Source organism: Rattus norvegicus, chromosome 1 (assembly GCF_021556685.1).
Source record: "Rattus norvegicus strain SHRSP/BbbUtx chromosome 1, alternate assembly SHRSP_T2T, whole genome shotgun sequence".
Classification (NCBI taxonomy): Eukaryota; Metazoa; Chordata; class Mammalia; order Rodentia; family Muridae; genus Rattus; species Rattus norvegicus.
This window is the reverse complement of record NC_141534.1, coordinates 146,568,702-146,622,234: the sequence shown is the minus strand read 5'-3', so window position 1 is coordinate 146,622,234 and position 53,533 is coordinate 146,568,702. Positions and strand designations below refer to the sequence as shown.

The 53,533-nt window shown below is 46.6% G+C and overlaps 3 long non-coding RNA genes and 1 pseudogene across 9 annotated transcripts; 2 read left to right on the top strand and 2 right to left on the bottom strand.

The window, feature by feature from the left end:
• The first annotated feature begins 4,860 nt into the window (after positions 1-4,860).
• Positions 4,861-12,412, top strand: LOC102548889 (uncharacterized). Its single transcript, XR_015651769.1, has 4 exons — positions 4,861-5,116; positions 7,122-7,262; positions 8,015-8,104; positions 12,235-12,412. It is a non-coding gene; the product is annotated as an uncharacterized LOC102548889 (long non-coding RNA).
• Positions 12,413-21,507: 9,095 nt separating this feature from the next.
• Positions 21,508-25,020, bottom strand: LOC102548818 (uncharacterized). Of its 6 annotated transcripts, none has more exons than XR_015651760.1 (3): positions 23,723-24,190; positions 22,612-22,910; positions 21,508-21,893 (listed from the first exon to the last, which is right to left on the bottom strand). It is a non-coding gene; the product is annotated as an uncharacterized LOC102548818 (long non-coding RNA). The 6 variants fall into 6 exon arrangements; XR_015651763.1 differs by lacking the exon at positions 21,508-21,893 and adding an exon at positions 24,688-25,020 and having other exon boundaries at positions 22,556-22,910; positions 23,723-23,887; XR_015651756.1 differs by lacking the exon at positions 21,508-21,893 and adding an exon at positions 24,688-24,845 and having other exon boundaries at positions 22,556-22,910; positions 23,723-24,052.
• Positions 25,021-27,829: 2,809 nt separating this feature from the next.
• Positions 27,830-34,671, top strand: LOC147996860 (uncharacterized). Its single transcript, XR_015651750.1, has 3 exons — positions 27,830-27,963; positions 30,609-30,750; positions 34,265-34,671. It is a non-coding gene; the product is annotated as an uncharacterized LOC147996860 (long non-coding RNA).
• Positions 34,672-39,535: 4,864 nt separating this feature from the next.
• Naa38-ps1 (N(alpha)-acetyltransferase 38, NatC auxiliary subunit, pseudogene 1) lies at positions 39,536-40,029 on the bottom strand (annotated as a pseudogene). Its single transcript, XR_015655240.1, has one exon. The product of XR_015655240.1 is annotated as a N(alpha)-acetyltransferase 38, NatC auxiliary subunit, pseudogene 1 (transcript).
• Positions 40,030-53,533: the final 13,504 nt, after the last annotated feature.

Genomic DNA, 53,533 nt, shown 5'->3' with positions numbered 1-53,533 from the left:
TTGGGTACATTGGGCAAACCTCCACCACTAAGCTATAACAACAATGCTTCTCTTTACTATTTTATTTTTAACTTTTTTAAAGAATTATTTATTTATTATATATAAGTACACTGTAGGGCTGGAGAGATGGTTCAGCGGTTAGGAGCACTGACTGCTCTTCCAGAGGTCCTAAGTTCAAATCCCAGCAACCACATCATGTTTCACAACCATCTGTAACGAGTTTTGATGCCCTCTTCTGGTGTGTCTGAAGACAGCTCCAGTGTACTTATATAATAAATAAAATAAATATTAAAAAAAATAAGTACACTGTGTCTGTCTTCAGACACACCAGAAGAAAGCATCAGATCCCGTTACAGATGTTTGTGAAACACGATGTGATTGCTGGAATTTGAACTCAGACCTCTGGAAGAGCAGTCAATGCTCTTAACTGCTGAGCCATCTCTCCAGCCTCCTATTTTATTTTGAAATAGTTATAGACTCCAAGGAGGTTGCAAAAACAGAACATATTTTTTTCTTTTTTATTTTTTTTTCGGAGCTGGGGACCGAACCCAGGGCCTTGCGCTTGCTAGGCAAGCACTCTACCACTGAGCTAAATCCCCAACCCCAAAACAGAACATATTTACCTGAAAAACTTAGAATTTTTTCCAGTGGTGACATTATATAAAATATAGCAGAATCAGGCTGGACATGGTGGCACACACCTTTAATTCCAGCACTCCGAAGGCTAGAGGCAGGGGGATCTCTGTGAGTTCGAAGCTAGCCTGGTCTACAAAGCAAGTCCAGAACAGCCTGTTATACAGAGAAACCCTGTTCCAAAAAACAGCAACAACAAAAATATTTTAGAGTCAAAAAATGACATTGGTTCAGTTCAGTTAGACTCCAAATCCCACTGTCAAGTTTTCACCTGTTTTAATGCACTTGTGGTGTGTGTGTGTGTACATATGTATACTCATAAACATAACATAAAATAGCTTCTTTTAATGGAAAAAGAAACAAGAAACACAAGTGAAAGTAACCCTGCAGGCAGTCTCATTTTGCACAAAGGGTGAAGGGTGAGCCATGACCCAAACTGCCCTCTGACTCGAACTGATGGGAACAGGACCTTGAAATCAGATGTGATTGGCCAATCATCGGAAAGGAGAAGGGTGTGCCAGAGCTCAGGAATGTCTAGGAATGTCTTGGAGTTGAGTAGAGCATAGAAAAATGGGGAGGGTTAGGACTATTGGCCTTAACAGATTATCCACCTTTGGTAGAAAAATCCCCATTTCTCATACTTTTGAACAATAATCTCCTGAGGTATATATGTTTCTGATCTCTCCCCCCACTCTCTTTCCCCACTGCTCTCCCCCTCTCTGTTTGCTTGTTCTCTCTCAGAGTCACGTGTAGCCCAGGCTAGCCTCAAACTTGCTATGTATATAAGGATAGTCTTGAATTGTTTTTTATGTGCATTGGTGTTTTGCCTGCACATGTGTCTGTATGACGATGTCAGATCTTAGAGGTTCAGACAGTCATGAGTTGCCATGTGGGCACCAGGAATTGAACCTGGGTCCTCTGAAGAGGAGGAGTCAGTGCTCTTAACCTCTGAGCCGTCTCTCTCCAGCTCCATCCTTGAATTTTTTTTTAAAGATTTTTTTTTAAGATTTATTTATTTATTTTATGTGAGTGCACTGTAACTGTTTTTGGACCGACCAGAAGAGAGCATCTGATCCCATTACAGATGGTTGTGAGCCACCATGCGGTTGCTGGGAATTGAATTCAGAACATTTGGAAAAGCAATCCTAACTTCTCTTAACCACTGAGCCATCTCTCTCCAGCCCCCTTGAATTCTTGGTCCTTGGAATCTTGGTGGATTCTGTGGTGGATCCTTCTCCCCCCACATGGAGTCACTTGAGTTTTCTCTTTGTGGTGCTGGGATAAGAACACAGGACGTGAAGCATGTAAGTCCACTGGGCTACTACAACTCTCAGCCTGTCTCTTCTGTTCACAGTTACTCATTTACTTCAATTGTTGGGTGTGCAGACAGAGGAACACTGGGAGAGCCGGTCTCTACTTCCCGCATGCATATTTGGGATGAGTCATTGAAAGAAACAGTTCTCAACTTAAAGGAATGAAACATGTGACATCCTAGAGCACAGATGAATGACCGTGGTCCAGAGAATATACATTTAGGTCTCCCCAAATATGATGTTCCAACATGGAAGCAGTTTCCTGGAGTTTTATAGCTTTACAGAACAAAGTCAGAATCAGGACAACTAAAAGTACATTGGTGACAATTACATCAAGATGGGATCAGGGTGGAGGAGCTTTTCTCTAGGTCTTCGGATGTTGTCTGGTGACAATATTACCTTTGGACTTGGGAGAAGCTGATAGTCTGTTAATAGATTTCCAAAGGTCTTTCTCTATTAGTTACAGGTTGTTGGTCATGAGAGGTGGGTGCCGAATGGCTGAGGGGTCAGGGCGAGCTAATAGCAGCTGAGATAAGGTAAATTAACCTCTGGACTGCAATATTCCAACCTCTCCACAGGACTGCGGTTCTAATCAGTCTCTCTCTGGACACAGTGCTCTAGGAGTCTTGTTCACGATGGAACTTAGCAGCAAGCACCTTTATCCACCAAGCCATCTTGTCAGCCTGATTTCTTAAGTCAGGGTCTTCTTGTTCGTTGACTTGTTCGCATGTATGTTTTGTTTTTCAAGACAGGGTTTCCCTATGTAGCCCTGGCTGTGCAGGAACTCACTCTGTACAACAGGCTGGGCTTAAACTCACAGAGGTCTGCCTGCCTCTGCTTCCTGAGTGCTGGAATTAAAGTCGTTCCTCCACCACCATCTAGCTCAAGACAGGGTCTTATCATGAATCTTACTTAGTATGGCCTTGAACTCAGACTGGTCTCAAACTCAGAGCGATCCTCCTGTCTCAGCTTCTAGAGTGTTGGAGTCAACAGTGTGAAACACCACACCCAGCCATCTGGACAGGTTTATAAATAAATGAGAATTTTCCTTTCCCTGGGTGTATGGCTCTTTATCTGGTTAGCTGTCATGCTCTTCCCCATAGCTGTTTCATTCCTGTGTCCACCAGGAAAGCTTCGGGAATCCAGTTCCCAGACCCTTGGACATTCCGTATCATTGTTATTTTAATTTTACCCCCAGCGACGGTCTCATTGTGGTTTGCATTTGCATTTCCCCCAAAAGCCCTGAGTGTTTAGTATCTTTTCATTTGCACATCTATCATCTATCTCCTTCCCCCCCCCCCCCCCATGATGTCAGTACTCACGACTTAGGCTCATTTCCTAATTGAATTATTTGTTTTGTCTTTAATTTACATAATTAACCTTTTGTCAGATGACTAGACTCGGGTTTCATTTTGTAGTTTGTTGGGGAGTGTTGTTTGTTGTTGGGACTGAGTCTTCTTGAGTAGCTCAGGCTGGCATCAGACTTGCAGTAATCCTCCTGCCTCAGTCTTTCCAGTGCCGGGATTCTAGGCATGCGTGAGCACACCAAGCCTGTTTCTTAGTTTTGCATTCTCCAGGGTGGGTACACTGCTCTCCGTTCATCTTCTCTGTGACTTGTGGCTGCTGAGTTCGCAGCATTGTGTGTGTCCACGTCTCCCCACCCATCCCCACCCCCAACTTCCCACCTCTCCCCCTCCCCCAACCCCCCCCCCCCCACACACACACAGCACAGAGGAGGCCAGTACAACAATTCTGAAGGTAACTCTACAGAGTAGGCCCTCTTGCCTCTCTGCCTTTTGGTTCCACATGGCAATCCGCGTCTTAGAGTTAAACTGATAGCCCATCTCTCCCCGAGCTGGGGACCTACATGCTATGCTGTTATCTGGCACTGTCCAGTTAATTTTTTTTTCCAAAATTAAACTATCACTTGTCTTATTATTTTTGCCTAAAATGGTATTTTCTCAAGATACAATGAACGTATAATTCACAATTTTGGGGGTACACTTCTTGATAAGTAATAATGAAGTAAGTACAACCCCACTGAACACAGGAAACAATTCTGTCACCACTAGAAACCCTCCCTGAAACTTTGCAGTCATTTGCCTTTCTTAGCTGATCTAAGAACCGCCCCGAAGTGGAATCTTACAGCGTGTGTACTCCTTTGGGTCTGGGCCCTTGCTTTTATATATATATATGTGTGTGTGTGTGTGTGTGTGTGTGTGTGTGTGTGTGTGTGTGTGTGTATGTATATTCTTGTTTTGTCTTGTTTTGTTGGTTTCTTCAAACAGGCTTTCTCTGTGTAACCTTGGCTGTCCTAGGAGTCTGTAGAGCAGGCTGGCCTTGAACTCACAGTGACCGCCTGCCTCAGCCTCTGCAGTACTGGGACTAAAGGCAAGCATCGGCGTGGTCCAACATGTGTAGTATTTTAAGGGTCTGTTTCTTTGTCCCTTTTCCTTTGCTTGCTGAAAGCACCAACAGCTACACACTAAGCTGCCCCATGGCCGTGCTTTCCCTGTCTTGATGGACTCACATCCTCTGAGAATGCGAGCCACAATAAATCCTTCCTCCTGGTTGCTTCTGTCATGCATGTTGTCACCACAGCAGTGAGAACAGTAAATGAATACAGTTTACTCCCTTGTCTCAGAAGGGCTTGGGGGGCTTAAGAGCATGTATATTACTCTCAATTATTCTTACCCTGAAGACGGAGAATGAGACTGTTGTGATGAATCGTGGCTCGCATCTGGAGAGACCACACTAGGCCAGTGCAGTTCCGCGTGAGAGAGGGCGATGGAGACAAAGGGGGGAAAGAGAGAAGAAGGGGCGAAGGTCAGGAAGCATCTGCTTTTTGGGCTGTGATGTAACTGCTCCCAGGTAAAGGCAGGAGGTAAACCCAATGGATGCTGGGAATGTAGGACAATTGCCATGGCAACAGATGGGGGCCGTGACGCCTATGGGTGATGTCATCACTGGGTTTGGACTGAAAGCTGGTTCCTGATACCAACAAAGACGGCAAAGGCGGACTGCGACCCAAGAAAGCGCAGTGGTCACCAGTGCCTCCTTGCGGCAATTCACAAATAGTTAGACATGGTCTAGCTCTAGGAGGTCTGGTTGAGGCTGGCACTGTCGCAGCTCTTTACTCTGAGGGATCCTCTGATCCTCCTGAGAGCTAGGTAGGTATTGGGACATCCCCTCTGCCATTCCCAGCTCACCCCCAACTCGCCCCAGCTTCATCTGACACCCTAGCTAGTAAACTCATCATGAGACAGGGTGCTAGCTTCTGCAAAGCAGCCTCACTATCAGGGGTGATGGCTTGTCTCAGGGCCTGTAGCTTACTGCTGGACCTGTTGGCCTTGGAACAGCAGCCTGTGAGGTACATCCTGCCCAAAGAAACCCGGAAATTCTGTCAGGACAGAGACTATCAGTGACCCTGACACTATTGCCAGGTTAAGGCCTTCCCAAGGCTAGGCCCACTTCCTTTCAGTGGTCTGTTATTGAGTAAGATACCGTCCCACAGTAAATAAGCTTTCCATGTGGGAAAAAAAACTGAATCCAGCAAAAGTAAGAAGTCGGGGGTTGGGGATTTAGCTCAGTGGTAGAGCACTTGCCTAGCAAGCGCAAGGCCCTGGGTTCGGTCCCCAGCTCCAAAAAAAAAAAAAAAAAAGTAGGAAGTCAACAGTAATAGAAAGCTTGTTCAGGGGTTGGGGATTTAGCTCAGTGGTAGAGCGCTTGCCTAGCAAGCGCAAGGCCCTGGGTTCGGTCCCCAGCTCCAAAAAAAAAAAAAAAAAAAAAAAGAAAAAAAAAAGAAAGCTTGCTCAGCATTCGTGAGTGAGGCCCCGATAGGATCCTTGCATCTCACAGATGGTTAATAGGTAGGTAGGTAGATAGATAGATAGATAGATAGATAGATAGATAGATAGATAGATAGATAGACACAGACAGATATAGATCCATCAAGTATAGTGGCTCTGGTTATAATCCCAGCATTTAAGAGGGAGAGACAATAAGTTTGTCATGAGTTTGTGGCCAATCTGAGTGACATAACTGGTTCCCAGGCCACAGAATGAGATCATGTCTCAAAAGCAACATCAAAACCCAAAATCAAGCCAGGTGTGATACCACATACCTGTTATGTCAGCAGTGGGGCTGCCCCAAGGGAGGAACTGTTGGCCACTTAATCGTCTTCGGTCACACACCGGTCTGTGTGGTTTGATTCTCTCTCTCCAGTGTAGGACATGTATACTCACAAGCCCACCAAGCCCTTTGAAGCAAGGAAGTATACCGTGTTCATTAATCTTCCCGTTGCTATAGCAGAGTACTGGACAGAAACAAGTAAAGGCAGAAAGGGTTGATTTGGGCTCACATTCTAAGGGGACACGGATCCATCATGCCGGGCATGCCATGGTATCTGAAACAGCTTGGCATATGACTGACAAGATAATACTAGTAATATGACCTTCCAAGTCACAGGCTCTTCTTGGCCAGTTCCAGGGATAGGTCTCACTCCTATGAACTGAATTTTCAGTTCCTTAAAAAAAAAACAAAACAAAACAGTAGTTGATTACTCTGAATCATTTGTGCCACTATGGTATAAGTGGATATAGCTTGTCAGATTGGTCATTATTGTAGTTTGCTGGGCAATACTGTTGGTAACTTTGTTGGTAACTCCCCCCCCCCCCCCCCCGTGAAACCTTCATGTCACCTTCTAGTACTATGAGAGATAGTCATCGGGGCTGAAGCTTCCAGGTCAGTACCTGCTTGATTTTTCTGTGTCCTTCACCAAAGTGTGTGGTATCTGCACCATAGGCTGTTTTCATCAATGGTGGGCAAGGAAGAGCAGTGGCTATAGCCTGTACTGTTTTAGGAGCCAGACTAAACCCTCAAAGGCCACACAGTGACCCATATCTAGCAGTTAGGGACCACTAGGTGTCATGTCCCCAAGGTTTCATAAGGTCCCACTGCAGCACCTGTTGACTTAGATGTCACAAATACGTAAGCTTGAGCAGAGACACCCAGGTCTGAGCAATCACACTGGTTGATGTGGGGTTGTTGGTAGAAAGTGGAAACTTCTTGGACTATAATGTAGGACTCTGTCTCAAAAAAAAAAAAAAAAACAAACAAAAAACAAAAAACAAAAACAAAACCAGAATGAACACAAGAAGTCCATGTCTGTTCCAGAGGTGGCAAAGATATTCCTCAACATTTTCCAGTACACCAATGCACATCATGGTTTTCTGGACACCTCTCCGTCTCCAATGTGCGTGAGCGTCATTTTTTCCAAGTGGTATTCAACTTTGTCTTCTTCCATGGAGTGAGCAGGTAGTGTATTCCAATGATTCTCAGACTTGGGGAGTGATCAGAAAGATGGCTTAAGCAACAGTTCCTGGTCACATTCGTCATTTCCTTTCCTCACTTCATTCAAATGAGATTCACTGTCCCACAGCCCTGGCCATCTCAGTTCCCGCACCCCCGTGGTGCTGTCATCCCTGCTTGGCAGATCCCCAGCCTCCACCAGGCCTTCCACAGACCGGGCTGCTGTCCTCTTCAGGTCTCCAGCCACTTCATTCTCACTTTCTGGGCACCTTGCTTGTTTCCTTTCCTTCTTTCTTTCTTTCTTTCTTTCTTTCTTTCTTTCTTTCTTTCTTTCTTTCTTTCTTCTTTTATTGTTTTATGTGTATAAGTGTTTGACCTGCATGTATGTCTGTGTACCGTGTACATGCCCAGTGCCTGTGGAAGCCAGTAAAGAGTACTGGATCCCCTGGAAACAGGATCACAGATGGTTGTAAACTGCCTTGTGGGCACTGGGAGTGGAACTTAAGTCCGCCGGAAGAGCAGCCAGTGCTCTTAACTACTGAGCTATCTTGCCTCATACAGCTCTTTTTTTTTTTTTTTTTTTTTTTTTTTTCTCGGAGCTGGGGACCGAACTCAGGGCCTTGCGCTTGCTAGGCAAGCGCTCTACCACTGAGCTAAATCCCCAACCCCTTCATACAGCTCTTTTAGACCTTCTCCCCCACCCCAACATCCCATGATCCTCGCAGCCCTTTACCTCTGTGTGTGACATCTCTTTACAGTGTGCTCATTGACTTGATCAGAGACACAAAGGAAAAGAATCAGACCTGTTTCCAAGTGACCGAGACAGAACCACAAAAGAAAAACACGAGGTAAATGTTCCAAGACATGGGATTCATGATGAGAAGCCATAGGCTACTGAGCAGATTACACAGTCTTTTTGAGAAGGTAAATACATTACCTTTGTCCATATTGCGGCAGGCCCAGAGGATGAAGTCACTATTACAGAACTGTAAGTCAGCTATTTTAATAAATTGATTTGATCAGTTATTAAAACAAAACAAATCAAATGGAGCTGACTGACCATGCCTTCACTCCCAGCACTGCAGAGGCAGAGGCAAAGGCAGAGGAGGCAGAGGCAGAGGAGGCAGAGGAGGAAGAGGAGGCAGAGGAGGAAGAGGAGGAAGGGGATGCAGAAGAGGGAGAGGAGGATGAGAAGGAAGAGGAGGCAGAGGCAGAGGAAGAGGCAGAGGCAGAGGCAGAGGCAGAGGCAGAGGCAGAGGCAGAGGCAGAGGCAGAGGCAGAGGCAGAGAGGTAGGCAGATCTCAGTTTGAGGCCAGCCTGGTCTACACAGTGAGGCCTTGACTTAAAACATAAACAAACAGCTGGGTGGTGGTAGCCTTTAACCCAGGAGGCAGAAGCAGTGGATCTTTGTGAGCTATGAGGTAAATTCCAGCCTAGCCTGGGCTACATAGTGAGACCCTTTCTCTACAGGAACAGATGAGAACAGACCGCTAAGCTCATGCAGGTTGCCTCCACAAACACTAGTGAGCAGAGGCAGGAGCCAAAGCTTAGGTTGTGCTTTATCCAAGAATCAGCAGACAAAAAGACAGCAAATTAATACCTGAAAAACCAACCAACAACAACAACATATCCCCCACCTTGCCCACCCTGTGCTCCATCTCTTGTCCAGCCAGCAGGCTTTAAGGGGTTGGGGGGGGAACAAAGAAAGTCAGTCACTTCAGAGTTGAGTCTTGCCTCTGCTCAGGTGTGCCTCCCTTCGTAACGTCTCTTGCGGCGCGCCCTTGATTCTCCGGGTACCTAGGCTTAGCACCCCCCCTTCTTTCTGAAATATCAGCCTGTTTTATTTTTACTTAAAACACATGCATGCTTAACTGGACAGTATCTTGAAATGAAGCCATGGTCGGTCCAGCACTTTTGAATCTAGTTACTATCTGGCAGTATCAGTTTCCAGGAATACCCGGGCTGGGTGGGAATTGACTCAGAATAAACAAGCCATTAACCGTGTGTGTTAAGCTATTAATCACCATAAGTACCGACTCCTTTCTGCACTGTGGAGTAGAAATGGTGCCCTTATAAAATAGGATATAAAAAAGGACCTCCAGCTGCTTTTCTCTATCCAGGCAAAACCCAGTAAAACAGCTGGGCATACTGGCTCAGTCCTTTTAACCCCAGCACTCAGAAGGCCGAGGCAGGTGGATCTCTGAGTTCAAGGCCAGCCTGGGCTACATAGTAAGTTCCAGCATAGCCTGGGCTACATAATGCCTCTGCCTGCCTCCTTTGCCTCTTCTTCCTCTGTCTCCAAACAACACCAAAAATGGATAAATAATAAATCATGAGCTAAAAGAAACCTTTTCTCCTATGAAATGGTTTCTCTCAGGCACTAGTCACAACAGCAAAAGGCTGCCCAGCACACTCCTCATCGGGAGAGACTGATTGTGTCACTGGAAAAAAGGACTAAAGCTGAACAGCACATCCAAGTGGATGTTGTCACAGACTGCCACCTCTTCTGGCCACACACTCTCCCCTCAGCTGCCTCCTCCCTTCTCTCTACTATCTAGAGAGTGGGATACAAATGGGTGTCCGGTCTCCCCTGGGTTGTTGAGCACTAGGTTTTTGTTTTGTTTTGTTTTGTTTTACAATACAATGTTTCCACATATAGAATAACTTTGTCTTTTCTTTGTCTAATGTCGGGTTTCTTCAGCTCTCATTCACTCCTGCTTTCCTTCCTTGCTTTCTTCTTTGTCTGTTTGTTTTTTAAGATGGTCTCTCTGTGTAGCCCTGGATCTCCTAGAACTTGCTCTGTAGGTCAAGCTGGCCTCCAACTCATGGAGATCTACCTGTCTCTGCCTCCTGAGTGCTAAGATTAAAAGTGCATGCTACCACCGTCCATCCTGCTTCTGCTTCTTGAATGCTGAGAATGTAGTGTGCAGTTAACACACACACACACACACACACACACACACACACACACACACACACATTAGAACGTTAAGTGTAGATGTGGGATGTGGACACTGCACGCTTGGGGTGAGGTTGAAGGCTGCATTTGAACTGACTTCTGGTCTAGCACCTGCACAGAGCTCTGTCTCCCTGCAGCAATGCTGTAACACCTGCTTTAGGGCACCCCAGGAGAGCACCCCTGCTACTCTCAACTCCAGGATTGCTATTTATTTCTTTTTACACTAGATTGTAGCTGAAAGGCCAAGAAGCAATTATATCATTTAAAAGATGATTTTGGTCTTTTGGAGTCAAGGTCTTGTGATGCCTTGAGGCTGGCCTCAAACTCATGGTGGTCCTCCTCTCCCAACCTCCCAAGTGCTGCAATAAAAAGGAACACTGTCACACAGGGCTCTCCCCAGACATCTTATCACCCAGGAAGCCTCCATGGGCAGCACACTCAGACCCCCCAGGTACATCATTCTGCCTTCTGCTGAAGGCTTCTCCCTTCAACACATTACCCAGGAAGGAAATATTCCTCACATTTCAGTCTGTTCTCCCTGCACTCTCTCCTCAGCCCTCTCTGGCCTGATCCCCCCTGGCTTCCAAAGCTCCAAGCCCTGTTCTTTCCTGTGTGTAGCTCAGAATGCTATAAAAGCTTCAGTCACTGAAACCAGAGCCCTTGGGCATAACAAGAGCTGTGCCCACCCTGCACCTCTTTGAATCTGTGGGTCATGTGATTTAATTTAAGGCTCAGTCAAAGAACCTACAAGAGTGAAGGGGAGCCACCTTTGTTCCCCTGCGTACTGTCATTGGCTGTTGTGTTTGTGGTTATTCTACCTCAGTTCACTCACCCATGCAGTGAGCACTCCAGGAAGGCACCAGCCTTATCTTCTGGGTTTGCTCAACACCGGCCCTCAATGGCATGGAATATGGGAGGTGCTCAGTAAAAATTTGTAAGACGCAATACAGGGCACTGTGGCAAAAGGTGAATGGTTTCCAGGTCATCCTGGGTAACACACCAAGATCCACAAGTCGAAACATAACAACAAAACATCCAAACAGTATAGGGTGAAGGAGTAACTTTAACTGTGTTACTCCGTCAGTCAAAGGAACGGTTCCTATTCCTTGTGTAGCAGACTCTCTTGTCTTCTCCTTGCTTCCCACTCCCGGATCTCAGTGGAGCCTCTGGCCAGCCCCTGGATTCTCCTTACAGCCACTCTGCTCCATTTGAGCCTCCTAGCTGCCCTTCTAGAGCCTCCTGAGCTAAGAGTGAGATCTAAGAAAAGTACCCAGGAGTTCCCGGGCTGAGTGCTGCTGCCCTCACAGCCAGCTAACCAAAAAGGCCAAAGGAATCTGTGTAGCTCCTGGAAACAGATTTTTCTCCCTCCTCACCTGCCTCTCATCCTTGCTCTGGGTTTCACTGGGAAGAGTTAAATCATTTACAAAAAGCTGGAGGCTCCTTCCACACTTGAGGGCTCTAGAGATGCTCTGTAAAGGTCAGATGTTTCCAGACTCTCAACAGACAGGCTATGTCTGTTTAAATAGAAAGACGAAGAGTTCCTGGCACCCAGCCAACCCTCGTGGGCAGCTCTTGCCTGGTTTTACAGGCACCAGGCCAGATGCCAGGACAAGAGCAACCCACCACTCTCCTCCTCCTGACAGCCAACGGCAGGCTGCAGTTTTCTGAGTCTCGGCCCAGAGTCCCTAAGCCTAGGCAAGGTTAGTGCCCTATACACAGGGTGCGCGCACAGCTCTCCGAGCCTGGGAATCCTGGGGGTGGCAACTTCTTGCAGACCTTGAACATTTTCAGCTGGAAGGGATTGTACTCTGATGGTGTCGTTTTTAAAGATGAGGTTCAGGACAGGGCAGCTCTGCAGGCTGTAGAAAAATCTGGACCCAGAGTATGAACGCCGGGCTCCCATCCAGCCTCTGGAACAAGGGACTGTGGGATTCTGGGTGTAATGGGCTCTTTCTACTGGTGTGTGTGTGAGTGTGGTCAGAGGACAACTTGCAGTAATTTGTTCTCCCCTTCCACCAGGTTCATGTGGGAACCGAACTCAGGTCCTGTGACAAGCACCTTCATGTGCTGAGCCATCTGTCCACCTCAACCTAAATATCCAGCCTTAGAGGATTAAATAAACTATTGTTTATCCAACTAGGAAAGCATGTAAATCAGCTGAAAGTGTTGAATAGAATAAAAGCAGTATGTAAAAACATTTGCATTCTCTGATTCATCGTTTTAAAAAAGCATGGAAGTTCATTGAGGTTTGGCCTATTGCTATGTGCTGGAATGCTAAATTCTATTCCCAAAGGTCTGGACCTAGGAGTGTGAATTCCCATGTGTAAAGCTTTTGCTGTGCAAACCTTTTTCCTTGGTTTAAAACTATTGGTAAAATAAAATTGGCTACAGCCAATTACTGGAGGGATTAGAGGGAGGTAGGGAGTGATAAGATTGGAGGTGAAGAGACCAGGGGGAGAAAGAAGAAGAAGAGAGAGGAGAGGAAGAGAGAGGAGAGAGGAAGCCACCTTAAGGTTAAAATGGACGAAGAGCACATGAGGAGAAACATTGGGTGTCTGGGGTACACAGCTGAGGAAGTAGCCAGGCCAGCAGTTAGAAGAGTGGATTAGGGGTGACCCCCAAGTAATTGTCAGAGCCAAATAAGTAACCATAGTGCGCGTCTTGTGTATGTGCAAACTTGTCAGGGATAAACTCCAATCCAATTGCTTGCAGTACAGAAGCCTAAACTTTGGAAAAAAAAGAAAACCTGGGCTCTGGGGCTGTAGCTCAGAAATAGAACGCCTGCTTCCCAGGGTTTGATTCCACATCCACATCCCCGTTATGTGCAAAAAAGTAAAGCAAAACAAAACACTAAATAAAGGAAGGTGTGTTGATCTCACCCGTGGTCTCAGCATCTCGGAGATAAAGGCAGGAGGGTCAGGAGGAGTTCAAGATCATTTTCAATTAATGAGACTCTGAACTAAAGAGACAAACAGGTCTTCCCCCCCCCCCCCCCCCGAAGCTGGGGACCGAACCCAGGGCCTTGCGCTCGCTAGGCAAGTGCTCTACCGCTGAGCTAAATCCCCAACCCAAGACAAACAGGTCTTAAAGGACAAGAACTGGTTTATTGCCGGTTCTTAATTCTATGAGCCAGGAAAATAGATTCCTTCCCCCTGTGTACTTCCCACAGCTCATAAGTAACAAAAGACCACGTTTATATCTTCTTGTCTTTTGTCTTCAATTGCTTCTTTTCTTTGTTTTAGTTTTTGGTTTTTGTTTTGAGGCAGTGTCTCCTATGTAAGCCGGGCTGGCCTAGAACACACAGAAATACAACTACCTCTGCCTCCCCAGTCACGGGACTCAGGTATTTTTATTTTCTATCAGAGCTTAAGGGAATCTGCTCTCAGTGAACAGGACCTGAGAGACGGGAGCCTGGGAACCCTAGAGTGTGGTCTGTGACTTTGGGCAAGGCAATGGGAAGGCTCAAGTTATATTTTAAATTACTGTTCTTAAGAGATCTATAAAACAAAAATTTCCCCTAACTTGTAGGTCCTCCTTGCCCAAGGACAGATAACTTTCTGGAATGCTGGGGCTGTTGTTCATGTAAGTTAACAAGCCATGTATTTTCCCTTCTGTAAACAAGCTTGGTTGCCCCAACTGCCCAGGATGTGCTTGAGCACACACAGGCAGGAGGTGTGTAGGCAGGAAGCACGTCAGGATGTGTGCTTGCCCCTGTTTAGACAAAGGTGGGTAGTACATAGTGTTTTCGTTTTGTCTTTATAAGCCCCTGACTAATATAATTGGCCTAGATACTCTGGGAATCCCAGGTATGGACTTAAACAGTACCCATGGTCCTGGCCAGTATTTAATAAAACCTGTTTCAATTTGTTTCAAAAACTGTGATCGTGGACTTATTCTCACCTGGTAGGAATAACAGTAAGTAGGGTAGAAAGGAATTACTTGTACCAACATTTTTTTAAATTATTTATTTTATGTATATAAGTACACTGTAGCTGTCTTCAGGCACACCAGAAGAGGGTATCAGATCCCATAACAGATGATTATGAGCCACCATGTGGGTGCTGGGAATTGAACCAGGACCCTGGAAGAACAGTCAGTGCTCTTAACCAGCGAGCCATCTCGTATACAAACACTACTCTTTTCTCAACTCCTCTCAGACCCCTTCCACTCTTTTCCCCTCCCAACATCCTGTGTATTGAAATTTTCTCTTTTCTAACTCACTGAGCTCACTTAGTGCTTCCCATATGTGCATGAGTGTAGGAGAACCATTCTCTGACACTAGCATGCTGTTCATGGATGTAACATATGTTACCTTCCTAGTAACTGGGAGAGATTAACTAAAACCTTTCAGGTGAAAGGAGTCATGAGCGGGAAACATTCAAGAAATACATTTTTCTAAACAAAAGCTACTCTCCAACAACCTGATTGCCAGATTGGATATTACGTTAGGACTTCAGTAAGATGCCTTTTGTAAAGGCTGTGGCTACTTTACCACATCTAATCCTTGTGTGGACACAGGAAGCACGTGCTGGGTGCCACTCACCCAAGGGTTCTTGTTCCCAAACTCCTACAGAATCCTGTATATACTAGAATTTGTCCTATGTGTACATATCTATAATAAACTTTAATTTATTAATTAGTCAGTAAAGAAACTAATATCTAATGACAAAACTGACTTAGTTAGGGTTTTACTGCTGTGAACAGACATCATGACCAAGGCAACTCTTTTTTATTTTATTTTATTTTATTTTTTTGGTTCTTTTTTTCGGAGCTGGGGACCGAACCCAAGGCAACTCTTATAAGGACAGCATTTAATTGAGGATGGCTTGCAGGTTCAGAGGTTCAGTCCATCATCATCAAGGTGGGAACATGGCAGCATCCAGGCAGGCACGGTTAAGGAGGAGCTGAGAGTTCTACACCTTCATCTGAAGACTGCTAGCAGAATACTGACTTAAAGGCATCTAGGAAGGAGTAGGGTCTTAAAGCTCACACCCACAGTGACACACCTACTCCAACAAGGCCACACCCACTCCAACAAGGCCACACCCACTCCAACAAGGCCACACCTACTCCAACAAGGCCACACCCACTCCAACAAGGCTACACCTACTCCAACAAGGCCACACTACTCCAACAAGGCCACACCTACTCCAATAAGGCTACACCTACTCCAACAAGGTCACACTACTCCATCAAGGCCACACTACTCCAACAAGGCCACACCTCCCAACAAGGTCACACCCTGGGCTGAGCATCAGGGATGCAAACCATCTCCCCTCCACCCCTGTCTTGCTGTGTAGTTCAGGCTGGCCTTGAACTCCACCATACTCCTCTGTTCCAGTCTTCTAAGTGCTGGGATTATAGACTTTTATTTAAAGTTTAGGAACTGGTGGGTTTTGCAACTTTTCATTGAATATTTTTGAACCACAGTTGACCATGGGTAATGCAAACTAGAAACTATGGATGCAGAGGACGGAGAGATGACTCCTTGGCTGAGAGCACTTGCTGTTCTTCCAGATGCCTAGAGTTCAGTTCCCAGAGCCCACGTTAAGTGGCTCACAACTCCCTTCATTGTTGTTGTCATTGTTGGTTTCTTTGAGAGATAAGGTCTCACTCTACGGCCTTGACTGGTCTGGAGCTTGCTGCATAGACCATTCTCTCTCAAATTCACAAAGATCCAACTGCCTCTTCTGGGATAAAAGGCATTACCATAATGCCCATTACACAACCATCTTTGATGCCAGCTCCAATGGATTGATCGCTTCTCGCCCCCAAAGGTACCTGCCCTCACATGCATATAGACACACATGGCTACACAAAATTAAAAATAATAAAAATTAATCTTCGAAATAAGAGGAAAAAGTAAGTATTGAATAATAATAGAAAGTTCGGTCAGAGATAGGACTGCCATACAGCTAGGAAAATTGAATCTTGGAATGACAAAGGGTCTTATTTAAGGGGACATAGTGGATCAAGAAGATATTGGGGGTTCAAGCCTATGCTAGACTATAAAACCTATACTGTATATTTAAGTCATGATAAACTTCTATGTACATTAGTGTGAACAAAGCCTCCTGGAAGTGTGTAGCAGTTGCTATTTCCCTCAGGGAAGCGTGTGCATGCATGTATGTCAGAGAGTAACTCTCAGGGGTTGTTTCTCTATTTCCATTTTGTGGGTTCTGGGCTTAAACTCAGGTGATGAGACTCAGCAGCAATCACCATTACCCGAGGAGCCATCTTGCTCACCCCGATTGAGAAATTTAGAATTGTTAATACAGCATAACCTAGCCTATCTCCACTGATGCAAGTAGGTACTGGGAAGGTTTAGCACAGTTTTATGCTAAACTATGATGTGCTTATCACTAAAATTTGTTATCTGTTTGTGTGTTATGGATCTTTTATCTGCATGAATGTCTTTGCACCACACATGTGCCGTGATAACAGAGGCCAGAAGAGAACATTGGGTCATCTTGGCTGAAGTCACAGATGGTTGTGAGTTGCTGCGTGGGGAGCGGGAATTCAGTGGTCATCTGGAAGAGCAGCCAGTGCTCTTAGCTGCTGAGCCATCCTTCTAGCCGCTTATCTTTTGATAATAAGAAAAATTTCTGGCTATAACTTTTCAAACTAAAAATAATCACAACTGATATCTCACTCATCAGGAATGTTGAGGCAGGAGAATCACTGTAAGTTGAAGGCCAGTCTAGGCCACATAGAACATTCCAGGATAAATGGGGCCAGAGAGTGAGACACTGTCTAAAGAAGCTAACTAATTAAGGAATAAGAAACAAGGGGTTGGGGATTTGGCTCAGTGGTAGAGCGCTTGCCTAGCAAGCGCAAGGCCCTGGGTTCGGTCCCCAGCTCCGAAAAAATAGAATAAAAAAAAAAAAAAGGAATAAGAAACAGCAAGAAGGGGCTAGAGAGATGGCTCAGCGGTTAAGAGCACTGTCTGCTCTTCCTGAGGTCCTGAGTTCAAATCCCAGCAATTACATGGTGACTCACAACCATCTGTAAAGAGGTCTGATGCCCTGTTTGGCGTGTCTGAAGACAGCTACAGTGTACTTATAATAAATAAGTAAATCTAAAAAAAAAAAAGAAGAAACAACAAGAAGAGGGGCTGGAGAGGTGGCTCAGTGGTTAAGAGCACTGACTGACTGCTCTTCCACAGGTCCTGACTTCAAATCCCAGCAACCTTATGGTGGCTCACAACCATCTGTAATGAGATCTGATGCCCTCTTCTGGTGTGTCTGAAGACAGCTGCAGTGTACTCATATATAATAAACAAATTAATCTTTAAAAAAGGAAAAGGAAGAAACACAAGAAGAATAAATAGTAATGGAGCCCATCTTTACAGCAAATAGCTAAAATTCTAGTCCTTGGGAGGTGGAGGTAGGAAGATGGGGACTTTGGGTCACTCTCAGCTGTATTACTGACTAAAAGACAGGACAATCTATCTCAACAAAACAAAACAAAAACCTGGGCAGTGGTGGCACATACCTTTAGTCCTAGCACTTGGAATGCTGAGGAAGGTAGATATCTGAGTTCAAAAGCAGCCTGGTGGGGTTGGGGATTTAGCTCAGTGGTAGAGCGCTTGCCTAGCAAGCGCAAGGCCCTGGGTTCGGTCCCCAGCTCCGAAAAATAGAAAAAAGGGAAAAAAAAAAAAAAGCAGCCTGGTTTACAGAGAGAGAGAGAGAGTTCCAAGACATCCAGGGGGCTACACAGAGAAACCCTGTCTCAAAAAACCCAACCGGGGTGGGGAGTAGTAAGAGACATCTATTATGTAATTTTACCCACCACCTATCATCAGAGTCTTGTATCCCAGACTGGCCTTGAACTCCCTGCATAGCCAAGGATGAACAAGAACTAGTCTGATACTCCAGCTTCCTCCTTTTAAGGGCTAGAACTACAGCAATGTGGCTCCGTGCCTGTTTTATCTGGTGTCTGGACTTTCCAGATGACCAGTCTACCAACTAAGCAACATCCCTAGCCTCCTCTTACTCTTAAAATGGATAATTTTCTATGCCCCTTTACATATGTTCTACATAAATTCTTTTCCTTTCCCCCAGTATTGAGGATTGAACTCATAGCCTTTTTAGACAAATGTCTACCATGGAGCTAAACCCCAGCCCCTTCGTGCTTGTAATTACATACAACAGTCTTCTCTTTAAACACGCTACAGTGGTTTTTTCTTTGTTGTTTTGAGAGGGGGGTCTTAACTATGTGGCTTTTTCTTGACTGGAATTTGCTATGTAGATCAGGCTAGGCTCAAACTCACAGCAATCTGCCAGCCTCTGCCTATTGATTGCAGGGACTAAAGGCATGTATGTCCCCCACATCAGGGCACTGCAATGTTTTCTAATGGACCATAGCCTGAAGAAGGTATTCAGGGAACACATGCTCTAAGCTACAGGTGTACTATTGCAACACTCACAGGAAAGGACATTCATTTTCCCTTTTTTTGGCTCACAGCTGACATTTCCGGTCCAACATCAGCATTCAAGAGGTCGGCCAAAGCCTCCTGTGGATGGATGGATAAGCCAAGCATACTCAGCCCTCCCCCGTCATGGCTGAGGTGGCCTGTGGGGTGGGTCACTCTGGCTGGTGGTGCACAGCTGAGAGAGCAGGGTGGAGGGCACGGGCACACCCCCTGGGCTGACTGGTCCTGACTCACAAGCTCAGAAGATAAGTTAACGGCCTGGAAACTCCACAGCTCTGAATGACTTCTGACTCATCAGAATTATCCGTAACAGCTCATTTCACTTCTCGGGCTGTTTTCTTCCATGGCCAGCACACACTCCTTGGGAAGGGCTTGGGGCATTAGTCAGTCAGATTTTTTTTTTAATTTGTGTGTGTGTGTGTGTGTGTGTGTGTGTGTGTGTGTGTGTGTAGGTCAGAGGACAACCTTTGTCTCTCTCTCTACCTTGAAAGTCCTGGGGGTTGAACTCAGCTTGTCAGTGACCTTACCCATAGACCCATCTCACCAGCCCAACCATTCAGATCAGAAGAAAACAGAAAGCTGTTCCAAGAGACCTCATTCCTCCAAAGACGTCTTGCTCTTTGTTACCTAACAGCTTGACTTTCCGACACAGAAGGTTCATGAACGGCCACGCATCCCGTCTGCATCCAACCCTACAGAGAGTTGACTGACATCAGTCACTCCTAGACGAGGCTCGCCTCCAATTCCTTTCTCTAATCCTCAGGGGCTCTGTTTGAACCTTTTCAAAGTGAAAATACCTTTTGTCAGTTTCTTCTGATTATAAAGGAAGGACCTCCTCATTCTAAAATTAGACTTAGGGATTGGGGTTGTGGTTCGATGGTAGAGTACTTGCCCAGCATAGATGAAGCTGGGTTCAAAGCCGGCATTGCAAAAATAAACGAAGAAGTAAAATAAAACAAACTTCAGAAATTATCAAGAAGAATAAAGAGACTCCCTGGGGCTGGGGACATGGCTCAGGAGTTAAGAGCACTCGCTGTTCTTTTTTATATGAGTACACTGTAGCTTCTTCAGACACACCAGAAGAGGGCACTGGATCCCATTACAGATGGTTGTGAGCCACCATGTGGTTGCTGGGATTTGAACTCAGGACCTCTGGGAAGAGCAGTCAGTGCTCTTAACCACCAAGCCATCTCTCCAGCCCCCACTTGCTGTTCTTTTTGAGGACCTGAGTTCAGTTCCCAAGACCCACATGGCTGCTCACGAACCTCCTGTAATTCCAGTTCCAGGGGATCTGGAGCCCTTTCCCGGACTCTGGAAGTAACCACAGCTATGACATAAATTCACATCAACACAAACATATATGTGAATAAAAATAATAAAAAGAAATCTGAGGCTGAGGGGCAGGAGGATGGCGATAGACTTCACGGTCCATATTATAGCTACAGCTCTTGGGGGGCTGAGGCAAAGGGGTTTACAGTTCAAGGCAAGCCTGTGCTATAAAGTGAGATTCTGTCTCTAGAAGATTAAATAAATAATTAAAAGAGTCAGGAATGGCGACTCATGCCTATAATCTCAGCACGCAGACTCTGGCAGGAGGACGCCAAGGGACCCAGGGCAGCAAAGGCTACAGAGAAACTCTGTCTCAAAGAAACCCCAAATCATCCACAAGAGCATGTCCAAAGCAATGGCATTCTAGAGCACATCCTTACAAACTCTGCACACGCCTTACTATGGTGCACACAGACCTACAAAGTTATTACTGTGTGCGGTTTCTGGTTTCCTTTGGAGGGACTGCCCTGCCGTCCATTATGTGGGTTCAGCTGGAGCCTCTCGTCTCCTCCCTTTCTGCTGCAAGGTGTAGCAGAAGTCAATAGTAAGGACTTAATTAGCCTTTAATAGGCTTAATAAAGGTACCTAAACATGGTGTTACGCTTTTAACAATTTAGCCACGGAGAGCTCCGTCCTCCATGCGGCTGGATGAATTCGCCTGCAGATAAGCATGATGGGAAAGAACACCCTGCTTTGGAGTCAGACTGGCGGGAGTTTCTCGACCTGCTTCTGTCATTTTCCTGTGTGGGCAAGTCCCTGCACCTCTCCCAACCTCACGTACAGCTAAATAGATGTCAAAACTGGGTGTGAAGAGAAAAACGGAATTCCCGGTAGACGGTGATTAACATAGAGACCCACAACTGGCAGAGAACGAAGCCCTGGATTGTGGCAGCTCAGCTCTAAAGGGGATCTGTATTACAGCCCCGCCTCCGGGGCTTAGGGATCACTGTAGAAGAAGGAGCAGAAAGATTGTAAGACATGGTGGACATCTGTAGCAAAACAGTATTTGCTGAGCCTAACAGGGCTGTTGTAGTCATGAACTTACAGCGGTCGTTGACTTAAGACCTGCGTGAGATCAAGGCAGACGAAGTCAAACAAGAAAAGATGAGGGCACACAAAGCCCCAGCCCTGGTTGAGCAGCTATAGGCAGTTGTTGGCTGCCACAGAGCAGGGTTCTTCAGTGATCCCAAAGAGGCTACTCAAACCGCACAGTGGTGGTGTACACCTTGAATCCCAATACACTGCAAGTGGGTCTCTCTGAGCTCGAGGCCAACTTGTTCTATAGAGCACGTTCGAGGATAGCCAGGGCTATAGAGAGAAACTACCCAGATTCAACTTGACTACACAGATTCAAAGGGAGGAAATGAAGAGGGAACAGCCATGGTCCAATCCAGAAAGAGGGCAAGAAATTTAAAGTTTCCCTCGACGTTACTTACAGCTAATGTACACACAGTCAGCCTTTTATATCTCTTGCTTCTGCATCCATATGTTCAATCAAACGCAGACAGAAAAATGATTTAGGGTCTAGCTAAGTGGTTCATGCCTTTAATCCCAGCACTCAGGAGACAGGCAAGCAGGTCTTTGTGAGTTTGGGGCTAAAGAGGTCTATATGCAGTGAGTGCGTCCCAGGCCAGCCAGGGCTACACCGTGAGACCTTGTCCCAACAATAAAAAGGATAAACCAACAGTGGATGCATCTGTGCTGAACCTGTACATAATGCAGTATAACAACTATTTACATAACAATAAAGGATGCTGGGCAGGGAGAAAGGGATAGAAAGAGCCATTTGCAGACAGTTGCTCTCCAGGCTCCATTTGGGACACAGCATTCATCCTTTCCGGTTTCGTGTGGTTCAAATGGCAGGCCAATAAGACCCTTTCTGATGCAAAAGTAGGTGTTTCCCACATTGAGAGACCTGCGTAGGACATAGGATGACATCCTCAGACCAGCACAGCATGGCGGATGGCTGGGGCCATCACCCCCTTTATAAACCGCTCACTCGGTCAGACCATGATGAGATCTGTAGGAGCTTCTTATGCCCAACCAAAGCTGAAGACTTAGCCTCCTGCAACCAGGAGAAAATGCTGCCTGCTTTCTTAACCTCCTGCCTCTGCCTCCTTCAGCAAATCCTACCGGTGTGCGCCACCACAACCGGCACTTTCTTAACCTCTAACTCCAATACTATAGGTTTGCTTCTTTCGAGACAGGGTCTCACTCTGCAGCCCAGGCTGGACTAAGTCTCACTATATAGCCCAGGCTAGTCTAAAACCCACGACAATCCTCCTGTTCCAGACTCCCAGTCACTGGAACGAAAGGTGTGAATTGTCGTACACAGCTGTGACTGTGCCTTTTCTCTTTTCTCCTTCATTTTCTTTAACTGCTGCTGAGCTTTCTCCAGTTTGTCTGTATTATGAACCAGCAAAAGGAGCCAGGTTGGTGGTGGCGCACACCTTTGATCCCATCCCTTGGGAGGCAGAGGCAGGTGGATCTCTGAGTTTGAGGTCACCCTGGTCCACAGAGAGAGTTTCAGAACAGCCAGGGCTACAGAGAGAAATAGTCCAAAAATAAAAAATAAAATAAAGGCCTGCAGAAGGAACTTTATTCCCCAACATTTATAATGGTTTTGCTCTTACTTTGGTTGTGAAACAGGGTCTCTTTCGTGGTCTATGCTGGTCTTGGACACATGATCTTTGGCCTTGGCCTTCTGAGTCCTGAGACTACAGGTATAAACTGCCCCACCAATGTTTACATTAAACCAGGTGCTATAAGCTATCTGGAAACAATTTCAAGTATGTGAGCAGATGTGCCCAAGTGCTGTGCAGATGCTCTATATTTTATGTAAGGGGCTCGAGCATCTGCAGATTTCGGTGTCCACCGGAGTCTTACAAGACAGTCTCTTCTCAGACCCTTTAGGCTACCTTTCTTCTTTGACCTATTTAAAAAAAAAAAAATTAGATCAGGAAAGTTCAGGTGAGATTACTTATCCCCCCCCCCTCTCTCTTTTTTTTTCCCCCGGAGCTGGGGACCAAACCCAGGGCCTTGCGCTTCCTAGGCAAGCGCTCTACCACTGAGCTAAATCCCCAAAACCCCCCCTCTTTTTTAAAAGAGATTTATTTATGTATTTATTTATTTTATGTATTTGAGTACACTGTTGCTATCTTCAGACACACCAGACGAGGGTATCAGATCCCATTACAGACGGTTGTGACCCACCAGGTGGTTGATGGGAATTGAACTCAGGACCTCTGGAAGAGCAGTCTGTGGTCTTAATCTCTGAGCCATCTCTCCAAGCCCTACTTATCCCTCTTAAAGTAATTCTAAATATACTAGTTCTATATAGTGACCTGATAGAAAATGGTTTTAATGTGTGGATTGTTCCTCCTCAGTTATTCGTATGCCTGGCTTGGTGTCCTGGGAATGGCTTCCTAACTCTTGACCCTTGGTTATCTGAGGCCAGTGGTAACCAGTGGCCAGTGGGCTTGGGCAAGTTCTATAAGCCTCTGGGTGCTTCCATTTTCTTGTGTGTGAAATGGAGTTTATGATCCTGCCCTACCTGTCTAGCAGAGCTACTGAGAGGTACTGATGACATACCGCCTATGAAAGTGATTTGGAAACCCAGGTTCACACCCACAAAGCTTTCACATCATGACTCCCGGCCCCTGCCCAGAGCAGTGGAGACGAAAGGGTCAGCAGGGAAACTGGATTCCGTGTGGAGACTACAGAGACCTGCAGGTATCTGGATACCTGTGCTGCTAGGCACTCCTCAGGCACCAGAGATAATAAAGAGCAGGGATGCAGACATCGTCCTTGAGCTGAGGTTCCCAGGAGAGGGCAGGCAGCAGCCGGAAGGCTTCCTGGGCTCTGGGCACAGCTCGGCAGTACAGCAATTGTTGAGCATGAACACGGGCCCTGGGTAAGCATGGAGAGGGAGGGGCATCAGTCAGGTGACTTTGCTGCTGCAGACCTGTAATCCCAGCACTCAGGAGGCAGACGCAGGCGGATCTCTGAGATCAAGGCCGGATTGGTCTACAGAGTGGGTTCCAGGACAACCAGGGCTGTACAGAGAAACCCTGTCTCAAAAAGAAAAAACAAAAATAAGTAAGTAAATAAAAGAGGTAACACCGGAGAACATGCTTGAGTTGCTTAGCGAGGACAGCCGCAGGAAGACCTGGGGCACCAAGTGTTCCAGACAAGGGGACAGTGAGTAAAAAATCCCAGGGCAACAAACTCTGACCACGTGAGCACGGTGCAGGCTGATGGCTGGGAGCCCATTGGGGTGGGGCTGGGGTAGAAGTTGGGGGCAGGGAGCAGGCTGGGACTTGGAGGAGGCTTGAAGGACCTTTCAGATTTGATTGAGTTTATGCCCCACAAAGATCGCTCTCCACTGGGGCTGGACGTTTCCTTCCCTGGAGGCTTTGTGCGGGACACAAGGGAATTTGCAAGCCTGGCACAGTCATTAGCCACGAACACCCCCAACCCCTTCAAATAAAAACCCAACTAAACAGTAGGGAAGCCAAGCCACAGAGAGCCTGGCTGGCTGGCCCTAGGGCACCCTGCTGCTCCATTCTCCAGCTGGCATTGAAGCACCTTCTCTGATCCCAGCCACAAAGCCCTAGTCTTTACCTCCAAAGCCAATCCCCAGAGGGTTTACAAGGCCACTGAGCAGGAAGGAGAATCGGCAAGGGGTGCCTTTCTGCCCCAGGACTTACTGCTTTGGCCAATGAGATTGATCCCAGAGAGGAAGTGCAAGTCCAAGTTGGGTCCGGCCCTGCGTCAGCAAGCCCTGCCCTTAGCCCTCAGTTGGCAGAGGCAGGGGCACGGAAGAAGGGTAAATTCCCTGAACCTGAGCATGAGCAACCTGATCGAGCAGGAAACTGGCCTCCAGCCAGCCACGCATTGGCCACCTGAGCACCTGGAGTCTTTGTTCCCTTGAATTCACTGTAAACATTCCCAGGCACCTGTGCTGAGTCTTAGGAACAGCTGGGCTGGCAAAAGGGGCTCCCACGGGATCTGGTTCTCTTGGAACAAGGAATGGCCAACTCATGACCCTGTGGGAGGTCTCATGATATAATGTCAACAATACCTTAGGCATCTACTGATGATAGGATGGAGCCGGTCGTTTTCTGAAGCCTTATAACAAACCCGAGACAGATGTCACGATCACTCCCATTTTACAGATTAGGAAATGGAGCTGCAAACAGGTTAGGTGGATCAATCTAAGGTCACATGGTGCAAGGAGCTGAAAATATAATAGATTCTGGAACCAGTACATCTTAGCCCTGTGACCTTGGGCAAGGTATTTAAACTTCATCCGATTCTTGGAACTAGAGACATGGCTCAGTTGGTCAATTGCTTAGCCAGCATGCCAGGAAGCCCCAGCTTCCATCTCTGGCACCCTAGAAAACAGGTGTGTCACCCACGCATGCCTATAATCTCAGCTCAGAAGAGCCACCAACAGCAGTAGTCAAGGACATCCTCAACTACTTAGTAAAGTCAAGACTAGCCTGGGCCACTTAAGACCTAGTGTCATAAACAAGTGAATAGGGGGTAGAGAGATGGCTTGCTGGTTAAGAGCATTGGCTTTTCTTTCAAAGGACCTGGGCTAGATTCGCAATAGAGCACATGGTTGCCTGAAACCTTCTGTAATGCCAGTTGCAGGGCATCTGACACTCTATTCTGGCCTCCGTGGGTGCCAGGCACACACATGGCACACAGACACATGCTGGCAAAACACTCATACATATAAAATAAATAAATAAATACATGTTGAAAGCAAACAATAACAAAAACCTTCAACTGATTCTGACTTCTGAAAACTATTATGTGGACCAAATAAGTGGGCGTGGGCCTGAGGCTCACTGGCCTGCAGCTCACTGACCTGCAGTTCATAGACTGGACCTGTGGCTCACTGGCTGGGCCTGTGGCTCACTGGTTGGGCCCATGCTTAACATGTAAGGTAATGGTTTCTATTCTCAGTGCTTGGCTGGATAGAAGGAAAAGCTCAGCTGACGCACATCTCTCTTGTTGCCCTCCTTCCCGCTTCCCCTAGGAGCACTTGACTTTGAGCACAATGCCAACCACACCTGAGCCTAGTTTCCTCATCCGGCATGTAAATATAGTACTATGACTTACCAAGACCATTGAAGTCCTGACACTACACCTCTGGGGCCATCCAAGAAAGTGACATTTACAGTTTTACATCTGCTGATTTCAAAATTGTCCTTCCTGCTTTCTATCAAAGGAACACCATTAGAAAAACTAGACTTAGTAATTGCTCATTTAACACACACACACACACACACACACACACACACATACACACACACACACACACACACACAGAGAGAGAGAGAGAGAGAGAGAGAGAGAGAGAGAGAGAGAGAGAGAGAGAGAGAGAAGCCAGTGTTACACTACAACGGAACTGGGTTTGAAGGATTTTCTCAGAAGAAAAAGCAGAAATGACAGCTCAAGTCATCACCTAGCTGCTAGGTTTGTCTCTAGCTCCACACCCTAGGGCAAGGCACACAACTCTGTGGCAATAGCTCAAGGTGACAGATGACTTGTTGGTTCATGGAGAGTCTGGAAATCCACTAAGCGATTCTGGCCCTAAGAAAGAGAGAGAGAGAGAGAGAGAGAGAGAGAGAGAGAGAGAGAGAGAGAGAGAGAGAGGATGAGAGAGACAGAGAGAGAGACAGAGAGGAGGGGTGGGCTGGAGAGATGGCTCAGTGGTTAGGAGCACTGACTGCTCTTCCAGAGGTCCTGAGTTCAATTCCCAGGAACCACATGGTGGCTCACAACCATCTGTAATGGGATCTGATGCCCTCTTCTGGTGTGTCTGAAGGCAGCGACAGTGTACTTATACATAAAATAAGTAAATACATCAAAAAATGCATTTAAAAAAAAAGAAGAAAGAAGGAAAGCAAATAAAGATTCTTTTCCTATAAAAATTAGCCAAAGTTTATCACTCTCACAAGTAAGGGGACCACAGGCCTATCCAATAATGGGGACTAGGAGCTGATGCTGTCACTCAGTTTGTAAAGTGCTTACCTAACATACCCAGGACTGTGGACAGTGTGTGGCACATTCCTGAAATCCCAACACTTAGGATGTAGACTGGAGAGGTTTGGAAGTTCAAAGTCACCCTTGACTCTCTAGTAAGTGTAGAGCCAGTTTGGGATACATAAAACACTGTCTCCACCCCCTACCCCCACCCCTCACCCCACCCCCAAAGAACAAATACTATCTATCACAGACACCGGTGTGTGGCCTCAGCTCTTCTCTGAAGACTCATCTATGCCCTCTTACACGGTCTGGAGATCCATTTCTCTCTCTGGTTATCCAAGTGGGGGCTGCCACTACCTTCGGTCACAGTGTCTGGTCCATAAGAAAAGTGAGTGATCGGGGTTGGGGATTTAGCTCAATGGTAGAGCGCTTGCCTAGGAAGCGCAAGGCCCTGGGTTCGGTCCCCAGCTCCGAAAAAAAGAACCAAAAAAAAAAAAAAAAAAAAAAAAGAAAGAAAGAAAAGTGAGTGACCTTCGCCAGCCTGGGTTTTAGATTTGGAACTGAGGGGGAAATTCTTATTGGGTTATTGGTCTGGAAGGATTCAGATCCAGCACTATAGACAGCCATTCTCTAGGGTAAGAAAGGCTGTTTGCAGAAGCAGGTGGTGGTGGAACCTCAGAGAGAGAGAGCGAGAGAGAGGAGAGAGGCCCATCCTCCAAGCAGAGTGTCCCTGTCTTCCTTCCTGCCTCCCCGTTTTGCAGTGAACGAGAGACAACTAAAGTCCTTGTTGTTGCTCCCAACTCCAGAGCCCTGCTTAACCACACAGTCCCAAGTGGTAATAGACACAACAGTTAAGTAGGAGAGATGCCATGGGCAGGACTGGATGGCTTGCCAAGTGAAAGTTTGGGGCAGTCTTGGCTGTGAAGTCAGAGGCAGACACGATTGCCTCGTTCATCCAGTCCAGTATCTCCTGAGCTGCTCAGGTGAGGTGTGGATTAGTCAGGCGAATAGGGCCGTAGTGGGCAAGAAACATAGTCTCCCTTTCACTTCCTAGAGCTGGTGAGGCTTTGAGAGAGGCGCTGAAGGAAGGTCAAATCTGAATAGGCAGAGAGAGGAAAAGGGGAATTTTTCATCAAGGGAAAAGTCTAAAGTAAAGATGAGGCAGAGCCATAGGCCCAGCACTTGTAAGGTTGAGGCAGGAGGATCACAAGTTTGAGGTCAGCCTATACAAAATAGGGAGAGGTTCTCAAAAAAAAAAAAAAAAGGGGGGGGGGTACGACCAGGACTGGAGACATAGCTTAGTGGTGGAATGCTAGCTCTGAATGAATGGTGGGCTGCTGCTTCTGGGGGAAATGATAGAGTCAGAAGACTATAGTGTCTTGGACCATAGCAACACCTCGCAGCTACACCGCAATACACACTCAATAAGTGTTTCATGTGTGTATGAATAGATGAAAGAAGGAAGGAGAGAGGGAGGGAGGGAGAAAGGAAGGGAGGGAGGGAGGGAGGAAGGGAGGGAGGGAAAGAAGGAAGGAAAATCTGTTAGTTGGTTAAAACCTGGTCTTTGAAGTGGGCAGAAGAGCTGCCTTCAAAGAGAGAAAGGCCATGGGGGTGAGACTGAAGCCAGACCACAGACATGCGTGCTAAAAAAAAAAAAAGGTAGATTTTGCCTACATCATACTGCCCAGTCCCAGTTCTGGTAGGCCTGAGGGCCGCCGTGATCCGAGATCCCCGCCCTGTACTGCCCCAACTCTGTTGTGGTTGTCACACCCACTCCTGGCCCTCACCAGCCGGCTCCACCCAGCACTTTAACCCGCATGGCAGTCTTCAGCAGGTCATGCCCCAGACACCGCCTGCCCTGTTGGCTTCTGGGCAAAGTTGCCAGCACAGCACTCCGCCTGATCTGTAATTTAAACATGACCTCCACCCCACAGCCTCTGCACCCCAGACACACATTCAGCTGCTGGAGTTTCTGAAGTAGAGGAAGTGGTTGTGGAGGTCCGTGGAACCCCTAACCCACGGTTTCCAGACTATCTCTTTTATTTCTGTTAGTCAGAATGCTGGACCTAGTCACAGCCCCCATAGTGGGTTCTCAGCCTAGGACTAGGGAGAACACGCCCCACTGTGGCCAAGAGCTGCCCAGCACCTTCCCATTCACAGAGATTTTTGTACCTTTGTTCTTTGTTTTAAAAACAAAATAAAGGGCCAGCAGGATGGCTCAATGAGTGTAGGAACTTGCCACCAAGCCTGATGACCTGACTTTCATCCCTAGATCCCACACTTGGAAGGAGAGAACCAACTCCCAGAAGTTATCTTTTGATGACTACACGGGTTCACCCTCTGAATGAATGAATGAATGAATGAATGAATAAATAAATAAATAAATAAATGAATAAATACAAAACAACAACAAAACCATAAGCTATTTAAACCATACAAAACGAGGATTTGGATGGTACAGCTCATTTGTAGAGTAGATGAGGTTCCAAACAGGACAATAAAAGCCTTGTTTGACTCTTGAGGAATTTCATAGTAAAGACTTGTGAGGTTGGGCTGGAAAGATGGCTCAGCAGTTAAGAGCACTGGCTACTCTTCCAGAGGATCCAGGTTCAATTCCCAGCATCCACAAGACAGTTCACAACTGTCTGTTCCAGGGGATCCAACACCTTCATAGATACATGCAGGCAAAACACCAATGCACACATCATCAACATAATAATAATAATAATAACAATAACAACAACAATAATAATAATAATAATAATAATAATAATAACAACAACAACAACAGATCATTTTTTAAAAAGACCTGGAAGGTACTCTAACTTTTCCAAAGCCAGATTTCCCTCTTTCCTCCCTTCCCTTTCCCCTCCTTCCCTTTCTCTTCAAGCCCTGACCTTGATTTTGTCTTTTTGAGACAGGGACACTATGTAGCCCTGACTATCTCGAAACTTTAGGCTATGTAAAGCAAACTGGCCTCGATCCCACAAACATCGACCAGCCTCTACCTCCTGAGTGCTGGGATTAAAGGTATGTACCTCCAAGCCTACTCAGCTAGAGTTAGAGGTCTTTCCAAAATGCTTGACTCGGATGCTGGGACTTGAGCTCAGGTCTTCTGGAGGAGCTGTGTTAGCACCAAACTATTGAGCCATCTCATCTCTCTAGTCCCTAATCCTTTCACCGCTTGCCAGTAAATTGGAAAGCTATGATATTTGAAACCCCTTAAATGGCTAGTGCACGTGCACACACACACACACACACACACACACGCACGCACACGCACACACTAAAATGTAATAAAAAGGGCAAATTGATTCCTCTGAGGTCAAGTGAAAGGCAAAGAGTTTCTCGACACACATTCCTCAGCTTTGAAAGCCCAGCTTTCCACCTATGTAATGCCTGTTTGCAGTGGGGCAAACCTATGTCTGTGGTGCTCATTTATTTACAAGCATTTTTGTCTGGGCTAGGTAATGCCTGCTGTGCTGGTAGTTATCAGGTAGGTGTGGTGGGGGAATGAGATCCCAGAACCCAGAAGCCAGATCCCGATCCTTTAGGTACAACAAACATGGAGGACACACCTGCAAGCCATTACAACACCACAGCAGTGTCACCAATCGTGTGTTCACAGCAGTCATCTGAGTGGGAGCAAAACTGATGGCTGGGAACACCGTTGGAGAGGAGTCTGGAAGAATGCCACGACCAGAGACTGGGCCCTGGGAGGGCATAACCGATGTCAAGGGGAACATCTGCACATCTCTGGAGATGCAACTGTATGTCCCCAAAGCACTGCGGCTCATCTGCCACCTTCTCAAGCCTGGAGAGGTGGCTCATCCTATGTCCCCAGCACTTGGGAGGCAGAAGCAAGAGAACCACAAAATTAAACTACACAGCAAGAGCCTGTTTCAAAACTTAAAAAGTGGGCTGGAGAGATGGCTCAGCGGTTAAGGGCACTGACTGCTCTTCCCGAGGTCCTGAGTTCAAATCCCAGCAACCACATGGTGGCTCACAACCATCTGTAATGAGATCTGATGCCCTCTTCTGGTGTGTCTGAAGACAGCTACAGTCTACTCACATATATAAAATAAATAAAATCTTAAAAAACAAACTTAAGGGGCTGGGGATTATAGCTCAGTGGTAGAGCGCTTACCTAGGAAGCACAAGGCCCTGGGTTCGGTCCCCAGCTCCGAAAAAAAAAAAAAAGAACCAAAAGAAAAAACAAACTTAAAAAGTGCTCTCTTCTTCTCATCCTCATCTTCTTCCTCTTCCTCCTTCGTCTCCTTTTCTCCTCCTCTCTTCTCTCTCCTTCCCTCCCCTCCCCCCCCTTTCCCATGATCACTTCTCTGGCCTCGGGGCCAGTGAACTCACTTGCCCAAGAGCAGCTCCCCAATAAACTTGCCTTTAGTATAATCTAAAAAAAGAAAAAGAAAAGAAGGCAAGCAAACACCCTAACATCCTCCCTACCTTCTTTGGATGATACTTTATTATTTGTTTACTTATTTATCTACCTTCTCACCTTCTTGATCCCACTCAGGGTGAAGTGTGAACCAGTTCTACCAGGCTACATGTTCACCCATTCCTGCCCTGAGGATCTAAAACTGCACCGGGGTATCAGTGAGCCCCACAGAGCACACCACTGCAAAGTCCCACTGCTATTATTCTCTCTGGTCTCCTTATTTGGAGGGAGCAAAGCCAGTCTTCTAGATCCCCAGAGTCCTGTTGTGAGGGCCCCAGGAGTGGGGTGTGTGTGTGTGTGTGTGTGTGTGTGTGTGTGCGTGTGTGCGTGTGTGCGCGCGCTGACTGACTGCCCTTGAAGCTTGTCCTCCTCTTCCAGGCTCAGTCAGATAGTGTATGACTTCTGAAATTAGGTCTCTAAAGCAGTGTATCTTTTTTTTTGTTGTTGTTCTTTTTTTTCGGAGCTGGGGACCGAACCCAGGGCCTTGCGCTTCCTAGGCAAGCATTCTACCACTGAGCTAAATCCCCAACCCCTAAAGCAGTGTATCTTAAGGGCAGGAGTAAAAGCAAAAGTATTGTTTTATATCAAGTCTGAGAGCAGGAAGGTCACTAGTGAGGAACACTGTCTGCACAGGGTCGGGGACTCCACCAAGCCTGACCATGGCTCACTGTAGTTTTTCATATGGCAAGAAGAATGCCCTTTACCCATTCACGCTGTGTGACACTGCTACACAATTCAGAAACACTCAGAAGGGCAAACCTCGGTTTTCAGTGACTGGAAAGTTAACTAGAGCCTAGAGTGCAGCTAGGGTGAGAGATTGTGAGTTAAAACCCCAGCATCAAAGCCACAATACCACCACAAAAATAAATTAAAAAAATCCAAGCAATTCAACTCATGACAATCAAATGGCCCAAAGCTAGTTATAGCCTGAGATGGCCCAAGGCCGCCATGTTGCCACCTAGCTTTGCACTCCTGGGAACTGTCTTCTACATCTGGATGCCCTAGGACTTTTAATGGGAGGGATGCAAACGCTCCTGCGATCACAAGGAGTGGATTGAACCCTAGGTAGCTGCCCACCCACTGCCTTTGGAATGGCTCAGGTTCCATTCCAATCCTGCTGTCAGCGATGAGCTCAGCCTTTGGACTTGAATGTGTTTGTCTTTGGCTAGGCACTGGATGACCCATTTGGATGCCATATTCTGGCTTCTGGACAGAACAACTCTGCTCTTGGACATGGGGTGGGAGGCAGAAGCATTATTTGGCTATTTTTGGTAGAAGGCAACAAAAATTCAAGTTGCCTTAATTGGTACATGATTTATTTTCCTCATTGCTGAGACACAACATCAAGTGAAACAGTCTTAGATATTTATTTATTTATTATATATAAGTACACTATAACTGTCTTCAGACACACCAGAAGAGGGCATCAGATCTCATTACAGATGGTTGTGAGCCACCATGTGGTTGCTGGGAATTGAACTCAGGACCTCGGGAAGAGCAGTCAGTGCTCTCAACCGCTGAGCCATCTCTCCAGACCCGAATGAAAGAATCTTAAGAAAGGGTTTCGCGGGCTGGAGAGATGGCTCAGCGGTTAAGAGCACCTGACTGCTCTTCCAGAGGTCCTGAGTTCAATTCCCAGCAACCACATGGTGGCTCACAACCATCTGTAAAGAGATCCGATGCCCTCTTCTGGTGTATCTGAAGACAGCTACAGTGTACTTATATATAATAAATGAATAAATAAATCTTAAAAAAAAAAAAAGAAAGAAAGGGTTTCGCTGGGCACATTGAATCCCAGCACTCGGCAGGCAGAGGCGGGTGGATCTCTGAGGTCAGCATCACACAGAGAAGCTATGGAGTCAGTCATCTGAGGTGGCTGGTTCCACTGCACTGGCTGTCAGGAAGCAGAGAGAAAGGCAGGCTGGTACTCAACTTGTTTTATCTTTTTATTCAGTCCAAACCCAGTCCATACTATAGAGCCATCAACACGTAGGGTGGGTCTTCCTGCCTCACTCCAGTCTAGAAAGTCCCCATGACTTTTTTTTTGTTTGTTTTATTGTGATCCTAAATCCCGTCGTGTGACCCTCTAGATTCAGCACCACAGTCATCAAGGGCACTCACCGTGTCACTTGCTAGGGAGTCCCTGAAGAGTGGGCTTCAAGTCCATCAGCTCGATGAACCCAGAGGTCCCCATTCCCGGGGTTCCTTTCTCTTGCACATGGTCTGTGTTACTGCACCATTAGTGCCTGGGGTTCCTGATGCTCCAGAGCCTAACCAACAGAGTAGGGGTTGGTTTCCCCGGTCTGATGAGTGAAAGTGCTCTGTGTAACAGGCTTGCTTTTATTTTACTTCATCATGTGAATAAGGTTGATGTTACAGATTAAATCTGAAAAGGTCTGGGTTTGGAGAGATGTCTCAGATGATAGTGCCACTGCTCTTGCAGAGAACCCAAGGCTACATAAAGAGGCCCTGCCTCCCTAGAACCATAAAACAATTTAGGTGTATATGGGCATTTGCACATGCGTTTATGTGTGCTGTGTGCGTGCAGGGTCCAACAGGCAGAAGCCGGTGGAGAATCTTAGATTCCCTGAGACTGGAGGTTATATGCTGTTGTGAGCCACTATGTGGCGTCTGAGGACCAAACAGTGATCAGGGTCACTCCTTTCAGATGAATTTACATTTCCATAAGTGGAGGCTTCGCTGAGTGGGTTCTTGTCCTTGGGACACCTTTCCAGTTTAGAACTTAGGGTTTTTATTTCTCTTAAAATTTACTTATTTTCACTTTGCGTATGTTTTGCCTGTGTGTATATAAATGTATCATATGTTTGCAGCGCCTGCAGAAGCCAGAAGAGGACATTGGATCCCTTGGAGCTGGAGTTGCAGATGGCTATGAGCTGCTATGTGGGTGCTGGAACCCAGGCCCTCTACAAGAGCAGCAAGAGCCATTAACTGTGATTGCAGACAGTAATCTCTTTAGTAATTGTGGTGGTTTGAATAGGAATGGCCCTCATAGACTCAGGTGTTTGAACACTTGGCCCTTGGGGAGCGGTACTATTAGTTCTTACCTTGTTGGGTGTGGCCTTGTTGGAGTGGGTGTGGCCTTGTTAGAGTGGGTGTGGCCTTGCCAGGGTGGGTGTGGCCTTGTTGGAATAGGTGTGGCCTTGTTGGAGGTATAGCCCTGTGCTACTGCTATGCTTCCCACGATGATTATTGATTAAACCTCTGAAACCAGCCTCTCAAATAAATGCTTGCTTTTATTTATTTATTTATTTATTTATTTATTTGTTTATTTATTGGTTCTTTTTTTCGGAGCTGGGGACCGAACCCAGGGCCTTGCGCTTCCTAGGTAAGCGATCTACCACTGAGCTAAATCCCCAGCCCCAATGCTTGCTTTTATAAGAGTTGCCATGGTCATGGTGTCTCTTCACAGCAGTGGACACCCTAACAAGACAGTAATTATAGCTGCTTTTTCCACACCCTGCTTGTCTGCAGCTTTAAGCGCACTCACACTTATTTCTGTATTTTCTGCTCTTTCTGACAACAAACCTGACTAAGAACAGCCAGTAGTAACCACGCCACAAACCAGACGGTATGTGCTTTCACTTTCTTTCCTCTCCCAAGCAACACAGTTCATTATTCTTTAATTCAGGCTTATTCGAAAATTCAGGACAAATTCAGGTCAAATGCAGGCAGATTCTTTGCCAGCATGGAGCATGAAACGGCTTTGGTTTGATCTGTAATGAAGCCCATGTACCTAAGACCTTTCATATTCATCATTGTGTTACCCCTATAGAGTGGAAACAATGACGGTTAACATTTCAGGATGGCATGGCTGTTAGTTTCTGTACAGTGCCAACTCAATGCCTTATACTGGGGTACTGCATTGATTGTTTTGAGACACGATCTCACTTTTTTTTTCTTTTTTCTTTGTTTTTGTTTTTTGAGATAGGGTTTTTCTGTGTAGACCTGCTCAATCCTGGAACTTGCTCTGTAGACCAGTACGGCCTTGAATTAGAAGATCCTCCTGCCTCTGCCTCCCCGGTTCTGGGATTAAAGGCCTGTGCCACCACTGTCCAGCTGCTGCTGCTTCTTCTTCTTCTTCTTCTTCTTCTTCTTCTTCTTCTTCTTCTTCTTCTTCTTCTTCTTCTCCTTCCTCTTCCTCTTCTTCTTCCTCTTCCTCTTCCTCCTTTTCCTCCTCCTCCTCCACTTTCTCTTTCTCCTCCTCTCTCTGTCTTCCTCTCTCCCTCCCTCCCTCCCTTCCTTCCTTCCTTCCTTCCTTCCTTCCTTCCTTCTTTCCTTCCTCTTCTCTAAGGCAGGGTCTTACTATGTAGCTTTGGCCGTGCTGCTCTTGAACTTGATACGTACATAGACCAGGCTGGCCTTAAACTCACACAGACCCTTTTGCCTCTTGACTCCTGAGTCCTGGGATTGGAGGTGTGGTCTGCCTTCTGCCCAGCAACCTTGAATTTTTGATCCTCCTGCATCAGCTTCTCACGTGCCAGGATTACAGGTCTACACCACCATATACCCAGCTCTCACAGTCATTTGTCCAAAGGCCACTGCCAAGTACTGAGCATCCCATTTGTCAGTGGCCAGAGCTGTACTCATCTCCGTCCACCGGACCGTATTGATTTCTAGCAGGCGGGCACTTGTTTATGAGTCTTTAGCTGGGTCAAATGAGCTAAGTATTCATTTCTCCGAGTGAAGCTCAGGCATAAACTTCATCAGGCCTGAAGCCAAGATCCCACTGCTGATCCGTCCCCCTTCCGTTTGGCTTCCACAACACCCCCTCCCCCCAACTCTTTCATCTCTTTCTGCATAGAACCCAGAGTTCCTTTCAAATGTCCTCCCCAGCAGTATTCTATGACAGTCATTTATCCCCTCTATTATGAACAGTAACATAAGCTCTGGCAAGAAGAGGTGGAAAACTCAGCCGAATGGGAAGATGAATGAGGAAACAGCTCAGAGCCCCGTTACCTGAACCCCGGCGCGGCTAACATTTCAGTGCCCGCGGAGGCCATTCTTACGAAGCTTCAATACCGTTCTGTGCTTCATTTTCCTTTTTAAGAATCTCCCCTTAAATCTAAGCTCCAATCACGAACATCTTTTATGCTTTTCCACAAAGCGAGGCTACCACAGAATCACTGTGAGCATGCGCAAACGTTACGTCCACCTGCGGCTTAAGAACCAGCGCGACCAAGTACAGGTACAAGGATGTTTCTAGAAGCAGCTTCCACGACATCCTCCTTTTAGAGGAACGGGCTTGGAGGAGGATGCTACAGGACAGGGCCTCACTCAGTAACCTCTTCTGTCTTAAAACTTCTACATAAACCCGACTGTCCTCTTACCGGAAGAGTACCAAGCCACACTCCGCCTCAGTGCTCGGATTAAAGGCCTGCTCCAACACACTGACCTTTTAACACTTCTTGTTTGTTTGTTTGTTTGTTTGTTTGTTTGTTTGGTTGGTTGGTTGGTTGGTTGGTTGGTTGTTTGGTTGGTTTGAGACTGCTTCTCACTGTAGCTCAGGCTGTCCCTCTAGCCTTAAACTCAGAGATCCACCTGTCTCCGTCTCCCCGAGTGCTGGGATAAAAGGTCTGTGCCACCACCGCCCAGCATTTTTTTTTTTTTTTAATCTTTAGTCACTTGGGTATTTCGTATTTACATTTCGATTGTTATTCCCCTTCCCGGTTTCCAGGCCAACATCCCCCTAACCCCTCCCCCTCCCCTTCTACATGGGTGTTCCCCTCCCCATCCTCCCCCCATTACCGCCCTCCCCCCAACAATCACGTCCACTGGGGGTTCAGTCTTAGCAGGACCCAGGGCTTCCCCTTCCACTGGTGCTCTTACTAGGATATGCATTGCTACCTATGAGGTTGGAGCCCAGTGTCAGTCCATGTATAGTCTTTGGGTAGTGGCTTAGTCCCTGGAAGCTCTGGTTGGTTGGCATTGTTGTTCATATGGGGTCTCGAGTCCCCCGCCCAGCATTTTTATACACTTTTTTATAGTTTTGTTTTTCAAGATACGGTTTTGTTTGTTTTTGTTTTGTTTTGTTTTTTTGTATAGCCCTGGCTGTCCTGGAACTCACTATGTAGACCAGGCTGATCTTGAATCCACAGAGATCCAACTACTTCTGTCTCCCTAGTGCTGAAATGAAAGGCCAAAGCCACCACCACCCCACTGGCACTTTTTTTTTTTTTCCGGAGCTGGGGACCGAACCCAGGGCCTTGCGCTTCCTAGGCAAGCGCTCTGCCACTGAGCCAAATCCCCAACCCCCCACTGGCACTTCTTTATTGAGACAATCTCCTAGAGTCATATCTGACCTCAAGCTTGCTATGAGCAGGGGTTCCTGGTCCTCTTGCCTCTACCTCCCCAGGACTGGGATTATATGCTCCTCCATATTATATTTATGAGGTGCTGAGGATAGAACCCAGGGCTTCATAAATACTAGGCAAGCACTTGACCAGCTAGGTACAACTCTGCCTCTGTGGCATTTGTCCTTTTGCCGTTACAAACACGTAACATGTTATAGGTGAAATTGTATCTCTCAAAATTCATGTCTGCTTTTGCTAAGAGGCATGTGTTTGTAATCCCGGCACTCAGGAAGCTGAAGCAGAAGGCTTGCCATGAGTTCAAGGTCAGGCTGGGTTGCAAAACAGACTCTGCAAAGAAGGAAGGAAGGAAGGAAGGAAGGAAGGAAAGAAAGAAAGAAAGAAGGAAGGAAGAGAAAGTCGATTGATCTTGGTACTGAAGAAATGGCTTCGTAATTAAGAGAACTTGTTGCTCTTGCAGAGGACCTCAGTTCAATTCCCAGTACCCACATTTTGGTTCTCAGTCAGTTCTTTGACTCTAATTCTATGGTGGCTTCTGCCAGTACCAGTTACACAATGATGCCCATACATACATGAAAGCAACACATTTGTATACACAAATAAAACATTTAAGTATCTATGTTAGCTCAGTACAGTGATACACACTCAAAATCCCACCATTTAGGAGGCTGAGTTATAAGAAACAATCTAGGAGGCCAGTCTTGTCTACATACAGAGTTCCAGGCCAGCCTGGGCTCTATGGCAAGAGCCTATCTTAAGATTAATTAATGGTGAGTTAGTTATTTAAGTAGGAGAATAAGGCTGGGCCTGGTAATGCATGGCTATAAATCCAGTACTTGGGAGGCTGAAGCAAGAGGAGTATCATGAACTCAAGGCCAGTCTGAGACATGTAGTTGATTTCTGGGCCAGCTTGGATTGCAGTTTGCAACCTTGGCTCAAAAGTACAACGAACAAACAAACAAACAAACACAATTTCTCAAATTATTCCAGTCAGATCTTTGCCAGAGCAAAACTGCTAGACAGGAGCCAATAAGATGACTCAAAGATTAGTCTACTGGCTTTCTGAGTTCAAGGCCAGCCTGGTCTACAGAAGGAATTCCAGGACAACCAGGACTGTACAGAGAAATTCTGTCTGGAAAAAGAAATCAAAAAATCAATCAATCAACCAATCAATCAATCAATCGAAAAGATGACTCAAACAGGCAAATCCAGTGGTAGAGCGCTTGCCTAGCAAGCGCAAGGCCCTGGGTTCGGTCCCCAGCTCGGAAAAAAAGAATAGAAAAAAAAATTAAAACAGGGGCTGGAGAGATGGCTCAGTGGTTAAGAGCACTGACTGCGCTTCCAGAGGTCCTGAGTTTAAATCCCAGCAACCACATGGTGGCTCACAACCATCTGTAATGAGATCTGATGCCCCCTTTGGTGTGTCTGAAGACAGCTACAGTGTGCTCATATACATAAAATACATAAATAAATAAATATTTAAAAAAAAAAAAGACTGGGAAGTTTGCCAGACTCACTGCCATGGGTACCTTGGTAGATACTTAAAAGCTATCAACTACACCCTGGGCTATTGGAGAAAAATAAATTGTAAGCATGTTAATTACAGGACTGGCTTTTTTGTTTGTTGGTTGGTTGAGTGGTTTTTCCTAGGAAGTTTCTCTGTGTAGCCCCAGCTCTCCTGGAACTTGCTCTGTAGACCAGGGTGGCCTTGAATTTAGAGATCCTCCTGCCACTACCTCCCAAGTGCTGGGATTAAAGGCATGGGCACTTTTTTTTCTTTTTTTTTTTTTTTTTTTTTTTTTTTTTTTTTTTTTTTGGTCATAGGGTTTAATGGTCTCAAAGAGAAGTACAATCGTGGTCAGAGATATGGCCCCCCGGACAGACTCTCCCTTTGGACTTCAATAGAAACGATGTGGTGTCCTGGTACCATGTGACCCAGCACACGGGGTTCCCCCGCAGAAAATGAATCAGAAAGCTTGAGGAATTCTTTCGCAGAGCCCAGGATGACATTACAGTCACGATCGGTGCACAGGAAGCAGCTGACTAGTGTCCTTCTGTCTGTCATACGAATACCCATGGTCTTGTTGAGCAATGCCTCTAGCTGCTGCTGGGCACGCTCCAGACGAGTCCTCCTGTTCCCCATCAGAGTCCCCAGCGCTGGAGCTGCTCTGATGCCGACTGCAACAGCCATTCTCCTCTCGTAGTAGCATGGTCGGCCCAGCTCCGGCCATTGGCCCTGGGACCTCCTTTGGGCCTTAAACTTCCTCCTTTTTTTTCTTTTGAGACAGGTTCTCAGTGTGTAGACTAGCCTTAAACTCAGAGAACTTCCTGCCTCAGCCTCTCTCACACACTAGCATTTAAAAGATATATACCACCACACTTGGCTAAAATATTCTCCTCAAATAGAAGACTGTGAATAAATTGAACAAAACAAATTAACTGAAAGACCACCAGACATCCCCCTAAAATGGTGGTGTAGGTCTAGAAATGTAGCACAGATAGGAGAGTGCTTGCCTAGGGTGAACAGTGTGCTAGACTCCATTTCTAGTATTCTGAAAATTGGGTGTGGTCACCCTCGTTTATAGTCCCAGCGGTTGGGAAGTGGAGGCAGAAGGATCAGAAGTTCAATACCATCCTTCCCAACTCAGGGAGTTTGAGGACAGCCTGGAGTACATGAAATTCCTGTCTCAAAATAATAATAGTTGTGTATATGTGTGGGATGCATGCCTTTAATCCCAGCACTCAGGAGGCAGAAGCAGGTGAATCTCAAATCTCTGTGAGTTTGAGGTCAACCTGGTGTCCATAGAAAGCTCCAGGCCAGCTAGGGCTACATAGTGAGACCCTGTCTCAACAAATAAATAAAATAATAAACTGCACAGCAGTGACAAACACCTTTAATCCCAGCACTTGGGAGGTAGACGGGCAGATCTCTGAGTTCAAGGCCAGCCTGGTCTGCAGAGCAAGTTCCATTCGGCTGGGGCGGCATGGAAAAACCCTGTCTCAAAAAACTAATAATATTAAAATATAAAAATTGATGTTTAAAATATAATAAAATGGTTGTGAAAATTATATGGAATCATCCTCTGTCTCATAGTTGAGAGCTATGGGGTCATTTTCCTTTGAACTTTTCAAAGTCCGTTTCCTTAGGTGTGGAAAACAGAGGCCATGACCAGCCGCTTCCTCCCCACCATCACTGAAAATGCTTAGCCTTTGCTCTTTTACTGTTTGTAACATAAGGCAGGATGGCCTCCAACTTGCTGTGCAGTGAAAGACAACTCCCATCCCCCATCCTCCTGTCTCTACCTCCCAAGTACTGGGATTACAAGTGTGTGCTACCATACCCAGCCTTTTTGTTCATACTCTTGTCCTTGTTTTGACCTAGGTGCTCACTAAGTAGCCAAGGCTAGCCTACTATGAGTATCCTCTTGCTTCACCCTCTGGAATGCTGGGATGGTGGACCCATGTCAGCCCACACTGCTCTTCCACCCTTTCAAATGGGTAGACAATGTAACATCACTGAGTCTTGCATGCTGTGTTTTGTGGGCCGCAGCACTGGGACAATGTCTCGCACGTCTCAAGCAGGTATACCTGTCAGCTCCTGTCAGCTCTTGTCAGCATTCCTGCCTGGCCTGGTGAGCGCTCCTCAAGTGGCAGTTTTCGCCAGGAACACTCCTCCCCTCCCCTCTCTTGCCTCTGCTTTGGAGATGGATCCCTGCAAGACATCTGTTTCCTGCCAGGCTTGGCTTGTGTTCTTGTATAGCCTTCGGTTCTGCCTTTTAACTTCCTCCCCCTAAACCGCTCCAGATGCACCCGACCTCAAAAGCTCAGGGTTTCTACAAAGGTGGGATTTTCCTGTTGTCTCTTTTCCCATCTCCCAACCCACCCCACCCCCATCCGGCTCTGTCTGGTCCCCCGGATTCGGAGCCTCAAGCTGCTTGAGTCAAGCATCTTTCTGTTCAGACTGAGTCCCTCCTTATCTGGACTTACTGGTCACTTTACCTGATGTCTCTCAGTTTCCTCCTTCAGACCTGCCCTTCTGATCTGGCCTACAATAGAGAGATGGGCCTGTGTTTCGGGGGGGCTGCGGGCAGGCTGCCAGGAGGCTCCCCTATGCACCTTTCCCCCTGCCCTGGCCCCCACCCCGAGGCTGTGGGTCTCCTCTCAGCCTGGCAGCTGGCAGAGAGGCGATCTGCGTCTCAGCTGTGGCTGCCCACTCATCAGTTTCTCAGGAGACCCACATAGACACCAGATGGCAAGTCTGCAATGCGTTTAACGGGGTGAGAACAGGTTTTGTTTGGGAAAATATCTCGATCAGCCAGTTGGGCCGAGAAGGGGAAGTGCCAAGGACGCGGTTGAAGAGAGCTGGTTACACACATGAGGAACTGAGTAGCTGCTTGAAGGACAGAGTGCAAGACAGTGGCGAGAGACCCCAACAACAGGAAAGTCAAAAGAGAGAGATGCAAAACAAGAGAACCCAGCCCAGAGGGTGCACTGATTTTTTTTTATACATATATTTAACTATTTTGCATGTATGTGTGTGTTCATGTCATAGTCGGCTTGTGGGGTGTGGCAGTCAGAGGACAACTTTAGGGGGTCAGTTCTGTCCCACAGTATGGGTTCTGTGGATGGAACTCAGGTTGCTGGCTTTGGCCGGAAGGACCCATATCACTGATGCACCTCATCGACCTAACTTCCCTTTCTTCCTATCTTCCCTCTTTGACTTTTATTAGGGGGTTGGATAGGGTCTTGCTATGTAACCAAGGCTAGTCTCAAAGTTTCAAACTTTAAACTTGCAGTCCTCTTGCCACAGCCACAACTTAAGTTGTAGGATTACAGGAGTATGACTGAATGACTGAACCACATTCTTTTTCCCCCCTCAGACTGGCTCTCAGTTTGTAGCCTTGACTGTCCTGGAACTTACGATGTAGCTCTGGCTGGCCTTGAACTCACAGACTTCACTTGCCTCAGTTTCCCACATGCTGAGATTAAAGGCATATATTACCATACCTAGAGTTTTTTTTTCTTTTTTCCTTTTTTCGGAACTGGGGACCGAACCTAGGGCCTTGCGCTTGCTAGACAAGCACTCTACCGCTGAGCTAAATCCCCAACCCCAAGTTTTGTTTTGTTTTGTTTTTTTTAATTTATGTGTCTCAGTGTTTCTGTCTGAGTGTATGTCTATGCACCATGTGGGTGCAGTGCCTAAGGAGGCCAGAAGAGGGCGTCAGACTGATGTCACAGACAATTGTGAGCCACCACGGGCATGCTGGGACCCAAAGCTTGGTCCCTTGCTAAAGCAACAAATGCTTTTAACCATTGGCCCATCCCTCTAGCTCCAATTAGCTGTCAGTTTAGGATGACTATTTTTGTTGTGCAAATACACCTAACAGGCAGGCGTGGTAGCAATTCCCTTTAATTCCTGAACTCCAGAGTAGTAGACAGGTGGACTATTATAAGTTCAAGACCAGGCTGAACGACATGGTGAATACCAGGTCAGCCAGAGCTGCTATCAAGTGAGACCCTATCTTTAAAAAAAATAAAAATAAATAAAAATAAACGCCAAGCAAGTGGATCTATTAGTTCAAAGCCAGCCTGGTCTACAGAGTGAGTTCCAAGACAGTCAGGGCTACACAGAGAAACCCTGTCTCAAAAAAAACAAATAAACGGGGCTGGAGAGATTGCTCAGTGGTTAAGAGCACTGGCTGCTCTTCCAGAGGACTTAAGTTGAATCCCAGCACGCACGTGGTGTCTCATAGTCACTCATAATTCCAGTTCCAGGGGATCTGATGCTCTGACTTTCCAGGGCACCAAGCACTCATGAGGTGCACACACACATGGAGTGAAATACTCATGCACAAAATAAATACAACTTCTTTTAAAAAGGAACAACCAAATAAATAAAATACATATACTGTATTTACTATCTGAAACATTTAAAAAGTTTTTTACTTATCATACAAAGTATCATCTCTCTCTCTCTCTTTCTCTTTCACACACACACACACACACACACGTGCGCACACACACAGAGACACACGTGCGCACACACACATCCTTGTCCTTTGCTCACACTTTTCCCTTCCTCCTCCCATTGGTCCTCTTCCTCCACACAGACTGTTGCCTTTCTGCTTCCATACCGTGTGCACACACAGAATTAAATCTAGATTTCACACGTGAGAGAGAACGTCTGTATTTGTTTCTCTCTCATTACCGTCTCTTGCCCCACCCCTACCCTCACTTTAGGTACTGCCTCCCCTCACATATCACCTCTTCTACTGTCATATATGTATTCTGCACATGAGGGAAAACAAGATGTCAGTTTAGGTGGTTTTGTGGGGATGGGCAGCATCTCTTACATATCTCAAGTTAGCCCTAAACTTAACATAGCCAAGGCTGACAAACTTCTGAGCCTCCTTCTGATTCCCAAGTGCTAGGGTCGCAGGCTCCAACCACCATATGACTCTGCTTGGCTTTAGTCTAAGTCTGTTTGCTTGTTTGCTTGCTTTCCCAGCAACAGTGATCTTCCGTTCTATCCGCTTCTCTGCAAATGGCATAATTTTATTCTTCAACGCTGAATGAAAGGCATAACAACACCACACTGGGGGTGGTTTGCCTCTGCTGCTTAAGTTTTCAGCCAAAGCTGAAATTGAGTTTAGGATGAGCTGGGAGCAGGGGAAGGCCTGAGGAACCAGCCAGTGCTGGGAGGTCAGCCAGGATCCAATGGCAGAACTCTGGAGCCCCACTGCTCATGGGAAGAGACTTGTTAGATTTTTTTTTTTTTTTTAATTCTATATAAGTACATTGTAGATATCTTCAGACACACCAGAAGAGGGCATCAGATCTTATTACAGATGGTTGTGAGCCACCATGTGGTTGCTGGGATTTGAACTCAGGACCTCTGGAAGAGCAGTCAGTGCTCTTAACCACTGAGCCATCTCTCCAGCCCTGACTTGTTAGATCTTAAAACCCAGGGGGCAACCACACCACCTGTGCCTTTGTCACGTCCGGTATTTTGTTCTGCCAGGCAGACCAATGTGAGGCCAGACCTAGGGGTAGACTTGGGAGGCTGGGATTTTTGCAAGGACTGATGTGGGGCGGCTCTGGCCTGGGAAGAGTGAAAGTGCCTGCCCCTCCCTGGGTAGACACTGCCACCTTCTGGCTCTTTGTCAACTCACCGCCCTCAACACTGGTTTTTCCACTGTCCAAGATGCAAAAGACTTAATGAGATCTCTCTCTCTCTCTCTCTCTCTCTCTCTCTCTCTCTCTCTCTCTCTCTCCCTCAATCACACTCTCTCTCTCTCTCTCTCTCTCTCTCTCTCTCTCTCTCTCTCTCTCTCTCTCTCTCTCTCTCCTTCAAAACATGATTTCTCTATTTCTCTGAGTATTCCTGGCTGTCCTGAGACTCCCTCCATGGACCAAACTGGCCCTCAACTCAGAGATCTACTACATCTGGCTCCTTTACTCTCTGATAACTCTATTTTCCTGGGAAGTTTTGGCATTTTTTTCTCCCCAAGATTCAGTTTTAATTGTGTGTGTGTGTGTGTGTGTGTGTGTGTGTGTGTGTGTGTGTGTGTGTGTACACTTACGTGTAGGTGTCCTCAGAAGTCAGAAGAGAGCATTTGGTCCATGGGAGCTGGAGTTACACTCAATCGGTTTGTGGGTGGTGAGAACCAAGCTCTTCTCCATTGGAAGAGCAGAGGTGCCCCTTCTGGCCCCTAGTGTTTTTGTTTGCATGCTGTTTTTTGGTTTGGTTTGGTTTGGTTTGGTTTGGTTTTGAGTCAGGGTCTCACAGAGTAACTCAGGTGGGCCTGGAACTTACTGTGTAAATCAGGCCAGCCTTGAATGCACAGAGATCTGCCTACCTCTGCCTCCTGAGTCCTGGGATTAAAGGTGTGACACCCTGTCAGGCTTATTGATTTCCAATTTTTGTTTTATTATTTCTTATGGACAGAACCTCTCTCTGACCAGGAACTCACTAAGTAGCTGGGACTGGCCAGGAACTCATGGCAATCCTCCTGTCTGTGCCTCTCAAATGTTGGTATTAGGCATGTTGTTGTACCCTTTAAACACACACAATCTTTTTGTCCACTAAAGCTCAGTGAAGCTGAAAATCAAAACACTCGTTCCGTTTGACAGCTTCTCACCGGTGGCTTCCCACAACTGCTACTGTTGCTGCTATCCACACAGCTTGGGCTGTTCAGTTTCCACTCGCCTGTGGCAGGGCCTCATGATAGTTACTGGGATGAAAGACCCTGGAGGCCGCAGCAGCATGATGGCTGGCTATTCCATCACGTTTTAGAGTTAGTGGATTTGTGCTGGGGGTCCATGGGTTAGCTGTCACCCATTGGGTGCTCTTTCCTTCTTCTATAGTTTATTTGCACTCTCTCTCTCTCTCTCTCTCTCTCTCTCTCTCTCTCTCTCTCTCTCTGTTTTTTTTTCCAAGATGTGGTTTCTCTGTGTAGCCCTGGCTATCCTGGAACTGTAGACCAGACTGGCCTCGAACTCACAGAGATCTGTGGTATCCTTGTGCTTCCACCACTGCCTGACTGTCCTCACTGTCATCCTCCAGCAGTGGGCAGACCTTTTGCTGCAGCTTAGTCCCCTAACAATCTCTCTGGTCCAGTCACCTGCTTTATTTTGCTTCCTTCAACTCTGACCTGATAGCACCATGGCTACTCTCCTCCTGTGGGCACCAGGGGGACACACAGTTTCCCTTCCCCATCCCCAAAGCCAAACTGAGCAGGGTATTTGAGCTGCATGCTGTCTCGTCTACAAACAGCGAGCCCCCGCTGGGAACTATGTGGACCATAAATGAAATGTGCTGTAATTTCTATCAAAGGGTTAAACGAGACAAAGAAAATGCCACACGGTTAAAGGACTGGATAGAGGTTTCAGTATCAGCAGCAAACGGTGCACTAGTGAGCTGGGTGGACAACAGATCATCAATGAGGCTGGATTCAGGGGGAAATAGAGATCTTTTCCTAGAGAGTGCACTTCGACTGGGGGACACACATTCCTGGTGGCCAGGCAGGGAAAGTCTAATCTGTTAAGATTTTCCCCAGTAGTGAGTGCTACTGTAATATATAGACCAGTTACAGGGTATCCATCTGGAGGGCATCGAGAAGTTGACTGTAACTCAGCCAGACGTTGCAAGGGATACAGAGAGGATTTGTTTAACACCTCTGGTCCTCACTCTGTCTGCTGGAGCATCCGTATATGGGTTTGGCACTACACGGCCACATTTGTCTCGAGTTTGGGTTTGCTTTTCTCCACCCCTCTGAGTTCTGCCTGGGAGTTTATTCTTCCCATCAGGGACCTGTCTGCTGTAGGAGAGAGTTTGCCCAAATTCTTCAGGCTGTGAGCTCTTGACTTAAAGGGACAGGCCTATAACCTAACCAAAAAAATCAGCAGAGACACCATCTGGCAAAAATGCCTTCTAACAGCTAACATTTGCTATGTAATCCAGATTTCATGTTGTTTCAACTTTTACACTCTGCTTATCAACCACTCGGCTTTTTGGTTATCCCACGAGAACACGAGGCCAAGCTCTGAGCAACCGCTCAGAGCCTCAGAGCGAGGAAAACGACCCCTCTGTGTCAAGGATGAAAACCCAGTGGGATTCCTGCTGGCTGTACTTGCTTGGTTGATTTTTCAGCCACGCGTCCTTCCAAGCTTTTTGCTTTGGATTGTGTGGTCATTTTGCTGATATTCCAGACCCATTTCTAACAATGTGGTGGCTTCTTTCTGTAACCCCAGCACTCTGAGTGATGGGAACGAGGATTGGAGCTAGTTCAAGGCCAGCCAGGGCTATAAAGTGAGCTCCTGTCTCAGAAAACCCAACCAAATTCAACCCCAACAATCAACCAACCAGCTAACGAGAAAAAAACTAAGAAAGAATGAGCCTTCGTAGGCTTAGATTCTTCCAAACCTACTTTAATAAGAGTTCTTAAATGCTTTAATCTCCTTCCCACCCCACCACCCACCAGAGGTAGTAGAAAGGAAAGGTTCATAGGGCAAAGGAAAATGTGGACCTGCTTAAACATAGTTTTTCAGGAAACTCCAATCTCCTTTGTCAGGATATCAGCAGCTCAGTTTGCACGAATCAGCACCAGTTGTTTGATCCACTTACAAACACCGTCCACCAGTCAGCAATGGCAGTTCAATCCAGAAGAAGCTTCAAGGCACTGCCAATTGGCCGGAGTCGGCAGAAGTGGCAAAAAGCCACCAGAATATCGTAAGAAGTTCTTTGGTTCATTTCTTTCTACAAGCCACCAACGCCCCAGTGTCATCCATGAGGACCAGCATCAGCAAAGTCCATCTAAGCCCAGCAAAGAGTGGCAAGGTGAAGCAGTACCACAGCAGTGCCCACTGTCTGTTGAGTTATATCCTTTCCAAACATCATGTGTCCTCTCAGGCGTCCACTCTAGCAAAACGTCACATGCCCTTTATCCAGGCAGCTTCCAGAAAAACAGCATATCTGTTCTCAGCAAAACACCCTCCCTCGTGTCTGCTTCAGCAAAAACGTCTTCTCAAGTGTCTGCTTCAGCAAAACATCCTCTCACTAGACAGTTTCCAGAAAAACATTACATGACACAACCAAGTCTCCAAAAAGCTATAAATTTGCATTTCAAGCCTTGGCATTGTCTAGACAAGCTCTGTACTACCATGAGGGTAGGAGGGGCAGCTGGTGTGAGGCTGTAGCTTCTTGGATATCATTACTTCCTCAGTGGCAAAAGCATGATACATACTATACTGTTTATCCTCCACTGGCCCTATCTTCTCTTCTCTGGCTCCCAGCTCTGCTGACCACTCCGTGTTTCCCTTCTGGGAAGTTCCTTACCCCCCTCTACAGAATGGACTTATCAATTAGGCACCTCCAGCATCCAGTTTCTCCTCTCTCTTTGGTCCTCATGCCACCTGCTCCCTGTGGAGGCAGAAGGCATCCTAGATTGACTTTAAGGAGGTTGCACTTAGAGAGGCCAGAAAGGGAGCCAGGCACAGGGCATCATTATTTCTTAGAGGGCTTTCCTTCACCTGCTCCAATGTGTTACTGAGATACCATGACCAAGACAACTCTTTTAAAGAAAGCATTTACTTGGGGCTAGCTTACAGTTCCAAAGGGTGAGTCCATAATTGTCATGGCAGGAAGCAGATAGGCATGGTACTGGAGCAGGAGCTGAGAGTGCATGTTGATCCATAGGCAGGAGGCAGAAAGAGAGACTAGGCCTGGGTGGGCATCTGAAACCTCAAAGTCCATCTCCAGACATTCTCTAACAAGGCCACACCCACTCCAAAAAGCCCAAATCCTCTAATCCTTCTCAAAAAGTTCCACTCTCCAGATTCAAATAGGGGCTATTTTCATTCAATCTGCTATGCAAAACATGACTGCCAGATGTTCTGGAAGCAAAGTGCTCAGTCCTGGAGCCCCTAGGGTTGTCAAGGGTACTTGGATGCTAATCTTCTATGAGTTTTGGCAGAGGCTTTCTTTGTTGTTGTTGGTGGTGTTTTGTTTTGTTTTTAGGTTTACTGAGGCAAGCAAATAGTGAGTACAAGGTCAGTGTAGGACAGCATGAGACTCTACCTCAAAAACAAACAAACAAAAAAACAAACAACAACAACAACAGTGGGGCTGGAAGGTGGCTCGGTGGATTAAAAAACTTGTTACTTTTGAGTATTGTCCTCCCAGCAGGTGGCTCACAACCATCCATGACTTCTCTTGTCTCAGCCTCCTAGGTACTGGGATTATTAGGACCATGCTATCATGCTTTTCTGACCTCGAACTTCCAAAGTTCGCTAGACCCAAGTCCAGTAGATAAAGAACGGCCTCCTTGTCCTCAGGTCTTTAGTGAGATAACCAAGTGGAGAGTTATCAGAGGAGCCATCCTTTTCCCAGAGACTCTATCCTCAAGCCTAGCAGACCTAGAAGGATCCATTGGCTCACACATGGCCTTCTCCAGATACCACTCTCTTTCAGAATTCTGTATAAGCCTGCATGGCAGCACAGGCCTTTCATTCCAGCACACTTGGGAGGCAGAGGCAAGCAGATCTCTGAGTTTGAGGCCAGCTTGGACTATAGATGGTGTTCCAGGACTGCCAGCACCACACAAAGAAACCCTATCTTGAAACACCAAGAAAGAAAGAAAGAAAGAAAGAAAGAAAGAAAGAAAGAAAGAAAGAAGAAAGAAAGAAGGAAAGAAAGATCCCCCAATAAGACAAAACAACCAACTAAAAAACCCAAACCTTTTCTTTTTTCTCATCTCTAGCCTTTTTTTAGATTAAAAACCAAAATTTTTATTCAATATATATGTATATATATAGAGAGAGAAAGAGAGAGACAGAGACAGAGAAACAGGGAGAGACAGAGACAGAGTGGCAGAGACACAGAGAGAGAGACACAGAGAAAGAGAGAGACAGAGACAGAGAGAGACACACAGAGAGACACAGAGAGAGAGAGAGAGAGAGAGAGAGAGAATGTTTGCCACATGTGGGGCCAGATGAAGAAATTATAGACAGTTATGAGGAGCCATGTGGATGTTGGGAACCAAGCCTGTGTCCTCTGCAAGAGCAGCAAACACTCTTAACTGCCGAGCCAGCTCTCCAGCTTCATGACGGTGAACCTCATGGCCCTACTTCCTAACGCTAAGACTACCGGAATGTGCCATTATACCCAATTTTAAGGGATTCTAGGGACTAAACCTATGGCCTCTTGCATGCTAGGCCAGCACTCTACCAAACAAAGCATATCCCCAACCCAACTGCTTACAACTCATCTGCTTAGGACAGCTCTTTCTCCCGTCCCCACTTAGGGCATCTGTGTCGGAGTCAGACTCGCAGCTACTCCAGAAGCTCATGGAGCAGACCATACAACTCAAACCCTGAGCAATTGCAAATATTAACTGACATCTATTTATTTATGGGAGGGTTGACACAGCAGGTGTGTGGAGGTGAAGACGGGATGGGAGTTGGGGGTGGGCAGGATGGCTCTCTCCTTCAGTCATGAGGATCCTGGGGCTTGGACTCAGATGGACATGCTTGGCACAGTGTGTTAACCTGCTGAGGCAGCATACCAGCTGAAATTGGCTGCAGTTCCTTTCCCATGGACCAGCCCATTCTCCAGTCTTGGTTCCTGCTTCGACCCTCGTAGACAGGCCTCTCCTGCCTTGCCAATGAACCATAGAAGGTCCGGGCCCCACACAATCTCTGTCCATTTGCATTGGAGTGGGGAGCTTGCTGAGTTGGGTACATCCTGTGCCTGCCTCTGGCAAGAAAACAAACTCAGCGTTCCTCTTGCCAGGCCATTTCGAAGCCTTGCCCCTCCCCCATCTTCATGGGCCCGCATGCCAAGAGGCCTTGCCTGAGAATCTTGGCGCCTATCCCGCTAGCTGGGCTTGGAGTTTGGAGAGATGTCTAAACTCTAACAGCTGCTGTTTGCAGTTTCTCCAACCCTGCCTGACTAATATAGACATGAGCACCTCTCCCCTTTTGAGGTGCTGGAGATGAAACCCAAGCCATCATGCATGCTAGACAAGTGGTCTGCGCTGAGATAGAAAGGCAGCCTAAATATAGTGTTCTTAGTTACAACATTAAATTACACACAACAAAGAATGAAAAACCACTAAATCTTTTATAGGATCTGTATTCCTCCCAATTTGAAAAGCTAATTCTTCCTATCACCTATCTGGGCAAATAGCACATAGGCTTTAATTCCCCCCTTGTCTTGACCTTGACAGACCTGACTAGTGGATCACAGAACTCTTTCCCTATAGGACTTGTGCCCACACTACTGCTAGGTAAGAGAGGAAACTTATTTGCCTCCTGATAATACTCTGACCTAGGGCTGGAGAGATGGCTCATGGGTTAAGAGTACTGACTGCTCTTCCAGAGGTCCTAAGCTCAGATTCCAGCAACCACACGGTGTTTCACAACCATGTGTAATGAGATCTATGCCTTCTTCTGGTGAGTCTGAAGACAGCTACAGTGTATTCAAATAAATAAAAATAAATAAGTAAATAAATCTTTAAAAAAGATCTGGGATCTAAATTGCTATAGAGGAAAATCTAGTTCAAAGGCAGATAGGGCGAGAGAAGTGACTCAGCTGGTAAAGGTGTCCCTGACTGAGCCTGAAGAAGAATTTGATCTCTGAAACCCACAGTGAAAGGAGGAAAAACAACCCCCAAAGGTTGTTCTCTGGCCTCCACATGTATGCCAACACATATGCATCTGCACACACACAAATAAAGAAACAAATGTTCCGGGGCTGTCTTAATGGCTGAGCCATTAAGAGCACAGGGTGTTCTTCCAGAGGACCCAGTTCAATTCCAAGCACCCATATAGCCACTCACAACTGTCCGTAACTCCAGTTCTAGGGGGTCTAGGGTCGTCTTCTGGTCTCCATGAGCACCATGCATGCACACGACGCACAGTCATACATGCAGGTAAGGTACACATACACATAAAAAATAGGGGCTGAAGAGATGGCTCGGCAGTTAAGGACACTGAGGTCCTGAGTTCAATTCCCAGCAACCACATGGTGGCTCACAACCATCTGTAATGGGATCCCAGGCCCTCTTCTGGTGTGTCTGAAGACAGCTGCAGTGTACTCAAATAATTAATTAATTAATTAAACATTAAAAATAAATAAAATAAAAATCCTGCACTTGCATGTGCACACACACACACACACACAAATACATACATGCCCCATGCCGCACACGAAGAGAGTTGTGCAGTGGTGGTACATGCCTTTAATCTCAGCACTTGGGAGGTAGAGGCAAGCGGATCTGTGTGCATGCAAGACCAGCAGAGTCTATATAATGGGCACAAGGACAGCCAGAGTTACATAGTAAGGTCCTGTCTCTAAAATAAAGACAACAAAGCAAAGCCAAAACCAAACAGAGAAATAGCCAATACTTGTAATGAATACTCGGTCTGGATTAATTATTGAAGGCCAACTCCACAGATTTCCCCCACTCCTCACCAATGAAAGAGACCTCCAGAGGGCTTGTAACATGGAAAATAAATAAACAAAGCAAACCCCAAAAAGACATTGACCAGGATCAGGAAACTTTGATCTTCCTGGTGCCAAATAACTAGGCTCCTCATTCTGCACGGGAGGTCACTGTGCAGTGAATGGCAGCCAACTCCAGCAAGGCTTACAACTAGGGGAAGAATTGCAGTCAAGAGAGAAACTCCTTTGCAATCGTTGGGCCCCTAGGGAACTGTCCCTAGAACCAGGAGGGAGAGCGTCGCCCCCTGGTGGCAAAGCCATCAAGAAAGAGAAAAAATAGAAAAAATATGTAAGGTTGTATGTAGGCATTAACTGGCACTCAAGAGTCTACCAGACGGGGTTGGGGATTTAGCTCAGTGGTAGAGCGCTTACCTAGGAAGCGCAAGGCCCTGGGTTCGGTCCCCAGCTCCGAAAAAAAGAACAAAAAAAAAAAAAAAAAAGAGTCTACCAGACGGATGTGGGCTCTGATGCCCGCATGGGAACTGTCTCACATCTCCTGCGTTGCTTCCTCCTCCAGCGACTGGTTAGGGTTGTTTGTTTGGTCTTCTGGGACAAACTGAGAAAATGCCTCCATTATACTGGCCTGTGGTTGAATCTTTTGGGGGCATTGTTTTGACTAGTGATTGATGTGGGAGGATAGCCCATGCTACCTCTGGGCAAATGGTTTTGGGTTTATAGGAAGCTGAGAGAGCCATGGGGAGCAAGCCCAGTAAGCAGTGTTCCTCCTCCGCGGCCTGTACTCCAGCGCCCCCTCCAGGTTCTATTGT